At 46.4% G+C, this 69,371-nt stretch overlaps 7 protein-coding genes across 7 annotated transcripts; 4 read left to right on the top strand and 3 right to left on the bottom strand.

Annotated features, from left to right (window-relative positions):
• Positions 1 to 14,985: 14,985 nt before the first annotated feature.
• Positions 14,986 to 19,753, top strand: LOC125548728. The gene is made up of 3 exons (XM_048712278.1): positions 14,986 to 16,209; positions 18,920 to 19,262; positions 19,332 to 19,753. Exons 1-3 carry the CDS (start codon positions 15,352 to 15,354, stop codon positions 19,466 to 19,468), a joined length of 1,338 nt encoding a protein of 445 aa, XP_048568235.1. The 5' UTR covers positions 14,986 to 15,351; the 3' UTR covers positions 19,469 to 19,753.
• A 3,683-nt stretch (positions 19,754 to 23,436) lies between these two features.
• LOC125548659 (transcription termination factor MTEF18, mitochondrial-like) lies at positions 23,437 to 25,700 on the top strand. The gene has a single exon (XM_048712225.1). The coding sequence runs from the start codon at positions 23,615 to 23,617 to the stop codon at positions 25,442 to 25,444; it is 1,830 nt and encodes a 609-aa protein (XP_048568182.1). The 5' UTR covers positions 23,437 to 23,614; the 3' UTR covers positions 25,445 to 25,700.
• A 7,534-nt stretch (positions 25,701 to 33,234) lies between these two features.
• On the bottom strand, positions 33,235 to 40,675 carry LOC125548683 (membrane-bound O-acyltransferase gup1-like). The gene is made up of 19 exons (XM_048712242.1): positions 40,349 to 40,675; positions 40,197 to 40,252; positions 39,927 to 40,108; positions 39,790 to 39,838; positions 39,007 to 39,110; positions 38,846 to 38,910; positions 38,152 to 38,222; positions 37,647 to 37,706; positions 37,107 to 37,220; positions 36,550 to 36,674; positions 36,411 to 36,462; positions 35,486 to 35,548; positions 35,164 to 35,273; positions 34,756 to 34,848; positions 34,576 to 34,657; positions 34,120 to 34,197; positions 33,881 to 33,956; positions 33,737 to 33,786; positions 33,235 to 33,662 (listed from the first exon to the last, which is right to left on the bottom strand). The coding sequence occupies exons 1-19, from the start codon at positions 40,491 to 40,493 to the stop codon at positions 33,627 to 33,629; spliced, it is 1,611 nt and encodes a 536-aa protein (XP_048568199.1). The 5' UTR covers positions 40,494 to 40,675; the 3' UTR covers positions 33,235 to 33,626.
• Positions 40,676 to 40,685: 10 nt separating this feature from the next.
• Positions 40,686 to 50,319, top strand: LOC125548695 (LEC14B protein-like). Its single transcript, XM_048712250.1, has 10 exons — positions 40,686 to 41,052; positions 41,284 to 41,708; positions 41,825 to 41,944; positions 42,825 to 42,902; positions 43,016 to 43,186; positions 47,662 to 47,739; positions 48,093 to 48,265; positions 48,375 to 48,530; positions 49,575 to 49,635; positions 49,735 to 50,319. Exons 2-10 carry the CDS (start codon positions 41,349 to 41,351, stop codon positions 49,951 to 49,953), a joined length of 1,416 nt encoding a protein of 471 aa, XP_048568207.1. The 5' UTR covers positions 40,686 to 41,052; positions 41,284 to 41,348; the 3' UTR covers positions 49,954 to 50,319.
• Positions 50,320 to 53,555: 3,236 nt separating this feature from the next.
• Positions 53,556 to 54,318, top strand: LOC125548716 (subtilisin-chymotrypsin inhibitor CI-1B-like). Its single transcript, XM_048712270.1, has 2 exons — positions 53,556 to 53,715; positions 53,804 to 54,318. Exon 2 carries the CDS (start codon positions 53,845 to 53,847, stop codon positions 54,079 to 54,081), a length of 237 nt encoding a protein of 78 aa, XP_048568227.1. The 5' UTR covers positions 53,556 to 53,715; positions 53,804 to 53,844; the 3' UTR covers positions 54,082 to 54,318.
• A 2,011-nt stretch (positions 54,319 to 56,329) lies between these two features.
• LOC125548706 (ribosome biogenesis protein NOP53) lies at positions 56,330 to 60,761 on the bottom strand. Its single transcript, XM_048712261.1, has 11 exons — positions 60,444 to 60,761; positions 59,730 to 59,920; positions 59,553 to 59,648; positions 59,334 to 59,414; positions 59,040 to 59,150; positions 58,256 to 58,362; positions 57,632 to 57,748; positions 57,419 to 57,541; positions 57,063 to 57,129; positions 56,917 to 56,993; positions 56,330 to 56,698 (listed from the first exon to the last, which is right to left on the bottom strand). Exons 1-11 carry the CDS (start codon positions 60,661 to 60,663, stop codon positions 56,680 to 56,682), a joined length of 1,209 nt encoding a protein of 402 aa, XP_048568218.1. The 5' UTR covers positions 60,664 to 60,761; the 3' UTR covers positions 56,330 to 56,679.
• A 1,648-nt stretch (positions 60,762 to 62,409) lies between these two features.
• On the bottom strand, positions 62,410 to 68,088 carry LOC125548671 (mitogen-activated protein kinase 14). Its single transcript, XM_048712233.1, has 10 exons — positions 67,885 to 68,088; positions 66,468 to 66,873; positions 65,451 to 65,578; positions 65,304 to 65,363; positions 64,590 to 64,739; positions 64,364 to 64,519; positions 64,051 to 64,262; positions 63,588 to 63,689; positions 63,327 to 63,487; positions 62,410 to 63,204 (listed from the first exon to the last, which is right to left on the bottom strand). The coding sequence occupies exons 2-10, from the start codon at positions 66,862 to 66,864 to the stop codon at positions 62,921 to 62,923; spliced, it is 1,650 nt and encodes a 549-aa protein (XP_048568190.1). The 5' UTR covers positions 66,865 to 66,873; positions 67,885 to 68,088; the 3' UTR covers positions 62,410 to 62,920.
• Positions 68,089 to 69,371: the final 1,283 nt, after the last annotated feature.

Genomic DNA, 69,371 nt, shown 5'->3' with positions numbered 1-69,371 from the left:
CTAGGACAAGGTGGGTTAGAGGTTTGACATGGCAATATGGGAGGCATGATATAGCAAGTGGTAGGTATCGCAGCATAGCAAAAGAGCGAGCAACTAGCAAGCAAAGATAGAAGTGATTTCGAGGGTATGGTCATCTTGCCTGCAAAGATCTCCGAGTTGACGTAAGCTTGATCCTCGTAAGCGTACTCAATGGGTTCCTCGATCACGAACTCATCTCCCGGCTCTACCCAATGCAAGAACACAAGCCAAGGAAACCACAATCAACCACGGCACAATGCGCAAGCAACATGATGCAAAACATGGCATGATATGCGGGATGTGCTATGCAATGCATATGCGAGCTCCGGAAGGAAAAGATTGAACTAGGCCTCAACTTGGTAAACCAAGTGCGTCGCTGGAAAGATGAGTTGATTTCGGTCGAAATCGATATAAAGATCACCGGAATCGGATGCACGGTTTGCAAATGGCAAGCAAAACAAGAATTGCATGATTCTGCGATTAACAGCATGATGCCATCTAAAACGCAACAAGAAACTAAGCTACTGCACTCTAACATAGCAACAAAGCACATGGCAGTGATCTACTCAAGATGATTAAAAAAATATGAACACTGAGCTACGGATAATTCACACAATAACAGGTTCAAACAAGCATGGCAAAAGTGCAAAATATATCAGCATCACAGACTTAGTGAAAATAACAACATGTCAGGAATTAACATCAGGAAGCAATGTTTAGAGCAAGATAACAACATGCTACAGGATCAGATCATAGCAATACAATGCATGGCATGAATCTACTCAAAGCATATGACAAAAGTCCCTTACTGACCATAAGCCAAAAAGGATCAGAAGATATGATGGCACCCATGTAAACATAGCAAGTTTCATTAACAGATTCAGACTTAGCAGAAAACTGGACATGGAAAAAACAGAATTACGTAGGCATGTTTGCGAGCTCGATGCACTCAACACAAGGCATTGCATGACAAACTAAGCATACTACCAGCAAGAAGACATGATTATGAAGCTAACCAAAGCAAGAACAAGCTCATAGCATGCATGGATCAACTACAACAACCTTGGCAAAATTGATTAACATGTAAACAATCTGCCAGGAACATTTTATAGCAAAAGTAGAGCAAGATTGAGTCATGCTAGGTCACTCCATAATTGCAAACAAGGGCATGGATGGATAGAGCATAACAATATCTCAAAATCATCCTTACTGAACATACTCAAAAGAAGCATGGATCACTCTATAGCAACATGAATACATGGCATAAAAATAACAAGGGACATTTACATCTATGCCCTTAACTCGAACCCACTACTCAGTTTTGCCCCTAATTTTTAGGTATGCTCAGTTTTGCCCCTCCGCTGTTAGTTGCACTTATAGAAATGCCCTTCTGTGTCGTTACCGTCCGGTCAAAGGTCTTTGACCGTCCTGAAAAAATAGCAAAAAAATCAAAAAAAATGTGAAATTTGGTGGGATCGAAGATAGTCATGTCCGCAAAGCGCGTGCACATTTTCATGTCGTTCGGACACTTCGGGAGCTCGTGTCAAAGGAAAACATAAATTTTGTACGCATGCGAGCAGTAAATTCAAAAAAAATAGAAAAAAAATCAAAAAAATATGAAAGTTCGTGAGACTGAAGATATTCAGGTTCGCAAGATGTGTGCACGTTTTTGTTGTGTTTGGACATCGTAGGAGCTCGTGGAGAAAAAAACAAATTTTAGCTCAAAAAAACTTTGAAAAAATGCAGTATTTTGTTTTTTTTCTCTAGAGCGCCTCGTACGTCATTTGATCACCAAAACTTGCAAGCACCTTGTGCACTCAAGCCTCTTTGGCGCCAAATAAATTCAATTTTGTTTTGAACTTTTTTGCTATTTTTTCGAATTTACTGTTCATAGGCATAATTTATTTATTTTTCCTTTGCCACGAGCTCCCCAGAGTGTCCAACCAACACAAAATTGTGCACACGCCTTGCGGACATGACTATCTTCGATCCCACCAAATTTCATATTTTTTGAATTTTTTTGCTATTTTTTCTGGATGGTCAAAGTACTTTGACCGGACGGTAACGGCGCAAAAGAGCATTTCTATAAGTGACACTAACGGCGGAGGGGCAAAACTGAGCATACCTGAAAATTAGGGGCAAAACTGAGTAGTGGGTTCGAGTTAGGGGCAGAACTGGAATTGGCCCAAATAACAATAGGGAAATGACTTAGTGAAATTCTAAGTCCCTGAAATCAGCAACATCACGAGAGCTACTTTGCATGCATGTGTTAGTCACCACATTGATCACAAAAATACATGGCATACACCTCTGTAAAGATGGCATGGCATAGCCCAAAACACATGTAGAGCTCATGTTCATATGCAGCACACAATAATCATGGCAAAAATGACAAAAGCTCATAATCTGATAAGAATCGGGAACTAACATTTTATAGCACTCTTGCAACAGCATTTAGGGCATCAATATGGACTCAAACAAGCATGGTGCAATGGAACAAAATGAAGAGGGCATCCTGATGAACATTTCAATATATCATGTATGCAAAATGGAGCTACGGATGAGAAGTTATGATGCGATGAACAAGGGCATAAAATGTTACAGAGAAAAGGGACTTAGTGGAAATATACCCCTCCGAAGCAGATCTAGGGTTTCGCATGGATTACGAGGTTCACCGGAATCTTCGCCGGAGTTGACGGGGAGACGAAGGAGACGTCGCCGGAGGGACCTGGAGACGGGGAGCTCGCCGGAGAGGGTCGGGGGCGGCCGGAGTAGGCGGATACGGGCCGGATCTGGCCGGGTCTCCATGGGGCAGCGCGGGAAGGCCGTTGCCGGCGCGAATGGCGGCGAGCTAACGCGGCGGCGGCGGCGAGCGCAGGCAGGGCGGGCGGCGACAGCTCCGGTCTCGCATGACAGCGGCGATGCAGGCGACGCGGCGGGGCGCGGCGAAGGGTGGCGACGGCGGCGCGCTCCGGGCGGCGGCGCAAGGCGAAGCGGTGGTCGGCGGCGAGCGAGCGGGGCGGTGCGGGCGAGGCGAGCGGGGCGACGCCGGCGAGCATAGGCGGTAGGGACAGGCAGCGCGCGGGGCGCGGCTCGGGCTCGGCGCGGGCGCGGGCGGGCCGGCTGTGGGCCTCGCGGGCCGCGGCGCGGTGGGAGGCGCTCAGAGGACGCGTGGCGCTGCGGGATTGGGCGCGGGGGCGGCGGCGATGACATGGCACGACCCGATTGGTCGGAGTGAGGTGGATGGCGGCGGTGGACGCGTCCGACGGCGGGTGGACATATCCGGTGGCGCGGGAGGAATGGATCTATGGTTTCATCTGCGTGAAATTTCGGGGGGAGACACATATATATAGGTAGAGGGAGCTAGGAGAGTCCAAATGAGGTGCGGTTTTCGGCCACGCGATCGTGATCAAACTACCGAGAGGATGGAGGGGGGTTGGATGGGTTTTGGGCCACTTTGGATGGTTGTTGGGCTGCAACACACACGAGGCCTTTACGGTTCCTCGGTTAACCGTTCGAGTATCAAACGAACTCCAAATGGCACGAAACTTGACAGGCGGTCTACCGGTGGTAAACCAAGGACGCTTGGCAAATCTCGGTCCATTCCGAGAATGTTTAACACCCGCTCATGAAAAGAGGCAAAAGGAGGCGCCGGAGGACATAGGAGTGTCGGATTGCAAAACGGACAACGGGGAAAATGCTCGGATGCATGAGACGAACATGTATGCAAATGCGATACACATGATGACATGATATGGAATGCATGAAACGCAAACAAATGAAAAGGCAACAACAGTGAATAACTGGAAGACACCTGGCGCAACGGTCTCGGGGCGTTACAACACTCCACCACTACGAGAAGATCTCGTCCCGAGATCTATGATGGCACCGGAGGGAAAACGGAAGAGAAAGAGAAGAGGTAAAAACTAAGTTGCTTCTTTGACAAACGAGTGGAACCAAAGAACCTTGAAAGGTTAAACCATGTTCGAGAAAAGAATACAACGGAGATGAACAAAGTTGAAAACACTCCGTTAGAAAAGAGAAACAAGGAAGACCAAGTTCGGACAGCACTTCGGTTGAAAAGAGATGCAAGACTTGATAAGGCGAAAAGAACTAGAGCAGAGGACACAACACTCTAGTAAAAAGGATAAGCACGAAAAGAACACGATCCTCACAACTTGAGATGATGGGAGAAAAGAGCAACATCACAATGCCTCCGGAACTAATGAGAGAATGGAATGTAATGAACGGAGCAGAAAACAATATCTTCTACCTCAAATGAGCTTGAAAAGCATCTTTAGGAGAAGGGTCAAACGGAGTTGTTGGAAAAACCACCAACGAAAAGTGTAAGCTTGTTGTGGACTTATGGAAACATCTCAAATTCTTGAGGTGAAATTCTGCCACTAATGAAACAAAAGATTGGATTGATATCAACAAGGAAACGAGAAACTTATTCACCGGGAGGATAAATGAAGAACTTGGGTCATTTATGAGCACCATAAATAGCAACAATCCTGAGGGAAGGCTTTAGGTGAAACATGACACAAGATAACTCCAACGAAGAGGTTGATTGGTTGAAAAGATGTCTTGAGCGAAGAGAAAATGATGGATTTAGATATGTCACTCTTGAAAAACTTGTGAATCGTGAAACACAAAGGGAAAATTATCAACAATGACATAATACCACCTCAAAAGATAAGATAGAACGAATAGGACTTTGGGATGCAAGATGCAGAATGCTTGAACTCCTCTGAAAAGAATCTCAATGAACACTTCGAGAAGAAATTGAATCCTTGATCAACCATCATGTAGAGCCTCCATGAAGAACTCCGGTAAGAAAAGAATGAACAAATGAAATGAAGGATAAAAAGAATAAGGTTGAAGCCTTGTAATGATTTAGATAGATCTTCGTGATGATATAATGTGGAAAACATGGAACTCTGGAAAAGAAAAGATGAAACAATTTAAATCGAGAATTTGATGAGCCTCCGGAATAAAGAATTAATCACTTGGATGAAACAAAGAATAAGAATTACATTATGTGCATCCTTGACCAATTTAAATTGATGACAAGCAACGGATTTGGCACACTACTTATTCTCGTAGCAAGGATGAAGATAGATTTAGCGCAACTTGAGAAGGTCTTCAACAATCCACCGGTAGAATTGAAAAGAACAAATGAATTGATATGATGACCAAGGAAGAGAACTCTTGAACGAACCACCGTAAGAATTGAAAATGAACATAGCAAAGGCACAATTCACCGGGAAGAATTGGAAAACGAATGAAGATACTTGAAGGAAATTTAGACACATGAGAACGAAGAGATCACGATCTGATTAGAGGAAACTTGAATGATGCACCGGTAAGATTTGGAGAACAAAAGCTGAAAGTTGAGTATGAATAAACCCGAAATGGTGGCCTTTGGAGAATCAAATTGAAAAGAATCTTGAATTGCTCCGGATAGGTGAAAAGAATTCTCACAATCAAAACCAATTATGACAGGATGGCATCAAGCTAGAATCACAAATCTTCGAGAGAATGGACAAGATTGAGAGAGAGAAATCTCCTTCGGTCTTCAAATGTTGATAATGATGGTGAGAAACACCACCATGAATTGTTGAGACACTCCGGAATAATGAAGAATAGAAAGGTTGAAACAACAATGAAAAGAATTTGAAAGATCTTGGAGAAAGGCACTTGACTGATGAAAATTCATTCTTACATCACACTTTGAAAGATTTGAGAATAGCTCCGGTAAAATTAGAAGAGTCAAGTAAGATCCTGGGAAAAGACCTGTGGGTTAGGGTCCACTCAAAAGATACACCGTTTAACAATTACTTGAAAGGGAGATTGCGCCGGTTGAATTAAATGGCTCAAAATAAATAACATCCTCAAAAGAGCTTGAACGAATGCAGAGTGGAAACACGAATCTTCGAGATATCTTGAGCACTCCGAAATGGTTGAATAGCGAGAAGTGGATGATTAAGAAGTGCACCGACATGAGAAGGCATTTGAAACGAGAAAAGGATATGATCGACAAAGCTTGACTTGAAACCACCGGAGAAGAAAAAGAACGAAAAATGGTGAACTTGTAGAGCATCTTCATGAGAACCACCGGGTAAGAACATTGATGGAAAAGAATGGAGAGACTTCGCATCAATAAGATGGATACTTGATTAAGAGATCTGAGTCCTTGAAAAAAAAGGGGGGGGGGGGGGGGGAAAAACAAAGGCAACTTGGAGACGGATGAAATAAACACCATTGCAAAGAACTGAGAATTGATCTTGCGAATGTTGACATGATCAGATCCACTTGAAGAGAAAACACGCTGGTTGAAAAGGATTGACATGACAATCTCAGTTATCATGAAGGACTGGTATTCACAAAGGAGTATGAGAACGCCATTTGGGGAAGGTATGGAATCAACACTTGACATTGAAGCAACTCGAATACCACAACTCAAAACCAAACAAAGGATTGGCTTGCAAAATAAGCCGAAACAAACATATGATAGAGATTCCGTCCGAAGTTTTCGTGGTGGGACCCACACGGGCTCGATCGTACATCACCATCATGTACAAGGCAGTGCACATGACATACGAAGCGTCCTCGAGTCAGCATAGCCAAGGACTCTTTAAGACACAACGAGACCACTGTAAAACCAACCGTGGATAGGCGGACCACTAAACGTCGAACCCCAATTTCATATCATACATCTGTCAGAAAGATATCCTAGGAGCTACTTGAATTCCCACTTATAAACTCCCAAAACTATCCGGTTATGCAATCAGGTGTTGGGGATACATGGGAAGCATAATATCTCACCCAAACTAACAATACCTACATCCAGCTCTATCCATCCTTCAACACATAACCAAGAAACCTTCGGAAATCGTTTACCTTAATCTTCAAAAAGCATCCATTATACGAGTTATGGCAATACTCCTGAACTCCCGCCCCAGTACTGGGTGTCGTCGAGGTTATCTCACCAACAACTGCATAAAAGAGATTTTCGATGTCGGCGAACTCAGGTATTCCAGAACTGCAACGATAAAATTGTGACGACAACACCTCAGAGCTCAACTCCCCGGGACACTGCCACAACCCCTAAATGTCAGGAGGCACCAAGAACAATGTTCTCGTCACAAAACCATCGGAACGATTCCAAGATACCCGCGTGATCCTAAAAAATTTCATGAAATTTGAGAAGAGAAGAGTCAAAACTCTACGTCAGGAGGCCTCACCAGAGTGATGAAGGTACTGGGGAGTAAAAAGAATCCTACTCTCCGATATATATAATCCTATAAGACTCAAAACATTTTTATAGACTCAACAACGCCAGCGATTCGATCAAGCAGGGGGCTCCTAAGTCGGGGAAGGCTCTGATACCAACTTGTAACACCCACGATACGGCTATATCTCCGACGTGTCGGAGCACGACTTAGAGGCATAACCGCATTGTAGGCATGTCGCAAGAGGGGTAATCTTTACACATCCCATGTACTGAATAAGAAAGGGATAAAGAGTTGGCTTACAATCGCCACTTCACACAATACATAAATATAGCATTACATCATCCAGAATACAATCAAGGTCCGACTACGGAACCAAAATAAAAGAAGATCACCCCTTATGCTAGATCCCCGATCGCCCCGACTGGGCTCCTATACTGATCAACTGGAAACGAAACAAGACTACGATCAAGATCTTCATCGAGCTCCTCCTTGAGCTTGGTTGCGTCACCTGCACGGTTATCATCGGCACCTGAAACTGTTTGAAGTAATCTGTGAGTCACGGGGACTCAGCAATCTCACACCCTCGCGATCAAGACTATTTAAGCTTATGGGTAGGAAAAGGTAGTGAGGTGGAGCCTAAGCAAGCACTAGCATATATGGTGGCTAACATACGCAAATAAGAGTGAGAAGAGAAGCAAAGCAACGGTCGTGAACTAGAAGTGATCAAGAAGTGATCCTGGAACTACTTATGCTCAAGCATAACACAAGAACCATGTTCACTTCCCGGAGACCACCGAGAAGAGACCATCACGGCTACACACGCGGTTGATGCATTTTAATTAAGTTAAGTGTCAAGTTCTCTACAACTGGACATTAACAAATTCCCATCTGCCCATAACCGCGGGCACGGCTTTCAAAAGTTCATAACCCTGTAAGGGTGTCCCAACTTAGCCCATCACAAGCTCTCACGGTCAACGAAGGATATTCCTTCTCCCAGGAAGACCCGATCAGACTCGGAATCCCGGTTAAAAGACATTTCGACAATGGTAAAACAAGACCAGCAAAGCCGCCCGTTGCGCCGACAGTCCCGATAGGAGCTGCACATATCTCGTTCTCAGGGCAACACCGGATGAGACATCCTATGAGTAAAACCAAACCTCAAGTTTCCCCGAGGTGGCCCCGCGGTCTACTCGGTTCGGACCAACACTTAGAGAAGCACTGGCCCTGGGGGGTTAAAATAAAGATGACCCTTGAGTCTGCAGAACCCAAGGGAAGGTGATAGGTTGTTAGTGCAAATGTAAAACCAAGGTTGGGCCTTGCTGGAGGAGTTTTATTCAAAGCGAACTGTCAAGGGGTTCCCATAACACCCAACCGCGTAAGGGACGCAAAATCAAGGAACATAACATCGGTATGACGGAAACTAGGGCGGCAAGAGTGGAACAAAACACCAGGCATAAGGCCGAGCCTTCCACCCTTTACCAAGTATATAGATGCATTAATTAAAATAAGAGATATTGTGATATCCCAACAAATATCCATGTTCCAACATGGAACAAACTCCATCTTCACCTGCAACTAACAACGCTATAAGAGGGGCTGAGCAAAGCGGTAACATAGCCAAACAACATTTTGCTAGGACAAGGTGGGTTAGAGGTTTGACATGGCAATATGGGAGGCATGATATAGCAAGTGGTAGGTATCGCAGCATAGCAAAAGAGCGAGCAACTAGCAAGCAAAGATAGAAGTGATTTCGAGGGTATGGTCATCTTGCCTGCAAAGATCTCCGAGTTGACGTAATCTTGATCCTCGTAAGCGTACTCAACGGGTTCCTCGATCACGAACTCGTCTCCTGGCTCTACCCAATGCAAGAACACAAGCCAAGGAAACCACAATCAACCACGGTGCAATGCGCAAGCAACATGATGCAAAACATGGCATGATATGCGGGATGTGCTATGCAATGCATATGCGAGCTCCGGAAGGAAAAGATTGAACTAGGCCTCAACTTGGTAAACCAAGTGCGTCGCTGGAAAGATGAGTTGATTTCGGTCGAAATCGATATAAAGATCACCGGAATCGGATGCACGGTTTGCAAATGGCAAGCAAAACAAGAATTGCATGATTCTGCGATTAACAGCATGATGCCATCTAAAATGCAACAAGAAACTAAGCTACTGCACTCTAACATAGCAACAAAGCACATGGCAGTGATCTACTCAAGATGCTTGACAAAAGATGAACAGTGAGCTACGGATAATTCACACAATAACAGGTTCAAACAAGCATGGCAAAAGTGCAAAATATATCAGCATCACAGACTTAGTGAAAATAACAACATGTCAGGAATTAACATCAGGAAGCAATGTTTAGAGCAAGATAACAACATGCTACAGGATCAGATCATAGCAATACAATGCATGGCATGAATCTACTCAAAGCATATGACAAAAGTCCCTTACTGACCATAAGACAAAAAGGAACAGAAGATATGATGGCACCCATGTAAACATAGCAAGTTTCGTTAACAGATTCAGACTTAGCAGAAAACTGGACATGGCAAAAACAGAATTACGTAGGCATGTTTGCGAGCTCGATGCACTCAACACAAGGCATTGCATGACAAACGAAGCATACTACCGGCAAGAAGACATGATTATGAAGCTAACCAAAGCAAGAACAAGCTCATAGCATGCATGGATCAACTACAACAACCTTGGCAAAATTGATTAACATGTAAACAATCTGCCAGGAACATTTTATAGCAAAAGTAGAGCAAGATTGAGTCATGCTAAGTCACTCCATAATTGCAAACGAGGGCATGGATGGATAGAGCATAACAATAGCTCAAAATCATCCTTACTGAACATACTCAAAAGAAGCATGGATCACTCTGTAGCAACATGAATACATGGCATAAAAATAACCACAGGGAAATGACAGTGAAATTCGAAGTTCCTGAAATCAGCAACATCACGAGAGCTACTTTGCATGCATGTGCTAGTCACCACATTGATCACAAAAATACATGGCATACACCCCTGTAAAGATGGCATGGCATAGCCCAAAACACACGTAGAGCTCATGTTCAGATGCAGCACACAATAATCATGGCAAAAATGACAAAAGCTCATAATCTGATAAGAATCATGAACTAACATTTTATAGCATTCTTGCAACATCATTTAGGGCATCAAGATGGACTCAAACAAGCATGGTGCAGTGTAACAAAATGAAGAGGGCATCCTGATGAACATTTCGATATATCATGCATGCAAAACGGAGCTACGGATGAGAAGTTATGATGCAATGAACAAGGGCATAAAATGTTACAAAGAAAAGGGACTGTGGAAATATACCCCTCCCAAGCAGATCTAGGGTTTCGCACGGATTACGAGGTTCGCCGGAATCTTCGCCGGAGTTGACGGGGAGACGAAGGAGATGTCGCCGGAGACGAGGAGCTCGCCGGAGAGTGTCGGGGGCGGCTGGAGTAGGCGGATACGGGCCGGATCTGGCCGGATCCGGCCGGGTCTCCACGGGGCGGCGCGGGGAGGCCGTTGCCGGCGCGAGCAACGGTGGCGAGCGCAGGCAGGGCGGGCGGCGCAGGAGCCGGGCGGCGACAGCTCCGATCTCGCGCGACGGCGGCGATGCAGGCAAGGCGGCGGGGTTGCGGCAAAGGGTGGCGACGGCGGCGCGCTCCGGGCGGCGGCGCAAGGCGAAACGGTGGTCGGCGAGCGAGTGGGGCGGCGCGGGCGAGGCGAGCGGGGTGGTGCCGGCGAGCACAGGCGGCGGGGATAGGCGGCGCGCGGGGCGCGGGCGGGCCGGTCGTGGGCCTCGCGGGCGCGGCGCGGTGGGAGGCAGCGGAGGACGCGTGGCACTGCGCGGGATTGCGGCACGGGGCGGCGGCGATGATGGCACGACCCGATTGGTCGGAGTGAGGTGGACGGCGGCGGTGGACGCGTCCGACGGCGGTGGACATGTCCGGTGGCGGGGGAGGAATGGATCTAGGGTTTCATCTGCGCGAAATTTCGGGGGAAGACACATATATATATAGGTAGAGGGAGCTAGGAGAGTCCAAATGAGGTGCGGTTTTCGGCCACGCGATTGTGATCAAACGACCGAGAGGATGGAGGGGGTTTTGATGGGTTTTGAGCCACTTTGGAGGGGTGTTGGGCTGCAACACACACGAGGCCTTTACGGTTCCTCGGTTAACCGTTGGAGTATCAAACGAAGTCCAAATGGCTCGAAACTTGACAGGCGGTCTACCGGTGGTAAACCAAGGCCGCTTGGCAAATCTCGGTCAATTTCGAGAATGTTTAACACCCGCCCACGAGAAGAGGCAAAAGGAGGCGCCGGAGGATATAGGAGTGTCGGATTGCAAAACGAACAACGGAGAAAATGCTCGGATGCATGAGACGAACACGTATGCAAATGCGATGCACATGATGATATGATATGAAATTCATGACACGCAAACAAATGACAAGGCAACAACAGCGAATAACTGGAAGACACCTGGCGCAACGGTCTCGGGGCATTACATACAGCTTGTGCAATTGGACAATATATGCACAACCAACTATAACAAACAAGAAGCCACCTAAGCAGAACAACTAGTGCAAATTGCGCAACATATAGACAGCCAACTAGTATAGTGATGCAGCCAACTGATAGTTTATTCTCAGTTAGAAGAAACGCAGTCGGACTAAGAAAAACAAAAAAACTGGACTAACATGTCAATCACCAACTGAATTTAATAACTCATGCAACTCTAAAAATGACTAGCCAAATAGTTCACACAGGAAGCCAGTTGAGTACAACACCTTGTGCAATTGGACTAAAATAACTAACCACTTAGGCCAATCAGGTAGCCAACTAGGTACATCAACTTGTGGAACTGGACCAAAATTGCCTACCAACTAGTTCAACCATATATCCAACTGAGAACAACAACTTGTGCAACTGGAACATAGGTGTCTACCAACTACACAGCAACTTGTGCAACTAGAACACAACTAAGAACAGCAAAGTTCAACGAACAACAATGCCTAGCTAACCACTTCATAAACTTCCCACAGCCGAGACTAGAACATGGTATATTGGGCGCACCGGTACCTCAGCCTCAACCGCAAAATCCCAACCACCACTGCGACATGACCAACGAGCGCTCGATAATGAATCCCAACCACCACTGTCCCTTGCAACTGCACAAAAGCGAAGCGTACGAAGGTCGAATAGAAGCTAGCACAACAAGGGATCCCTATGCAGCCCGCCACATCCGCCACCGTCGACCTAGACACGACCTCGGCCCCGGCGACGAGACAGATAGAGGGAGGACAGCAAAAGGCCACCGCGGATGTATGCCTTGAGCGCAAATCCCAACAACCACTGCACCAGCAACAACGCACTCTCCCCCATGAATCCCCACCACCACTGTCCCTTGCTGTTGCACAAATCCAAGGACACGAGAGTCGAACGGAAGCACACACGAAAACGTCTACACCAAATCGACCATACGAGGCAGTTGATACCCCAGAAACCCTAGGAATCCCAGCCTGCCATTTCCGCCATTGACAACCTCGACACGACCTGGACCCCGGCGACGAGACAGAGAAAGGGAGGACAACAATGGGTACCTGCAACGCCGACGAGGGCCAACACGCCCCCCCCCCCCCGCGCGCGCGCGGTCCAGCAACGAATCCGCCGACGATTTGAGAGCCGTGGCGCGATTTCACCGCAGTTGCGGGGCGAGAGCGAGAAGGGAGGAGAGGAACGGAAATGCCATGGCCAGCGGAGAAAATGGGGGAGAACGGCTCGCATTTTGAAACCGCCGCCCACGATCTCCCTCTAGTTGCTTACATGTGGGTCCCGTGCTGGTTCGGATAAGGACAACTTGCCCACGACCGCGCGATGGGAGGCATCAGAGCAAGCGGCACCTGGCGCTCGCGCGAGGCGATCGCAACGCGATCGTGCAGTCACGAGTCGCCCGCTCATTCTCTCGAAAAGGTGTGCGTGCACTCTTAAGATTTTAGGCAGCGATATTACCTTCGGTTGGCTTGTAAAATAACTACTTTAACGTATGCGACTTGTGTTCATTTTTTTAATTTAAAGCAGTACGTGGTTTGTGCCTTTCTTTAAACAAAATAAGCGTTCTTGGACAGTGGTCTTCTCTCACTGAATGCGCATCGCCGAAAATCCTGAAATAAATCCAAGAATAAATACGAGCAATAGGATTTGAACCCTGATGGGCTGGGATACCACAGTCCCTCTAACCATCCAACCACAGGTTGGTTCACCTCTGCATATTAAGTTTATGTAAAGTTAAACTTTATATACTTCAACAAGTTTATAAAAAATATATTAACATATACACCATCAAATTAAAACCATTGTATTCATCGTTGTATATATTTTCACATCATGTAAATTTGGTCCTATAAATGTTTATTGTTTTTTATAAACTTAGTCAAGTTCTATAAAGTTCGACTTCAGTTAAAGCTAATATGGGAGTAAGTAAAAATAGAGAGAGTATATCACTACCACATACGTCTTTATAGTCAGCGGGTCCGTCTTCTCTCACTGAACGCAGATCACCAAAAGATCTAAAATAAATTCAAAAAAATGTGACTACCAATACCAAGTCTAAGACTTGAACGAGTGGTTCCACCACAAGGAACCTAATCATCTGAATTACGCTTAGTTTGCCTTGTGTTTCGGATTAATTAAAGGGAAATTCTCTATATCGATAATCTGATTCCACACTAGCGTCAAACCTCTCTACAACCATCAGAATTTGAGGTTTACTTCAGTGGCCTAAAGATGGGCTATATAAGCTATATAATTCGTCGCATCCACACACATAAACGAGCAGCCATGACCTAGCTAGGGCTACCGTTGCAGCAACCGATCCAACGCATGCACATTAATCCAATCTTGGGTGTCTCCACGGTCGACGTCATCCGCTCTCTCCGACAGGCTCATCATATGTCGTCTTCGCCTCTATCGATCCGTTGAGAATAATCAACCGGACAAACACAAGCACGGCACCAAGATTTGTTAAGAGATTCATCAACATGACTACATCTATATCCATGAACATGTCTACAAACACTCTTCCTCACCTACTAAATCAACATACTATAACCTTCAATGGGTCCGCAGTGGCCTTCACACAGCGGGTCGGCCACCGCGCGGCATCTGGACCATTTCTGTCGTGATCTCTATCTAGCCTACTATCTCATTCTCATGTTTAGTCTATTTGGTTGCCCCTCGGTGCCTTCAGATAATAGACCCGGCTTACATGTGTGTGACTAAAAAAAACGCCTCATGTGTCCTGTCATCGCCTCCTTTAGCAACCACAACAAACGAAGCCCGCAAAGTAAAAAAAAAACGAAGTCATTCTTGCATTCTGTCATGATCTTCATCATGCTTGCCCGAGGAGGAGGACGACGACGACAGGTGGCCCGTAGGCTGCGATGCCACACTGCGCCCGCGGCCACCGTCCCCGCCTCTTGTTCTTTTCCGGGAGTACCTCTATATCCATGACTCCTCACACGGTGGACACCTCGTATTTGCCCGGCCGGTCGGCCTCTGCCAGCGACGCGACACAAAATGACGCTTGCACGCCTACCCGAGCTGACCGATGATTGAGGCCTCAACACTAAATACGGATTGATCACTCCACCTGTGGCCTGTGGCTGCCTGTCAGCAGGTGGCCACGCACATGATTTTCCATCTCACATACTAATAACCAACTCAGACTCGCCACACAGAAATAGGATCGACCGATCAAGTCCATCTCACCATCCCGGCGTGACACCTGTGACATTTCCCATTTGTCTATGTAAATCGAAGGCGCGGCACATGATCCTCTCCCGTCATGCCCGTGATCCCGTCCGCCGCAGCACGCAACCCATCGCCACCATTATTTTTATTCCCTTCTTCTATAAGCATCTACTCTCAGAAATCCCAGAGATTAGATTAGCGAACTCGGGGGGCCGTGAGCACACTCCCGCTCCCGCACTTCTCTCTCTGCCCGCGACTGGGCCGCGTCGACTCTTCCCGCTCGCCAAACCACGATCCGAGAACGGCGCGCGCCATGGCGGACAACAGATCGGCGGCGGCGGCGGCGGTGGGGCCGCTGCTGCTGCCGCGGAAGAAGTCGGCGGCGGCGCAGTACACCCGGAGCGCGTCGCACGCGGGGGACGAGCTGCGCAGCTTCCGGGCCTGCCTCCGCTGGATGTGCATCGACCACACGGACGGGCCGCGCTCCGCGGGCTCCTGGGCGGTCTTCTTCCTGCTCGCCGTCGCCGCGCCGGCCGCGGTCACCCTGGCCCTCCCGGCCTCGGCGCCGCCGCGGCCGCTGGACGGGCAGGTGCAGGTGTCCCTCACCCTGGCCGCCACGCTCGCCTTCCTCTCCCTCTGCTCGCTGCTCCGGGTCGGCCTCCGCCGCCTGCTCTGCATCGACCGCCTCCGCCACGACTCGGACGAGGTGCGCGCCGGCTACACCGCGCAGCTCAACCGCTCCTTCCGCGTCCTCGCCTGCTTCCTCGCGCCCTGCTCCCTCGCCGACGCCGCCTACAAGGTCTACTGGTACTGGGCCGCCGCGCCCTTCCGCTCGCCCTGGTGGAACGCCGCCGCATGCGCGCTCGAGGCCGCCTCCTGGGTCTACCGCACCGCCGTCTTCTTCATGATCTGCGTGCTCTTCCGGGTCATCTGCTACCTGCAGGTGCTGCGCATGGTCGGCTTCGCAAGGGAGTTCGGCAGGTTCGCCGACGTCGCCGTCGTGCTGGAGCACCACCGCCGGATCAGGGACCAGCTCCGACGGATCAGCCACCGGTACCGGCGCTTCATAATCTTCTGCCTCGTGCTCGTCACCGCCAGCCAGTTCTCCGCCCTGCTCGCCACCACCAGGCCACATGCGCGGATCAATATCGCCACCGCCGGCGAGCTCGCGGTGAGTACTACTACTACTATAGTATATTGCATTGTAGACAGAGATCAAGTATTTCTAACGATCCATGATGAACTTTCACCACGTAATTCTGTAATTTCAGTAGACAAATTTTCATCGAGTCAGACAAAATAAAAAATGTCTCCAGCTAAGCATGGGTGTAGCAATCAAGTTCGGATAACAATTATGTGGTGTTCGAAATGAAGAAACTCGTGGTTGTAGCTAGCATATCATGTTCATGTCATACACAAGATTCTGTCATCAAAAGCAAGCAGTATCCCACCGAGTATCCGTGAAACATAAATATGCTGGCCGGTAGATATGGATAGGATATACTCACTCTAGTCTTTTTTAGTGTGCATATAAGTTTTATCCAGAGTCAAAATATTATTACGTCCAAATTAGTTGGACATGTTCATTGGAAAAAAACAGGCCCCCGTGTCGCTCCGCACGAGCGACACGGGCGGCGACCCAAGCCTCCACCGAAAATGCTTCCTCCATCATCTCCCCCCTGGCCGCCGCCGGGATGTGCCGCAGAGCAAAGCCCGTGTGGCAGCGGCGGCGACGGGGCTTCTTCTCTAGGAGCGGGCGGCCCGCGGCTGCCTCGTGCGGCGCCGGCGCATGGTCGTGGCAAGCTCGACGTCGGCGGGCTGGAGCTCCTCTCCTTCGGCGGGGGCGGCGGATCCAGGGCCCTCGTGCCCGGATCTGGTGGTGCGCATGCGGGACCTGGCATTGTGGGGCGGTGGCTCGTGCTTCAGCCGATCTAGTCTGGCACGACATGGGCATGGCAGGTATGGGCATGACCTGGTGGTGCTCTGGCGAGGATATGCGGCCAGAGGGGAGGTGCGGCAGTGGCCAGGTCGCAGTGCGTCTGTGTGGGGAGGGCCGACATAAGGTGTCCAGCGGCATGGTTCTGCCGTCGTGAGGTTGCGCATCGGCGTGGTCAGTGGCTGCTGCTCGGGTAGCGCGGCAGACCAGGGAGGAGACAACACAGTTTTGTTGTGCTGGGCGCGCTGCTGCACAAGGGGCTCGAGCGCCGTGGTTCTGGCGTCGAGCGGAGGCCCAGGTTGGCAGAGAAGGCCGCCTCCGGCTATGGATGCGGCACATCTAGTCTCCGGAGGGCGTGGTGGCGTGCGTGGGGCGTGTCGGTGCACCTGAGGCTTGGCCACGACTTGGAACCATGGTGGTTCTTGGCCTCGGGTAGCGCTCTTTTGTCCCCTATCGGCATGGTGCTGGCACAGTGACTCGCACTGCGTCCAGTGGCTCTGTGTCCAGACGACTGTGGATGGATCTGGCCCCTTTGATGGAGGTTTGGCCGCTGGTGGTCTCCGCGTGGTGCGGTTGGCTGCGGCGGATCTCGATGCTTCTTTGTCGATGGGCGGCTTCGATGGTGTGGCAGTGTTTGGTGGGCTTGCTGGCGCCGGTGCAGGATGATGTGCGGCCGAGGTGGTGTGGGAGCTTGGGTGAAAACCCCGTCTCGGCTTTGTGTTATGACCAGCGATGGCGGCGGTTGCGACCATCGTTAACCTTCTTGGAGGCATTGTTGCTTTCCTTCCACACCCCTTCTGCATGGATTCGGCCATCACGGCATCTCCAGGGGAAACCCTTAATCTTGCGTGATCGGGTGATGGCGGCGCGTTAGTGTCGTTTTCCCTCTTGGGGGCTTCGTCTCAGAGCTTGGCATCGGCGAATGGGACCGGTGGATGGCGGCGGTTGTGGCGTCCAGATTTCTGTGGCAAAGATGATGGTGGAGCGATGTCGGCAACACGGCAATGGTTGAGGTGGTCGGCTCTTCTCCGGCGTGTCCGCGGGATTGCCTCGGTTTGTTTGTTGTTGTGAAGTCGAAGCTCCAGCGGCGGGGCCTCTATGGTATACGATGACTGGCTGCAGGTGGTCTGTTCGGCGATCTTCCATAGCGCCAGCCGTGCCTGGTTTTGTCCTTCTTAGTTCTCCATCAGAGTCGGAATTGCGCTGTCTGGTCGCAGATGGCTGAATTTTGGCATGGATCTTCATTCATCTTCATGCGGCCTCTACAGTGTGTGTTGTGTCGACGATCGCCTATGGCGAAGTTGGAGTCATTTGCTCAGGGTTTAGGGATGACGCTCAAGAGGAGGAGGAGTGATGACGATGATGCCCGAGTGTTGTCTGGGTGAGGCCCTCATTGGAGTGGTGTGTGCAGGGTATCTTGTGTGTGTCGCTCGGCGGTTGTGATAGTTTTCACCCGGTTTTTCATATTTAACATGACAATCTGGTTTTCGCTTGGTTTTTTCTAATTAAATGAGCAATTATTTTCTTCTTAATAAATGCAGGATAACTTTTATTATAAAAAAGAGTCAAAGTATCTCTATTTTGACCAAACATATAAAAAACAGTTTCAGCATTCACAATGCATATATTTGGTATTGTGGATGTTGATATTTCGTAATATAAATTTGATCAAACTTTGTAATGTTTGAATTGACACAAATCTAATACCCGAAGTAAAAAAGACCGGATGGAGTATATATATAGACATGATCGAAAAGACATGATCGAAAATGGGGATAATTAGAATCTGTCTAATTACAGTCTCATTTGATTAGCATCTGTCGAATTTCATTTGTTGGATATATTTGTGGGGTGTCATCCGTGAACCTAACAGCAAAATCCCTGCATTGGCCACCACGATGCCAGCAGAGCACTGACCAAGATCACCATTGTTGTCTGCATGCAGCTCTGCTCAGTGAGCCTCGTGGCGGGTCTGCTGGTCTGCCTCCACAGCGCGGCCAAGATCACGCACAAGACGCAGGCCATCACGAGCGTGGCGGCGGCGTGGCACGCGGACGCCACCATCCACGCCTTCGACAACGACCTGGAGGACCCCGACCCCGCCCTGCCCGCCGCCACCGGCTACCTGGCGCCGGCCAACGCCTACCGGGTGGCCCCCGGCGAGGAGTCCGACGGCTACGGGGACGCCGACGACGACGACGACAACATGAGCGAGGGCTCCATCGACGACTCCAAGCTCGTGCCCTTCCAGGTCAACAACATGTGCTTCCAGAAGAGGCAGGCACTGGGTAAGCGCACATCAACGCCAGCTTAGCTTCTTGTTGGTTGCTAATGGCGGCCGGTGTTTACTTTTGCAGTGAACTACCTGGAGAACAACCGGGCGGGGATCACGGTGTACGGCTTCGTGGTCGACCGGACATGGCTGCACGCGCTCTTCATGATCGAGTTCTCGCTCGTCATGTGGCTGCTGGGGAAGACGGTCGGCATATCTTGAAGGCCCTTTGATGCTGCCGCCGATTCTCCCGACGTCTGATGCAGGGGCTCACCTCGGATGTACAAATCGAGCGCACATAGTTCACTACTTCAGTATTTCGTCACGCATAAAACACACACATCGTTCTTTTTTGTCCTCCTAAGTATTAGTTGTGCAGTTTTTTTTTTCATTTTTTGCGAAAATTAGTTGTGCAGTGTTAAGAAAAAGTATTAGCCGTGCACGTTGATTTGATGAAAAGAATACATATGTGGCAATATTAGATGCAAAGGGTTTGATTGGATGAAATGATGTTGAGTAACATTAGTCCTCAACTTCTGCAGGTCGATCTATGAAAAGTATTTTTTTGAACCATATCAGGGTACACGGATATGTCTTTGGCGTAATTTCTTTACATGAAAAAAATATAACCTTTATTACTTCCGATTCACCATTATATCATCCACTGGATTTACTACAGTACTACCCCCTCCATTCCAAATTACTCGTCGTGGTTTTAGTTCAAAATTTGAACTAAAACCACGACGAGTAATTTGGAACGTTGTGCGTGCTTTGCTGCAAGTTGCTGTTATTGGGTTTCTTAAAAAAAATTACTCACTCTGTTTCAAAATATAAGGTGTATTACTTTAAAAAAATCAATCATTTTAAGTTTGAACAAATTTGTAGATAAATATATCAAGCCATAATATCAAATCGGTATGATTAGATTCATCATGGAATGAATTTCCATACTTTTTTTTATCTTGTGGATGTCGATATCTTTTGCTCTGAACTTTGTCAAAGTTAAAGAAATTTGATTTATCAAAAAACTAATGCCCCTTATATTTTGAAACTAATGGAATACTTAGTTTGGACGGTGGGGGTAGATGATGGAGTGTGTTTTATTTTTATTTATAATGCGTGATTTGATGGGCGTTTCTGTAGTGGTCCTGTGTTATCCGCTAACTAAAGTATATTTATGTGAGGAAATTTTTGCACCGGTGGCTGCATGTAGTATATTGGTACTACAGTATCACATGGTGACACTTCTTTTTTCTAGGTGGTGGGAGGGTGCTCGAAATTGATGTGTTTTTGTAGGCCAATTGCTGCTAATTGATTTGAAAATCGTTGGCCCGGTCAAAATCGTATACCGAATCCAAAATTGAATACCTCAACTAGCGCATCCCGGCCCCCGGGCCGCTCCTTCCCCGGGGCGACACGGGCGGCGGCCCCCCGTCCCCCGCAGCCTCCCCCTCTCCCCGGCTCTCTCTTCCTCGCCGTCGCCGGTGGCCTCCGGCAGGCAAAGCCTGTGCGGAGCCAGCGGCGGCGGGGCGCGCTCTCTGGCTGTTGTCGCTCGGGAGAAGGGGATCTCGCGGGCGATAGGCAGCTGTCCGGCGCTCGGCCTCGGGGCGGCGTCCTGGCGCGCGGCGGAGGTGGTCTTCGGCGCACGGCGAGGCGTTTGGTCGTGGCCGCGGGCGCGCGGTCGCGGTCATTTGCGCTTGGGCGGTCCCGATCTAGGACCTCGCGGGCGGCGGCTGGCGCGGACGGGCGGCCGGCGTTCGGCTTGGCGTCGGCTGCGGCCAGAGGTTGGGGCGCCGGGGCGGCGGGCTCGGTCCGGGCTCCGGCCGTGACCTGGGAGTGGACGGCGCACGTGGTTGGGCCGGCTCTCGGCTCCGGATGTGAGCGCGGGGCGCAGATCCTTGGCCGGGCGCGGCGGTGACTGCGCGCGGCGGGCGCGGTGGCTGGTGGGGCGCGACGGGCGTGGCATCTCCGGAGCTCGAGGTGTGCTGCGGTGCAGGGCCTGCTCGTCTACCATGCTGCTTCGCTGGAGCTGCTCCGATCTGGATCTGGCCTTGGTGGTTCTGATCTTGCTGCTGCTCCTTATGATGCGATGGTTGCTGCGGTGGTGGTGGTCACTATGGTGTTGCGGTGGTGGACGACGGCTACGGCCAGGGGGTGGTGCGTGCCTGGGCGCGGTGGATCGTGGGATCCCGTGGCTAGGGTGAGGTCAGCCTCAGCAGGGGTGGTGATTGGTGGGCGGCGGTCGGTGGGGGTGGTGCTCTCCGGGAGAAATTCTTGCTCCGGTCTTCATCGGAGCCGGCGACGGCGGCGCCCACAGGTGTCGTGATCTTTCTTGGAAGCGTCGCCGTGGAGGTTCTCCTCCCCACGGCTTTGGTTCCGGAGGGAAACCTCAAATCCGCTGGATCGGGCGATGGAGGCGTCTTCGCGTCTTTCTCCTCCTTGGGGGCATCGTCTCGGAGCCGGCTACGACCGAGAGACTAGTGGATTGCGGCATCTTCGCCGTGGATGGTGGCCTCTTCGCCGCGTGGTTTGCTGAGGCGGCTGGTTTCTGGTTGGCAACGATGATGGCGTCGAGAGGAGCTCGGGTCGCGGCTTGGACTTCGGTAGTCAGTTCTTCCCGGCGTGTCCGAGGTGCTCTTCCGGTTTGCGGAGGGTACGGTCGGCGCAAGTCCTGCATATCTTCCTTGTGAGGCTCGTCGTCAAAGTCAGAGCTGTCGGTTGCTTGCGCGTGTGGCCATTTGGTGGCATGTGCCGTCGGGGTTGTGTCCCATGTCGGTGGCCAGGATGGCCGGTGGTGCCCATGTCATGTGGGTTGGGTTGTATCGGTTTTAGCCCGGTTTTCCATCAATTAACCGGGCAATTCTCTTCTTCTTAATTAATGAAAATGGCAAATATTTTGTCTCGTTTCAAAAAAAAAAGAATATCTCAACTGCATGAAAGAGCTTCAAAATTAAGGAATATAGAGAATTAAAAGAATTGAATGGGACAGCTCTTTGAGAAATTGTTGACTCGGTCAAAATCACGCGTCCGAACTCTAAATTGAACACCTCAATTAATTGTGAAGCCTTAAAACTTAGGAAACAAAGTGTATGGTATAAATTTTTTGAATGGAAGAGCTTTAATAAATTGTTGACCTGATCAAAATGAGGTGACCCAATTTCAATTGAAGAGCTCAATTGAGTGTGAGCTCTTTAAACCTAAAAAGCTTAGTGTTGTAGAGGATATAATAAGGAGGAGCATCCAACTAAAGTAGAAGGTTCATCAAAGCAGGACTCCCGACACACACGAGGACTAACCACCTAATACCTGGCATACTTGAAGGGGACGCCGGCGTAGTTCGGGCGTGCCCAAGGAGGATGGCGGCGAGGCAGTTCGGCCTTCTGTGTCGCCGTGAGGCGGGCCTGACCTCCCGTCGATGCAGGGTGGTTCCGCGGCAGAACTCCTCTTTGCGTGGCGGCAACATCGCTCTCCGGCCATGTCTTCGTGATTGATATGCCTCTGACAAACTATACCATGCCTTTGTGAGCGGTTAAAGTTTGTTTCTATTTGCCTGATCCGGCGATGACATGACACACAAAGGGACCCTCCCGGTGCTTGGCTAACCCTAACTGCTCGCAGAGCCGTGGTATATTTTGTCATAGACATATCAATCACGTTGGGAGTTTTGTTAAAGCGCAAAACGTGACAGGTGCAATTCATGTTCACTGGAATACCGACGTGTTTTTGGCAAGATTCTTTTAGACTATCCACAATGAAAGTAATATAGGTGGTAACATTACATTTATCTAGATAAAATAAATGATGTGGCATATAATTAATAAAAAAAAGAGGCATACGATAACATAGATAGTTACTGTAACATTATACATATAAAAAAATGAATCTACAACCTAATAAATGAAATGATGCATGACACAATGTATATGTTACTATCCACTGTGAAGGTAGTAATATAGACTAATAACATTACTACTCTAAGTTACTTCCCACTGTGACTAGTCTAGAGAACTTCGTCCCGAGTTGGCGCACGATGGTCGTCGCCAAAATTGGAAATAGTGAAGTGCGTTTTTTTTTCTTTTTTTCAGAAAAGAAAGAAAGAGGAGAAGTGCACTTTCTGGGCCTTTCCATTCGATATCGTAATGGCCCAAGAAAAGAGAGCGTTTGGATCTCCTCACTTCGAAAACCCCAGGTCCGTCTCCCCGGTCTCCACCGCCGTCGTACCGGCCTCTGCCTCTCCTCCCGCCGGCCGCCGCGCGCCCGCGTCCGGGCATCCTGTTTGCGCGTGGGCCTCGCTCCGTGGCTGATTCGCCGCCTTCTACCGCCGCACGAACCTCAGGCGCCCTCCTCCAATCGCGCTTGTTGCGGACGATGGGATGGGCATGGGCAGCCCTCCGGTCCGGAGCTCCAAGGTGGCGCGCCCAAAATTCATCGTCCTCGTCCGGCCGGGCCGGCTCGATCGGCCTCATCATTCGGTCGCGGCCATATTCGACCGCTCCCAGTCCCAGCCACGGCGGGGAGGAGGATGGGGATGAGGCCAGGCAAGAGATGCTGAACAGATGGGCACACCGCGCCGCACAGACAACTTTCAGGGACTACCTCCATGCCAAGCGCGGCTTGTGCCTCACTGACGCCAAGCATATCAGCGAGCGATCGCCCGTCTTCCTCAGCGTGCTGCTGGAGAAGGTGAACAAGGCGGTGATGAAGGCTGCTGATCAGGGTGGGGAGGGGGCGAGATTCAGGTCGAAAGTGAAGAAGAGGGTCAGCAGGGCGCTGGTGCGATTGCTCCACCGGCGCCCTGTCAACGAGTTCAGGCCCTTCTTTGAGAGCATCGGCATCAAGCCGAGCGAGTGCGATTCCCTCTTGCCGCAGGATCTCACATTCCTCATGGATGCCGGGGTGCTGCTCGAGAGCTACCGTGCACTATGCAGTTATGGCATTGCGCATGACAAGATTGGAAAGATATACCAGAAGGCGGCGGAGGTGTTTAGTCTTGGCCAGGGCGTTCTTGAGTCTAAGCTCGAGGCCCTTGAGGGTCTAGGCTTCAGTAAGGCCAGTGTTACCAAAATAGTGATCTCTACTCCTACCGTATTGGTTCATGACCCGGCTGTGGAACTGAAGACGATCTTGCAGTGGCTAGACGACATTGGGATTCAGCGAGACTGGATCGGCCAGTTCTTCACTGAATATCAGTCCTATAATTGGCAAAAGATCGTCGAAGCTCTTCAGTTCTTGAGTGATTTGGGGTTCACCAAGGATGATATTGGTAAAGCGGTGAGGAATCATCCAGATTTGTTGTTGGAATGGTCTGGTGAGATGCTACGAGAAGTGGTTGCCGACATGCAAAGGTTGGGATCTGGGAAAAGGGAGTTGCTTGATCTTTTTCTGAACTACCGCAATCTTAAATGCGGGGATGTTGGTAAGAACATATGGACGGGAACACGTTTCTTACGAGACATTGGCATGAGCCATGATGATGTGAACAAGTTTTGGGATTCTCATGGATGGATATTCGGCGCTGCCCCCATGAAGGCTGCGAGCACCATTCTTGGGCAACTCAATGTGGGGAAGGCAAGGTTGCGAAGGATCGTAATGGAGGAACCACGTCAGTTGATGAATTATAAGATTGGCTCAAAGGTCAGCAGATTACCAAGATGTAAACCTGAACCCTGTGCCAAGGAGAAGAGGGAATTCTTAAGACGCATAGGATTTGTTGAAGGCTCGGAAGATATGGAGAAGGCACTCAAAGCTATCCGTGGAAAAGGCGCCAACCTGCAAGATAAATACAACAATTTAGTGGAAGAAGGGCTGGACCCAAAAGATGTAACTCACATGGTGAAGATGGCTCCTCGGATTCTGAATCAGAAGACGGACGCCATTGCTTATAAGATATCCTTCCTTGTGCATGTGGCGGGCTATCCCCTGAGTGCTGTGGCTGCTTTCCCACGGTACCTAGAGTTCACTGTGCACATAAGCAAACTTAAGATGTTGATGTACAGTTGGATGCTACAAAGGGGGCTGGCTGCACCCCAACTTACTCTAAGCACAGTCCTATCTTCCTCAGAAACAGAATTCACCAAGGCTCATGTATATAGGGTTCCCAAGGGTCGTGAAGTTTGGTGGAAGTTCAAGCAGCAGGGAGGTAGCTTCGGCCAAGAGGAGATCAGATGGCTGCGACGCAGGGTGCACCTTGGACGATAATCTAATCGAATGCATGAGTTGGCTGCTTTTTCCCTTTCTTTCTACATTTCCGGCTCGATACAATATTCAGGTGCAGGCCTTCCATAATCCATGCCTCCCCATATATGCCAAGTTCTCTTTTGTAACGGACATGTGATAATCCAGTCCACATGTGTCTATATGATTTTGATTATTTTCTGATTCCCTATGCCCGGTTAACTGGTAAATTGTGGAGTGGCGATCCGCAGACATGATTTGAGGTGATCTTGGTACAGCAATTGGGCAACAATGTATATATTCTTTCTGATTTCTATGGTTTCTTCACTTAGCATGCCATGATGGGCCACATGTCTTCTTTCTGGTTCAATTTCGTAATTTAATCTGGAAGGATTTCATTGGGTTCCTTGATCCCTTTTTGCAGGTTATGGGGACTCCATCGGAAGAGGAAATTCGATTGCAATTTTATTTCAGGCATAGCTGGTACAGTTTTCTCTTTTCGTTGGTGCTTCATTACTGCTGGCAGAGTCCAGAATCCCATTGCGTGGCTAAATAGTTCATGCATGTTTGAAAATGATCCGAATTGCCCACACAATTATACGGCAAAATAAACCAAAATATTTCCATGTAATGTTGCTTCACAGTAGTAGAGTCATGCCAATTTCTTGCAATACGAATCTGATGCCTGTGATTGAGTATAGATCTCCACACCAGTATTTTGGACCGATCATACCTTGTGTATTTCTGTCCTTTTTCTACATATGATCCCTATAGGGAGGTCCATTTTAACATCGTTTTGCATGACCTACATATAGTACAGGCCCAGGTCAAGGTTCTTTCCAAGTCAAATAAATTTGTTGAAAGCAAGAATGGTAATTCGACAATCTGTGATTTTTTGGACATCCGCAGTTTTCTTAAAGGATCTCTTTTGAAGTTCTATTCGGACAGTACATGCACTATTTGAAGTTTCGAATATCATGTAGCCAATTTTACAGTGTGATGATATTAAGTTTATGAACTTAGCGAACTCAGATGTACATCAGAGCTGAAGAGAATGATGGAAGATTACAACATTTTTTTCCAGGCTCACTGTAAAAATGATTTACCATTGAAAATCCCTTCACTTACTAAGAGCATCTACAACCGGACCCTCCATGTCTGCCCAACGCCCGGATGTAAAATTGCCACCCAACTGAACCTGGCAAATCCGGCCCAACCGCCCGGACTGACCGGCACTCCAAAACCCGGCCCCATATCTAGGGCGGATATGGGGATGTCGGGACGTGCCCGCCATGTTAGATTCGGCCCACTGTTGCTCATCTGACCCCACATATATTCAACTCAGTCCGCACTCCGGACGAAATCCTAGCAGCAGTCCACTCCACTCCACTCCCCTCCTACATTACCCAAGCTCCTCTCCGGCGTACTCCTTCATGGTGGGCACTAGATCCGACTTTGAGATGTCCGGATCCGAGGACTGGGACCTCATCCCTTGTAGTCCCGAGGAGCAGATGGCCGTCACCGGTGCTCTATGATGCTCCGGAAGGAGTGTGCCCTCCCGCGGTCTTCATCCATCTGGTGGGAATCCATTGCTTCTGCTAAAATGGCGCCAGGATCCATCAGGGCCGGTGGATCACAATGCGTGATAGCGGCCTTGCCAAAAGCGGTGACCACCGCATGGCAAAGCAACACCGATTTGTCGGCAGACCCGTTTAGGTGTCACCTCGTTCCTGCGGCGTCGGCCACCGAATGGAGGCCATATCCGCCTCCATGGTTCGTGACCAAAATGAGGAGACGCGGCGTGCCCGCCGTGTGAGCCTACGGGCATGCCTTGAAGCGGAGGCGGCTTTGGCAACCCGTGAGGCGGAGCCGGCGGTATCGCACGCCAGCATGGGCAACGAGGAGGAAACCCTCTGTGCCTGCATCGCCGAGATGCGACGAAGGAGGGCGGTTCGTGCCATGGCAAAAGAGCAAAGCAAGGCGGTCTCTGCCATGGCCGGACTGCCCCCAAGGAGGAAAATGATGAGGACGGCGACGGATCGGGCAACCCCAGCAGTGAGTAGATCCGCCTCGATCCGTTTTGCGTCTTCGACCGCTACTGCTGCATGGAAGACAACAAGGGCAAGGGCGCCCGTGGATAAACTTAGTAGAACATGTCAATTTTTGATAGTTCGATGACATGTGTTGAACTACACATGTTTAACGTTGCATGAGACTAGTATGGATTTGAGGATTTGGTTTGATGGATTCGGTTGTGGACGCATACTTTGGATGCTTGCCCGGTAACTGTCGGCGGATATGCCCTCCGCGGACGTATAGGGGCCCGGATTAGGCAACTCCGGTCGTAGATGCTCTAAGCTCCCTTAGAAACTGGATCTTGTGAGCTCTCGGGATTGCTTTCTTTCATGACCACAGAATATTGACATTCTTGGAACTTGAATAGTTTAGGAAAAATGGAGCAAGATTGCTGATCTCCACATTGCGCAAAACACAAACATTACATTGCGATCTTTTCATTGAACATCACACGTGCATACACTAGATGCTTCCACTGCATACGCATCGCTTCCTGTAGCTCATGATCATCCTAGCTCCATTGTTGCCACTCTAGATTCAGCTCTTGCACTCACCTCTCCACTTTTGAAGACATATGCTCTATGTTCTTGGTGCTGGCATTGGCAGAGGTCATTAATCAAGCATTAAGGAACTGAGCCGGAAAAGATCTAGGTCATCATGGGGCTTTCTGCCAGGAGAAAACAGGGTAGGAGTGCGCAGCGCCTGGTGTCCCATGGCAGGCCGTGCTGCGTGCATCCGATCGATTGCACGGCGTTGGCGGCGCGCATGGCAATCGCACGCCGTCGGAGGTACCGTACCAGCGGTCGGCGGGAGCACGGCGTGGAGCGAAGCCACCGAGGCGGGGCGATCGTTGGCGGAGGACTATAGGACTAGCATCGGTTTTCCTGCCTAATTTTCATCGGTGGGTCGCCCTGAAACAATTATACCGTACTGCTTAGTAGGATGACATAGGGTCAATTTAAAATAGACGGCTGGTCATATCTCCTCGCACCCGGCAAGGGTGCAAATGCAAAAAAAAAATGGTGTATATTATAAATTATGAATAAATTATAAATTGTACAAATGTACAAAAGAAAATGTTGTACAGTATGTAGCATGTACAGATAGATGAGTGTGCTAGACATTAGCACATGGCATTTTTTTTTTGCATGTTTGTCTACATCATTTTTATTTCAAGTAAATACCAACGTTTTCTGTCTTGTTGCATTTGTCGAGAAAAGAACGTCTTATATACATTTACAGAGAGAACGGGTGTTAGTGGAAGTCTTAAGAAAGACCATGGCTAAAATTACAACTACATGTCCCTAAACGCGGATTCGTTGGGAAAAGAGGGAATTGTGTGCAAGTCTCGAGAAAGATCATACCCGAGATTCACCAACGCCAATACCATAGAATGAGGGGAATCAGATGAAAATTTGTTCTATACTGGACCCCCGTGACGCCCTCCCTGGTGACTCGGGGGCGAAACCATAGCGCCGCCACAGCCCTCCCTCTTCTCGCCGCCGTCGCCACTCAACTGGATTCAGGGACGACGTTGGCGAGGCGCTGCATCAGCAGTCGCAAGGTGGAAGTGGACATCCCTCGAGTGTGTGGCTGGTGGCGGCTGCCGGGAATGGACTCGGCATGGTGGCCAGGTGATCGTGGAAGTGAGGCGGGAGCGGGCTGGTAGTTGGGCTCTGGCCTGACACACGAGGTACGGGCGCCCACTCTTGGGGACCACACATCTGGTTGTCGGGTGCATTTCTCATCAGATATATCCATCCCAAGCTCGGCTAAGCTAACGGTTGTTTGTGGCCGCAACTGGACGGGCTGGCCGCCGGGGGCATTTATCACCGGATATGACCACCCCGGGCTCGGCTAAGCCAACGTTAACCGTGGCCGTAACTGGACGGGCTGGTCATGAGGATGGTGGTGGTGGTTATGGACGGCGTGGTTGGGTTCATGGCGGTGGATGTATTTTTGGCCGCTGGTGGGGGATTAGGTGTCCACGTCGACGACAACAGGGTGCTACCCACATATTCCGACGGTGGGGAGGGGCAAGGGCTTGCGCGGGTGGCGGTTGGCGGGTGATAGACGTACCAGTGCGGCGGTCAGGACCGATCCTACCTTCCATTGACTCTTGTGCTCGAGGTGAATGATTGCATTTGCAGAGGGTCTCCTTTTGGACATGGCGAGGACGCTCATCATGGCCTGCAAGGAGGGTGGTAAAGTCTTGTGCTCATGTGCCGGACTCGAAGGACAGTGTGTCGAGGTGAGGCACAATCATGACGCTTCAAGCGAAAGCCTAATGCCGACTTGGTCGACGTCGATGATGGTGATACCATCGGGCATGTGAGCTTTCGTCAACCGCTCTTGGTGTGCTCTGGGCGAAAGCCTAAGATCTATCTTTAAATTGGATGACGACGACATCTGCGATGTCGCTTTCCTCCTTGGAGGCATTGTCTTAGAGTCATTGGTCCGCTATTGGTCGTTTTGATGTCTCGGTTGAAGCATGGTGGGTGTTTTGGGGTGTCTGGTTGTGGCGGTGGATCTAATCTATTGCAGCGGTCTTTGCCTTGGCCATTCTGGTGTTGTTGGTCTACCTCTCTGTTGGGGGCTCGTGGTGGTGGTGAGCTCTCGGAGTTTGGTGCCCTTCGATGAAGTTTGAGGTTTGGTTGCCTCATAGTGTCCTGGTTGTCTCTATTTGTGATGCTGGTCGTGGTGTGGCCCAGAAGAGTGCAGAGCCGTCTCGGTGAAACATTGCCCTTCGGCATGGCATGCGGCTCACCATGGATCCTGGTCTTTGCCAGTGAAAGACCTTCATTTTTAGATGTTTCTTTGTAGGGTTTGTGTCCTGCTTAGAAAGACGAGACAATGACGGCTCCCTGAAGATGAAATAATGTTCTCCCTATCTAGCCCCTCTCTGATGATGCATCTAGCATCGTCACAGGGTGTGTGAAGGTGTGTCTTCGGTGGATCTCGCAAGATTCGGTCGGTGGTTGTCTTTGATAGATCTATTCGAATCCAATCTTCGTCCGTTGTTTGTGTCTTGAAGTTTCAAAAAAGAAAAAGAAAAAATGTCTTACATCATGAGACCGATGGAGTGGCATCTTTGACCAGTTTTTAAAAATGGAATAGATAAATCCCGAACGTTCGGAATTTAAGCATGTCATCCTGAACTTTTTTGATGGCAACTTTGCTAAGAGGTGGCAACTTTAGTTGTTAACACATAACAACTTTGTTTCAGGTCGATTTTTTGTCCGAAAATTGCCATGTTTGTCAACAACATCTTGATCAAAGTTGCCATGAAAAAAGTTCGGATTATATAGCATGCTTAAATTCCGAACGTTTCGGGACTTATTGAGGTTCTAAAAAAAAAGTAGTGTCTTGACCCAAGCACATCCCCGCCCCACTCCATCCCTCGTGGTCCAGTCCGCCGCCCGCCGGCGGTTTTAGTGGACGAGAAAAGTGTCAGGGCCAGTCTGCCCGCCGGCGCCGTGCTCCCCTGGACATGCCGCCCAATCCTCAACCGAGCTGGACGCGGCAGAGCTTTGCAGCGTACGAATTCGTATCGGATTGCCAATTCGTTTGTGCGTTTGCCAATCTCATTAGCCTCGCACCGCAGAGCAGAGCAGGAGAGAAGAGACCGATTCCGAGAAGAATGCAGTCTCTCTCAGTACTCAATTCGATTTAGCAGTCCCGTGCCTACATAAGCGCGCCCAGAGAATCAAGGAGAAGCCATCGCAATCAGGCGAGAGCATCCTAGCTCCTACTGTAGATCGGAAGCACTTCTCACGAAAATCCGGTCAGTCTTTTCTCGCCGATCGATGGAGATGGAAGGCGAACCATCAGCGATCTTGCCGCTGCCGGTGCTCGTGCACGATCTTGGAACCCGTGCCGAAGATTCGCAGACGCAATACAGCATCTCAAGCCAAGCCTCGAGCGCGGCAGCCGGCGGCGTGATGCGAGACCACCGGTGTTTCGAGACCCCGCAGGGCTGGGTGCTCGCGCTGGACCCTGCCTCCCTGCAGACGTTCCTGTTCCGCCCTCAGGACGGCGAGAGGGTCCGGCTGCCGCCCTTGGAGGAGGCGCTCCCGCTGCGCTGCAAGTGCTTGCTCTCCGACAGTCCCACCGCGAAGCCAGGCTGCGCCGTCGTCGTGGTCTTTGATCTCGACGACAGCAAGATGTGGACGTGCAGCATCGGGGCGGCAAGCAGGTGGGACAGCTACCGCTACCAGCTCACCGTGTTCCTCGACGGCGACGTGCCCCGGGACAAGAACATGGCCAAGTGCCATGGCATGGCGGCCGTCGGCGGCAAGATTTACTACGAGATGACCGGCGACGAGCTCGGGTTCATCCGTTTCAACGATGATGATGGTAGTCCGGAGCTCGACGCCATAGCTGTCGACATGGTCGATCTGCCGCTGAGCATGCCGACGGCGGCGACCTACTTGGTTGAATCCTGCGGCGACCTCTTCCTCGTCGTCATCTTCTTCGACGGCGACAACGTGCACAAGATAGCGGAGCATGCGGTCTACAGGATGGACTTCTCGAAACCGGCGTGGCGCAAGGTGGACAGCATCGGTGATGATAGAGCGTTCCTTACTCTCTTGGTGGAGATAGGATTGGGATCTCCAGTTTCGGGGCGTCGTGCTCCACTGCTTATCACACTGGTGGTGGTGGTCTGCGAGGCAACTGCATATATTTTCTGAATCACATGGCCATTACTGAGAACTTTCTGCATGTCATCGACGTCGGCGACGGGACTCAACAGGTGCAGCGGCCTTTCAGGCACAAGGGTTATATGATGCCAGTTCGACCGCCGTTCTGGTTGGTACCTACTGAATGAATGTACCCCATGATATATATAGACAACATATATAAATAAATTTGAGCTTGTACTTAGTGTCAAATAGGTTTTCGGATCCACGTATTATTGTGTCATGTCTATGTATGTAATATATATATATGTCAGGCTAGTTATCATCTTCCTCAAAATTACAGACAACTTTACCACATTTCTCTAATTTGACATTACAAGCTATTGTAAGTCAAGCCATCAGAGAACTATTGTAAGTCTGTAATGCCCCCTTTATGTTTGACTTACAATGCTCCCTTTATGTTTGTCTTGAAAATATCAGTCGTAAGATACACCATAGTTCTCTGGTGGCTCCCTTTATGCCTGAACATTTATCAGTCTCCTATTTGTTCTTTATGTTTTCTTCTACCCGGTTTTTCTCCGGTAAAGAAATATAAAAACGTTTAGATCACTACAGGGAGTACTAGTAATTAAAGATAGTACTCAAAGTTCGTGTAGGTTCTAGTTGCTCCCTGCAAGACTTGAGTTTTCAAGATGGCAATAAATTATCCCGCTTGCTCTCCAACCTCTACAATTTCTTTTCTTTTTTTGCGGGAAAACCTCTACAATTTCTTGCTTAAGGTCCTGTTTGCTTGGGTTTTTGCTTCTGCTTTTGCATCTTTCTCACTTTAACAAAAAAGAGCCTAAGCAAAAAGCACCTATTTAGAGGCTTTTGGCTTTTTTTGTCAATGAAAAAGGCAAAAGCTCATCTTTATTACTACAGCAGTTGTCAACAACGATCAAAGACACTAGCCATATTTGGAATGAAAACACTTCACACACGACACTTTGCTGGACAACACTTAAACGATGGCTAATCTAACAGGCTGGTATTTGAAACGGAAACGCTGATCCAAGTTTTACAAACGATTTCACCTGCCAAGTTTTACATAACTCTGGATTCCGCTGCAAACCTTTTCGCATTATCATCTTCAGTCCAAGTTACAACCAAGTGACTCCGCTGAATTGGTGCGAATATAAACAGTAGCTAGAAACGACGAGTTGCTGGTCGTAGGCATTGAAGCAACAAAATGGGAATCGTCGTTACAAGCATACGTTCCGCAATATCACCCCAGGCCAACCGAATTCAAAAGATCATACGCAGGGAAAGAACACCAGCAGGCATACTAGGCCCTAACCTACAACAAAGGAATCCCAGATCAATGCCTACATGAGCTTTTTGCTTGTGTCAAACAAAGCCAACAAAGCAGTGGTGGAAGCCTGCTATGTTATCACGATGCCTGCAATGTCACCGAGTTCACAGTCAAACCCGCCTAGTTGTTTTGTCACCCGTTAAGTCTTTCTAGCGTCCCGTATATGGAAGATAAGCTGCAAATAAGATTAACAAACAATGAGAAGATCCATTTATGTGGGTTCAAAAGAATTTATTAGCAAATAATCACCTTGACGCCCACATAGAAAGTAGAGAATATGATGCCAAGTGCAGGAAGGGCTGCAGAAACGGAGTCATGTATTAGCTACATAGTTTGTGTACATTTCACCAACGAAACTGTATTACAAGTAATGGATGTGAACATATAACTCACCATCCTTGTGGAGCATCCGCGACATCAGAACCTTAATGCCTGACGGCCCTACAACGTAGCCAACAAGGTTTGCCACCTACAAGCATTGGACATGTCAGGACCAGCAGTTTGCTTACAACCAAGAAGGTAAGTAGTACTCCTAGCTGACTAATCTAGTGTGTAGCTCATAATCTCTCCATGTCTCAAGATTGTGCAGAAAATCATGACTAATTAACACTCAAATATAAAGACGGAAGTACCATAAGGGAGCTGACTGTCACAGCACCAGCAATTACACATAATTCACGATGAATGAACCGCCCAAGGGTACTTTTTGCCTGCAGGAAATGTTATTTTGGAAGTATTACTTGCTAACAATGAAAAATTGAAGCGTCTAGAAAGAATGCTAAAAGATATATGCGTGCAGGAGAGAACAAACATATAGACTTGAAACATCAAGCATAAAAGGAACAAGACCACACATTGTTGTGGTACTGCAGATACCTAGACATCATGTTAGCTTTGTTGTTTGGACATTCAATTTGTATGTCTTTCTTAACTTCAGATTTAAAGAGTGTCCAACTTTCTCCAAACAAAAAAAGTAAGTTGATACAGTAACCTAAATTTAGTCACCAGGCAAGCGGTTCAGAAAATCTGAAACTTGATAACAAGCAGATAAACTGCAAGGGCGGCCAATAATAACCTTCGGAGATTACCTGGAAGTTGTTGGAAAAAGACTTGATCACTATTTCAGGGACAAAAAATAAGCATGTTAACCATGCCCATGAAATAAGTTTCCTGTTTAAGAGAAAGCAACCAAATGGTCAATGTAAGTTACACAAGTTTGTTCGCAACTTGGATGTTTACAAGACTTAAGGAGATAGTTTGAAAGGTACCATTCCAGGTCATGCCAGACTGCTACGAATGTGAATACAATCCAGACACTAATTAGTTTTCTTCGAGACCCACCAAGAGGTATGTAAACGTACCTGCAACAAGAGATGGATAATGAAACTTACACTCTGGGATTAATCAATGCCTGTGTATTGACTGCAAATGCACCTCTGTATAGACATATACCAACTCTAGAGCTCCATGCATGGGCCATGGGATTAACTATATCTGAACTTCATGCACTTTTTATTCAAGTAGTAGGAAAGATTTGTTAATCATTATATACATCCCATCCCATTACAATATGTATATACATCAAAGTGCAGTGATGCTATGAATAACAGTAAACTAGACGGGAAAATTTGCTAGCATGGTACCATGATACTTAAGCTGGCTACTTCTACACAGACCTGACCAGCCATCTGTTAAAGGAAGCATGCCAGCTTTTCCAGAAACTCTCCAGGTCAGGACAATTATTTATGCACCTAGGCATGTTTTCAGGTGTCTCAACTCCTCCTACCTGTAATAAAATGCTAAGGTTAAATCCTTGTCTGTTTAGGTTCACTTGAATTTCAGCACAAACAAGAACATTTGTCCAGCAAAAAGGACATAGTGAAGTCAGTTTAGCACAAAATACAACAAACTGAGAGTTATCACTTCAAGAGGAAGTATGCAGTGCTGCAAAACGAACTGATGGTGCATATTGAGTACAGAATTTCAATGTTGTATTACCAGTGACCAGAACCTGAAGTAGCGCCAAATAAGGAAGAATTTTAACCACATAAAGAACAACACCTGCATAGGAGCTCCAGTGTGTTAGCTAACAAAAGAGACAACAGAAATAGTAGAAGTGACTAATGTGGTAGTCTAGTGCATCACAACCCATGCAAAAACCTATGAAAATGCAATGTTGTTACAGTTAAGGCCGCGCTTGGTTCATTGTTTCTCCACCGTATTTATTTTCCACCCGTAACCTCTTCCATCCGCATTAAACTGGGTACCCGCAAAATCCGGGTGGAAAGGAAACGGAGTGCGGGAGGTGTGTATTCTTTTTCCAGGTGTAAGGCAAAAAAGGCCCCCTTTTAAGGATCTAGACAACCAACCAAGCGGCTGACTCCGAGAAGTGCGTATTAATTTTCGACCTGGATGTTTTACGCCTGTAATCGTCCATGAAACGATGATCCGATCGCGCCCTAAACCTGTTCAGATTACACCCGTTCAAGCTCTGATGCAGGTTCCAGCAAGGGCCTAGAGAGGCCCAGCCTAGAAAAGCAAGGCCGTGTCAAGGATGACAAGCCTAAAAAGGCAGGCCCAAACCCAAAAATCTTTTTTTCTGAATAAAGTTAACAAACATTATCTAAATTATTGTTATAATTTGCTGGGCTTTTCCAGGCATCTGGCTGAGCCTGCAAGTTGAAAAACTGGGCTTGAGCCCAGAAAAATCACACTTGCCTCACTGCCATGAACATTCACAGGTTAGTGGCAAATGGAAACTTCTTTACTTTTTAGTGGAAATGGAAAACTTACATGCAGGTCACTTAATTAATAAGAATTTCGCTTGAAACAGAAATAATAAGCACAAGTGAGAATATCAACTGCCACACGCTCACCCTAAGTGACTACCGATGAATATCAACTGCAATGTGTATAATCTTACCCCATAACTAATGATGAAGATCTCAAACGGTGTCAACTGCCGCCATAATCGGCTGCCATCAGAGTATTTAATTCAAAATTCAGAATGGGTATCATGATAATCATAATAAAGGATTATCGTAATGTATAAACAGAAGTACCTGACTACAAACGCGTTGTAATGGAAAAAGTGTGTCATGACTTCGATTAGAAGGAAATTTAGGATCCACCTTAGTCCATAACAACATATCTGCCCAACTGAATAATTTTTCTGAGGTACATCTAACTGCAAGGTCGCTACATAAACAACCGGTTAGTAATATGTAACTGGGGGATCTCTGTGGCACCAAAGAGTAAAGCCACTGCTTGAACACACAGATCAAATCTTCTATGGACTACTGCAAGACAGTTTTTAAAGTCACCAAGTACAATTCGAAATTGAAATCAGTTAGTGTTATGTATGGTCGATGCCATACATGAACCGAAGACCTACCATTCCTTTTTCAAGCTACTAAGACTCATAGATGTTTCATTCGGAATGTTGCAAATTATTTATGTATTGTTTCGATTATGTAGCCTAAGAATCAAGTAATGTGAAAAAATCCTTTCGTAAATCATAATCCATAACCAAAAATCATTCAAGTTGTTGTTTTCAGCTTTCGAAATTTAAATAAGACAAATCAGCTACAACAGAAAACTACCTGGATAAAAGACTAACCTGAGCTGCAAATGCGTTGTAGCTTACAACAGGTCCAGCAATATAGAGTGGAGCATATGTTAGGTAGCATAAATATGTTAGGAATGTGTATTTGTCAACGCTGAGTCCTTTCTCCTGCCAAGAACAATGTAATATCTTATCACCAGACACAAAGAATGAATATTAACTCAATCTGAGATAAAGACATGTTTAATATATTGACCGAGGCTTGAAATTCCGTAATGCCATGATGTGCAAAAAGGAGAAAAGGGAATAGTAATATTGAGACCTGCTTTATATGCATCTGCCTATAGAAAATAACAGGTAAATCTCAGGCCAACAGGACATCGACCATTCATTTATGCTTGGAAATTACCAACATCTCTAAATAAAATTCCCAGTTCCATTCTTCCATGGGTCAACACCTAATCTGTAGACAAACTCAAGAAGTACAATCTAAACTAACAGTGGGTCTCTCTTTTATCACTGCCATACTACACATCACCTGGATAATACACATTCTAACTTAACTGGTACGAATAAACTGGAATAATGAAGTACCTGCAAAGCAAAGTAGCATGTCTTGCCGGAATAACAAACTTCACATTTCTGCATGTGTTTCTGTACCAAGAGTACTCATGTCAGCACAGTCCAGTATGTGACAAGACAAGATACTGTGCTGTGCAAATGGAAGATGATGCTATGACAGGGATATAAATATGTCCAATGTATGGTCAAAAACAAAATGAAGGATCTTTCTTGTCATTTTCATAGAAGTAAATTGAGTCGAATTTTTTTAGAGAGTTAATGTTGGCAATTTAAGTTCGAATTTGAGTAGTTGAAAACACCACAAATACTTCTTGGACTAGAATTCACATCTGAATTTGGATGTACATCCACGTGTTCACGAGATTAGCTTGATTTCAAATCCAAACTACTTAATAAATGTGTGAAAATTAGAAAAACCCTGTTTCTAGCTATCTGTGTATTTTAAAGCATCTCATGGATACAAAACTTAATATGCATAACATAGGACAAAAAGCTAAGTTATCAGGGTACATAGTACCTTGTGATCAAAGTGAGACGAACTAAGTGTCCAGCAGTAATCACATCCAAAGCTAATCATCCGTAATACAACTGTCACATGAAATGGAGAAGGGCATCAAAACAACAAATTTGATGATAACGGCATATGTCAACAATCCAGACAAATTAGAAGAAACACAAAAGGCACAAAATATGATGCATAAACAGTATGATGAACTATATATATGAAGTAACTGTTGTGATAGCCAGATCAAACCTACACAGCAGGACAGTTTTCTATATGAGGTAGTCAAGTTCTATGACACTTGATCCCACAAAAGCAACCATAACGAAACGGTGTTCATTGACTTGATACAGGGGAGGAAAGTAGCCATGTAATTCGATAGCTTAAGTTTACTGCCTCATCGGTTCGAAACTCTGAGATCTGAGGAATCTGTTCCTACCAACTGAAAAATATAATTTAACACAGTTCATGTGGTAATAACTCATGGTCTCTAGATGAGATCTACATGAACTGCTTATAAGTCTAGTTTTGCAATTCAAGTATTCAACACAAACAACGCTCCAGAATTTAAGCCTTTCAAAACCTCCTAACTACCATTTCAAGTGAGAGTAACCCTACATTTCCATACAGTAAGCATCAACAGCAAAATTTGTCAACACTTTTTCAATCAGAGTCAAACCAAGTAACAAACACGACATGGAAATCGTACCAAAATTGAAGCATATGTGCCATCGAAATGTACCCCGATAGTTATCAAGGAAAGCCAGTTGTTGCCTATTTATATGAACATAAATATCATCAGAACCTAAATGAAAAGGAATCTTACTAAGGGAAAGTGCAAGAAGCAATACAGCAACATTAAAAACTCACCCGAACAATGAGAATGAATAGCCTTCGTAGACCCGGTTAAGTGTAAGCATAGCTAAGTTGAAGCTCCATATGATGCCAGTGCAATATTTATATCGAGCAAATAACTACAAACAAAAGATTGTGATCAACAACAGATGCTAATTTGATTCATATCAGGAGACCAAATGTGCTGATGCTTCACAAAGTAAATGATAAATGGTGTTTCTTTGTTTGTTTTGACCATTCTCTTAGCTTAGCAATTAGTAGATTCATCAAATAACCATTAACCAAACCTATACCTGTAGAAAGAAGAAATCAATTTGGTCACTGCAGCCTACATGATCGAGTTCAACTGATGGTGCCACTTGCTGGTAGATGATGTAGACTCACATAGCAGATCAGGTGTAAGCTTGGCTTTCTTCACCATGTTCACTATGTCAACTACTCGATTCTTAAATGGAGTAATTGTTATGGTTAACAGGTTTGCATTCGTGAATGGAACATGAATAATAAAGACAGCAGGCTTGCACTTAAATGCACACATCAGCGGACCAACCAAACAAGTATTGTGCCTAGACAAAGTTTCTAGAAGAACTTGAGCCACTAGAAACAAATGGTTGCTTTTAACTGATGATGATTCAGAACAAGAGTTTCAGCTAGTGAACCAATTAGCCTACCATGTCCTTCCATTATTCGTTTCCTAAAAGTATCTTTATATGCTTACACAGACAACAGACGAGAAAAATTTAGACAACTGAAAAAATGTCAGAACAATAGCTTTGATAAAAAAATGTCAGCACCGACCTTGACTATGGCGTAATTAACCCCTGCTATTACAAGAATGAAGCCAACACTGTCACATAAGTAAACAAGTTAGCACGTTTATTTAAAAAAAAAGAGAGAGAGAAGGGGCATAAAACTAGGATCGGTCGGTCGCCTACCAAGCACCATGTAGGTAGCATAGATAGATCAGGGACAATATAAGCCAGACCAACGAGGCCCCTCTGCCCTTCAAGCTACAGCCGTATCGCAGCCCGTTCGCCACGATCAGAAATGCAGCCATTACAACGGTGAGAATAGGTAAGTTCCCACGGAAGTTTCTCCATTGCGCGTCAGACGAGTCCTGCGACATCCACACGAGGAAATCATACCGGGTGGCTCTTGTTAATCCTTGAGGTGAACTGAAAGAGTGAAGGCGCGAATTTACACACGTTCAGACGGCCGGGGATTGATCCAGCTCTTAGGCCGTAGAGTTTCCCGGAGTAATCTGCGCGTCAAGAGAGAAGAATGCGATGTGATGGCGGGCAGCACTGAGATGGTGTCAACGGAAGAGTAGGCGGAGGGGGGTGGGAATGGCTGGTACCGCGGGCGAGGCGAAGCGACCTCTGGACCATGGCGCTGTAGAACACCACCGCGTAGGCGCACAGCGCGGCGAGCTCCAGCCGCTTCCACGGCACGCTGCTCATCTTGCTTGCACCGGGAGAAACCGGCGAACCGGGGACGGTCATAGAGGCGCGGGCGGCGAGGATCTACGGCGGAATGGGGCCGCGGGGCGGGACGGCGCGGTTGGCCGACCCTGATGGTCGCCGGCGGGGGAGATGCGGGGTTGTGCCTCGCCGTCGGATCTAAAAAACTTGGGACCAAAACCACCTCCCGTCAAGCCGCCATCGCTGAACTGAAGCTATAGAGGCGTATTCCCAGTCTCCGCTTTCAGGGCGGCAATACGCACTCTGCGGGCCTACGTTTTCAGTCCCACCTCTCGGCCCAACCCGCGGGCCACGTCAGTGGCGCGACCCCACGACGGCCACGCGTCCACCTCCTCATCCTCGCCCTCGTCCCGCGGAGCGCGCACGTACACGTCAGCGCACTCCCTCAACGCGCCGGGCCCACGCGCCAGGGAGAGCGGGACGAGACTGCGGGACCCGTATTTTGCAGAGACGCCCCTCCCCTTCTCCGCAATCCCAACCCGATCCCATCCCATTCACCACAGTCTAGTCCCCTCCCCCTCCCCTCCCCACTCCCCCCACCGTTCTTCCTTCGCCGGCCACTCCGCGAAATCGAATCCAGGTACTGCCTCTCCGGCCTCCCGCTTCGATTTCGCGCTCCGCCGACGCAATCGGACGAGCAGGATCCGCTCCGTGTTTTTTTAGATTTTTTTTACCCATCATCCCGTCGTAATTTCGAGCGGCGGAAGGTCCGGGGTTGAACAAAACCCTGCCTGCTTCGTGTTCCGTAATCACGCTGATATCCGAATTTTGTCCCTGAATTGATCCGCTCCATGGACGTTTGATGCAACAGCGAGCGCGAATCCTGCCAAAGCCGGTGTTGAGGAGCAGTTCGTGTGCCCTTTGGTGAGTGGGGCAATGGCGGCGGCAGGGAGACTGCGGGGACGGCGGCGGGCAAAGGAGGTGGAGCGCGAGCCCGAGCCGTTCACCATCGAGGAGGAGGTGTCCCACCTCACCCGGGTCCGGTCGGAGCCGTGCCCCGGCACCCGCGCCGCCATCCATGGCGCCAAGCGGAAGAGGGGCCTCTCGGCTTTCGAGATGGTGTCGTCGAGGGAGTCCGGCCGCTCCGGGGGCGGCGGGTTCTGTTCGGCCGACCGCGCCTACGCCACCGGGAAGCACCTCCCGTCGGAAGGGCCGTGGTGCGTCGAAGACATGGATAGCGAGGCCTATGTCTCGCAGTTCTCCAGCGATGGCTCCTTGCTCGTTGCCGGGTTTAGGGTAGGTGATTTTGCTTCCTCTTCTTCTTTAGATGACCCATATGGAAACCTGCGAACAGATAAGTTGTGCCGCAAGTGTGGCTAATATTTCTCTACATTCCTAAATTTGATGATAAGGGAAGCCGCATCAGAGTTTACGATGTCGATAAAGGGTGGAAGGTTCATAAGAACATAAGCTGCAGAAGTATGAGGTGGACGGTTTCAGATATTGCTCTCTCCCCTGACCAGCGATATCTTGTAAGTCTGTTTTGCTTCCATATTCTCTCCCTTGGGTTGGATCAACCATTATTTTTCTCGATAATTCTTGGACATAGATAAAATGAATAGTTAAAGATTGAAGCACTGATTGCATTACTTGGTTGTGGAAAACAGATCATTTATAGTACTGGCATTTGTCTGCACTTTTTTTCAAGAAAACGCGAAGCTTGCGTTTCAATGCGTCGATCATTTTTTACAAGCCTAAGACTAGGCCATTACATCCAACACTTATGGCAAGACTACAACTCTTAGAGTTTAGTTTGAACGCAACAGCCCATGTCCAATAGTTTTTTGTTAGGTCAATAGTTTTTTCCCTTAAGATATTTTTGTGGTGCATTTGGATTCAGACACAGACGTTCGGCTCTCGGGTGTGCAGCACACCGGTATCTGTACCAATGTTAATTGCATGGAGATGGTCGCATTAAATTAGGCATAAATTTGGCCAATTGCTATACATATTCAATACTTCGCTATGTACTTTGAAATAATGCTTTGAAGACATACTGTATCCAAAAATAAAAGTTAATCCCCTTTCTTTTGCGGGAATAAAAGTTAATCCCCTAAAACAAGGCTTTTGAAAAGCCACCACGATGTCAAACGATGTCTATTGCTTTTTAATAGCATTTACTCAATCGGTCATTTCAAGGTTTGCTACTTTACATTACCATTTTAAGTTGAAAGTTAAATCAAATTTATACACAACACTCACTTTTTATCTGGAATATTTTTCCTTGAGGTGTACTTTCTAGGTTTTTTTATGCAGTTGTTTGCTGACTAATCAAGTTGTATTCTGGTTATTTCATGCTCGTTTATATGCTTTCCTATTCATTTTTCACTCAAGTCGTTCGATCCTTCACAGGCCTATTCCAGTTTGTCGCCTATTGTTCACATTGTGAATGTGCAGAATGCTGGAAGGGAATCGGATGCTAATGTTACTGTATGCTCTACACTCTGAAACTATGACTGCATGCTCATGTGGTCATGCCGTACTTATAAAATGTAAGTGATGTGCACGTAATCCATGTTTTAAATTTTTTTCTTTTTCTGCAGGAAATTCACGATGGTTTGAAATTCTGTGATAACGATGAATACTCTTTCGGGATATTCTCTGTGAAATTTTCGAAAGATGGTAGAGAAGTAGTTGTTGGGAACAATGATTGTTCAATATATGTCTATGATCTTGGAGGAAATAAAGTGTCAGACCGTATCCGTGCTCATACGGTATGAAATAACTCGATTAGCCATATGCATCTTGGTTCAATCATTTCTCTGGCTGCTTTATTCTTTCTTTCATTCCATTCCATGTTGTCTCGGCTATCTCATTCCATACCATGTTTAAGATTCCTAAAAAAAATGTTTGTTATCCACACAAGAACAATTATTGCCTCAAAGGTCAAAGCGAATCACCATCACTTAAAATTCCTAAACAACATCATAAAAGGGTTGTGGTGTTGACGTGTTCTTTGGGTCGTGCCATCCTTGGCGATGTAAGGGTTGTGCCGTCTTCGGCGTTGCATCTCTTGTATTTTACCTGGCTACGTCCCAGCAATAATGAATAGTAGAGATAAGATGTATGTATGCGGAGGCGTCCTGTGGACCAATAACTCTATGAGAGCCTGTAGCGATGTTAGGCCGGCAGCCCCTTGCACTTGGACCGTCCATGGTACAGTATCACACAAATATAACCAATGGCCCGGAAACTGAGCTGGATTAGATTGATGGAGCAAACGAATAGCACATAGTAGGAGGAAGAAGAAGCTGTGAATCTGAGCACTGGAATTCATAGTGAATCTGGGCAATCGCCCGGAAAAGTGATAATCGAGTACTTGGAAGTTGTAACTACTCTATTTGTAGCTCGCCAGGCATTCAGTCAAGTACTGCTCCCTATCTTCAGTCAATGGCAGCCTGTTTTTACAAGTGTCTAGTCATTATTTTTGTATGTGATTTCAGATTAAAACGTAGCTCATATTAATTCAGAAGTATCTTCGGTCCTTTAGCGGTGATATTAGTATATGTTCGATTCCCCCGCAAAAAAAATCAGTATATCTTCGATTCATTTGGCGATTGGCATAGCAAAGTAGAAATAAAACAATGTGCACGTTACATGCAAATGAAAAATCCATTCCAAGATCAAGAGACATTTTCTTTGTTCTAGCAATGGTAAATATGCAGTTCATTTTTGATGTGTTAGCTGGACTGAAAGTTAAAAACATGTGTGCACTGTTTCCTTCGGAGAAAATTAGTATCCAGAATTGAAGCATGTTGGATACAAGCTGACGTATTAGGTCTGCTCCATGTGATTGTGTGAAATGTGCCAACAGAGTCGGATTACTCAAGAGGTCGATCAGGGGTTTGGGTAAGAGAATTGAAATACCAAGAGCCGGACATTAGAGACGGCCCTCGATTCGTTGGGTGAAGCATACGACCTCTACATCCTCTACTCCTAGGAGATTGGGTTTGGAATTTGGTACGGCAAGAGCAGGTTGAGCGTGGAGATGACAAAGTCGATGTGAGGACAAATTTTGTAGAGATGTCATGACATACCATAGAAACCATTACGGCATGCCAATTAGGCTATTAGTGGGTGTGAACAATTACTTTCAGCATGCGTTCAACTATTATATGTGCTCGTGCGTCTATAGAGAAGGTCTGCAAGGTGAGAAGAGATTTATCTTGTAGTGGTGATGTGTAGAATTTTCCATTAGCTCCGTTTGTGTAGAGAATTTTCGAAGGTTTTTTAAGCGCTAGGCGTTGAGCGAGCGTTGTGCCTCCGCTTAGTTCAATGACAGCATAAGCGGCACCTGGGTGCTCTTAAGCATTATGTACGGACGTCATATGGACAGGAACAAGGACACCCAAAATCAGTTTTCATAGCATGCAAGGCATGTATACCAAAAAGGGTTTCCCTGCCTTTATATTATAAAGCAACTATCACCAATTACAACCGAGAGACCGATACAAACACACACCCAAGGCAATATACAAAGGTGTCGGGCACCGACACACCACCCCACCGACCACCAAGCAAACTACAGATGAGCGACGAAGACCACTTCGGGCCGACGGAGACCTCCACCATGAGCAACCACAATAGGGAGGTGAGTTGGACAACAACGAAGCCAGGACTCAAAAGCGATGCCTCCCAGAAGGGTACGACCATGGATAGCCGCCACCGCTCAATCCCGAAGATCAGGTTTTCACCCGGAGCAAGATGACAGGAGAGGGAACGCCACGACGGAGCCTTCAAGAAGGATAAGGCGTCAAGGCTGCCGCTACTGTCGGCCAGTCAAAGGACTGAGCAAGTGGTGTACCCCGGCGCTCACCCCCTCTGTCGCACCCTAGCTCTGTCAACCACCCGCAACCACGCCACCCGCGTGGCCATGGTTGCCCGCCTGCACCTTAGATGCACGCTCCACCCCCAAACGCCGCGCCTCCCACCGCCAGAGCCGCCGCCCTGCAACCAGACAACCCCGAGACCACACAAAGTCCCTAGCTTTGGCCCAACCGGTAGCCCCCGACCGATGGAGCCACAGCAGACGCTCTGCCCCGAACATCGGCGGACCTGCGCCAACACGTCCGCGACCGAGGCCACCCATATGGGAGAAGGAGCGGACGCATCCGGACCGGCACACTCCTGTGCCAGCGACAGGTGATGTGACTGCATCGAGGCCACCCATCCCTCCTACCGAGCTCCCAGCCGAACACGAGGAAGGGGGGAGGAGGAGCGGACGCATCCGGACCGGCACACCCTTGTGCCGGCGACAGGTGACGCGACCGCATTGACGCCACCCATCCCTCCTACCGAGCTCCCCATGGAACACACCTCCGTGTCGCCCTACCATGGCAGCCGGCACACATCCCGGCGAGGCCACCAGCAATTGCATGCCCACCGACGAGGGATACCAAATTGACCTGCAGCCGCATCCAAAGTAGCCCACTAGGGAGGCCCTCCCGCGCCGAGCGCCGCCGTCCAGCCGCAAGGGCCCGACTGGACGAGTGTTGCCCAACTCCACTGCTGCCGCACGCGCCCCCTCACCATCGCGCCACGGTGAGAGAGGCCGCCCACGGCCTAGGTCTCCCACGGCCCAGGCCGCCCGCAACCCGCAGCGTGAGAGGCGGATCCGGACGCGCCGCCACGAAGCCGCCGCCGCCGTCACCACCAACATGCTGCCTGTCGCACCGCTACCGCGCCCGGCATCTAGCGCCGCATCTCGGCCCGCGTTGCACCCCCTGCGCGAGGAGACGAAGGAGTCCCGCCGTCGCCGGCGACGCACGGGCTTCGCCCGCGCACGCCCCTGGTGACGGCAAGAAAGTGGAGAAGAGGGGAGGGGAGGCGGCGGCGCTAGGGTAAGCCTCCTAGACGCTCACGGGAGGAGGCGAGGAAGCGGGTTTCCAAGTGCTCGCAAGGCATGTATATATAAGCCTAAAATAGCAAGCATGTTGGGGAAGGAGACATGAGGAGGAGCTGAGGTCGGGGAGGGGGAAGAAAGCTGGCAGCAGCGAGGTCGGGGAAGAGAAGCCACCAGGCTCCAGCCTAGATGAGGAGGAGCTCGAGATAAGGGAGGAGGAGGGAGGACTAGCAGCAAGGTCAGGAAAACTCGAGGTAGAGCAGCGCTAGGTCGGGGAAGAAAGCCCCAGATCTGGCGGCACAAGGTCGCGTTGCTCTCCTATGTCTCTCTCACCCTGCTTTCCTTTGTCTAACCCTAGGCGTCCGAGCGTTTTTTTCAGCGCTTACCCCAAAAGCGAAGCGGTAGGCCTCCCCTCAGCGCTTAAGCGCGCCTAGGCGTACACTCAATTTTTCACTGGAATTTTCCATCTGTGCAGTCTCATACAATGATAGCAATTCAATTTGTGAGCTTCCAAAATCTGAATCGGTTGGAGGGGAACATTTAACTCAAGCAATTTCAGTTTTCAGTATTGCCGAACTGCTAGCTTGGCTCCTGCTAGAAGTCCGTCCAGAAAGTCTAGCATGTCAGACCAGGATGTAAAATTCCATCTGCGCCGTTTCCATGAATAGCCATTGTCACATTTAAGTAGGATGCCAGCCAGGTGTGGGCCACGAACGACTGGAAATGACTATAAAAGCTGGCTATACATGCAGAAATACACAGTGCGTTGCAAATCCCAAGAGGACTGCATGGTCCAGATTTCATGTGCAAGTGTGCTCGGGACGGGAGCCAAAGCGGATTTCCGTATATCTCAATCCTTTCATCATAAAAGTGTACTATGTTGTACCTTGAGATTTTCCGTACTTTCTTTTGGGAAGTTGGAAGTAGTCACACGGTTTCATTGAATGTGAGTCTGCCATCTTGAATACTGATGAAATGCTTTGGAGGAAACATAAGAAACAAAATGAAATAGCACTGTTTGCAACATAGTTTTCATTTTTCCATCACAGTATATCATGATGGGTATGTATTCCAGGTTTGAGGTATTCTAGGTTTATGGGAGTATCGTGACTAACCACTGGATCATCAGTTCATTGCATTAATGCATAATCATGTATTACATTTTACATAAGAGGACTTTATGTAAAATTAGAATCACATGGATGTAGATGATGTACTGATGGTGTCAAAGCTAGAACCATCCTCGCTTGAGCAGTACAAGATTCATATGATTGTTGGATGCCCTGGAGTAAATTAGTAATACTTCGTTTTTCACAATCTCATTTTCTTCTCCATTGGTTCTGCAAGTCTGATGTCAACACAGTCACCTTTGCTGATGAAAGTGGCAATTTATTGTACTCTGGAAGTGATGATAATCTCTGTAAGGTCAGTATTCTTGTTAATTTCTCTAGATTGCTGTTTTACTAAACTTCCTTCTTTTTATTTTGCTTCAATATGACTATCTAGTAATTATATTCTAGTTTATTCGGTGGTGAACAGAACTAAAATACACTTTGTGTATAATAAATGTAGTTGCCTAGCTGGACTTGAAGAGTAATTAATAAAGCATAAGTTTATGCTTCCGATGGCTTTAAAAGAGCAGAATGTGCCTGTTATTGTTTAGATTCTGCTACAAAAGTAAACAATTGAGTGCCTGTTGGAAGTTGATCAACCTTTTATATATGCTCCACCCTTTTATCCCTTCTTGCATTAGCCTAACGATACTTCATAACCCTTAGGTCTGGGATAGGCGTTGCCTTGTAAGAGAGAAACCAGCAGGTGTTTTGACAGGTCACTTAGATGGGATTACATGTATTGATAGCCGTGGTGATGGGCGTTATCTAATCTCCAACTGCAAGGATCAGACTATCAAACTTTGGGACATCAGAAAGATGTCCGCCACCGTAAAAGGGTGATGCTTTTGTTTTACATATGTACATAACGTTAACAATGTTCTAGTCCAATTCGACCATGACAACTCCCAATTTTGTGTATTTCTCAATTTTCTACCTTTTTCACAGACGACAACCAAGATTGTATGACTGGGACTACAGATGGATGTCGTTCCCGTCAGACGCTAGATATTATAAGCATCCAAATGATCTATCTCTGGCAACATACAGGGGTCATTCAGTTCTGCGGACACTTATCCGCTGCTACTTCTCTCCAATGCACAGGTTAGGAGTGAATTAGGGATTATGCTTTGTCACATTCAAATTTGGATTTGCTTTTTAACTAATTTAGCATGGCTTTTGTTATTGCTGGAAAGGTTATTAGCACTTTAATCTGGATTGTTGGGTTTACCCTATGATCCTACCGGGTCTTGTGGTATGGAGTATTTGGTGTGATCTGATCAGATTGGGCCTGTGATCCAGAAAGCGACTCTTGGCATTGTGATGGAGTGGTGGGGGCACTACTCCAGCCACCATGGTTCAAATCTTGGGTGGGCTTCAGTAGAAACTTTGTGAAAATTGTGGATTTGTTCTTGGTCTCCATCAGATTCAGGCGTATGTTAAGGTGGCGCACTCCCATGCGTCTGTTTGTCTGTGGAACAAAAGAGAAAAAGGGATTGGGCTTGCGATCCAGATCTGGGAGGCAGGGCCACTAAAATTAAGATTCAGTTGTGGTCCTATCAGATTGCATTTTTAAAAGCAAATCATGTCTGGTTGCTTGAAAAACGAATATACACGATAAGTTGAGTTCGGGATGTTTGATTTATTTGGTACTTCCCGCTCCGTACGTAAATGTCTAAAGAAACACTAGAGTGTCTCTTGCTGTTGTTGGTTGCTCCTCTTCATCAATTAAGTTGGCATTGCATTGCACTCCGGCCACGACTGGCGGTATGAGGCCAACAAAGCATGTCTGGTAGTCAGGACTTCTGGTACATGGATCTTGCAAGTATTAAGTATTGACCTGTAGGCTGCACAACAAGAGATCGCCATGTGAAAAAGCTGGTGGACCATGGACAAAGTAACCTAATTCAATTGTTTCTAGGTTCCCAACAACATTGGTTGCTATAGTTTGTACCCACTTGAAATCAAACTTGTGATGATGCCACATTATTAGCCACAGTGCATCTAAATTAGCATTTTCAACAGACATTTAGATCATGTGTAACTAGTAACCACGCAAGTGACCTCATTGTTTTCTTTTTTACTTCTTGTGTTATCTTTTGCAGCACCTCATTGTTTTCTTTTTAATTCTTGTGTTATCTTTTGCAGCACGGGCCAGAGGTACATATACACTGGATCAAGTGATGATTCAGTGCATATTTACGATGTGGTATGTAAATCCAATCTTCCCACATTTTCCAAATTATAGCATGCCTACTTCACTGTTTGCAGATTGTTGTTATCCACTACAAACCTGCTGCTCGTGCAGGTAACAGGGGCGACCGTCAAGAAGCTCTCGTGGCACGGTTCGATCATCAGAGACTGCACCTGGCATCCTTACCGTCCAACGCTCGTAAGCTCTTCCTGGGACGGCTATCTGGCCCGGTGGGAGGCATCAGGCAACAACGAGGACCCCTCGGTGCTCACGTGCGACGAGCAGAGGACTAGCCCTTACGACCAGACATACGGGCTCTCTTTTGCCCTGTAGTAAGTTGCAGAGGACCTGGCGCAGTAAGCAGAGCCGGAGCGAGCTCGTGATGCACCCGGTGTTGGGTCGTGGCAGTTTATGATTGATGTGCTTATATGGCAATATAAGCACAAGCAGTCATGCATTGTATATCTGAGGCAACTTGTGCTCCTCTTGCTGTCACTGATAGAAAATAGTGATGTAAACAAAGATGTAGCCGTTGCTTTTGTAAATTTGTTTGCAGTTGATCAGGTGGTGTCAGTGACAAAGTCATATGTAACTATACAAGTTTTTTTGTTGTTGTTGAGAGAATTGTAACTATGTAAGTTAATAATGCATGTGCATTCTGTTGCCATACAGAAGTAAATAACGCTGGTGATACAACAACTTGACCTGTGGGTGTGGTTTCATCCTCAAAATATTGTCCCTGCTCTTCCAGTTACATTGATGTGTTCGAGGTCTGTGAGTTGTGAACATTGGTGGTTGGCAGGCAGGCGATGGCGTCAGGCTCACCTGATTGATGCCGACGATCACGCGGGTGATGAAGAGCAAACAGTGGTGTCGTGCCAGCGATTGTGCGGGTGACCGTGGAGGGCAAGCATTGCTCTGCTCTCAACTATGGTGAGAGCTCCACCCTCCCACAATAGGTAGGGGTTTAGTGCCTTAATCAGTCATGACCGTTGGGTTTGTGGTTGATTTGGTGGTTGTATGCGACCATAATGATGTTTAGGCTGGCAATTTGGTGGTTCTTACTTCTTTTGTGTTACATGTTGCCAATTTAGGGCTAGTTGTGCATTCATGTGCAACTACCAATTTGGTAAAGTTGCAAAACATAATACTTAGCGAGGTGAAAGTGTAGGAATTTTTAGATGTACTGCGCGTGCATGCAATGATTCGCCGAGGGTGGCATCATGCAATTATTCACGCAAAATACTGTCTTAGGGTAACGGGCAAAGAGTATTGATTTGATGATGTTTAATAGGATAGGAACCTATTGCCAATAACTTCCTCTGACTTCTATTAACTTTCATTGAAAAAATTGCACAAATATGATAACAAATGCATCATTTCTTTGCAGCATCACCAAAAGAGTTGCAATTACCCAGTCATTGCATATCATTTCACTTCCACTTCACTAACCTAATCAAAGCATCCTAATCCAAACAAGGACTCTCACAATGGCATTCAACCTATGTGGTAGCACATCATGGCCACTAGCAGCAGCTACAATTGCATCTTTCACCTCTTAACTCCTCTCTGTTCTTTTGTCCTGCTGATGAAACGTAGCAAAGATTACTAGCTACCACCCCACCGTGACCATCAATTCCTTTAGCTCCCACTGTCTGCCAACTGCATTTGCGCACTGCTACCACCATGGCCAGCATTGTTGGAGCTATCAATGATGCCATACTGAATTGTCGGTAGAATGGGAGTAGGATCAATCATGGTGTAGACCTTCACCACCCTTCACTTGCAACAGGGGCACTTTATAGATTAATGCTCTAGTAAATTTGTCTAAATATTCGAACCAATAATTCAACCCCCCCCCCCCCCCCCCCTCCCCACACACACACACACACACCACCAACACACACACATGTCTAGTCTTTTTTAACTACTTGGGCATGGATCGATGTAGGCCGCATATTTTTTAATACCAAGTTGGCAGGATCTTAAACTCAAAACTTCTTGCTTGGATATTATATTTAGTGAGATCTTTTATGGTACATCACCTTAAGTGGGCCATTCATTTCTGTGATTGGACAAGATGAAGCAATTAACTACCAGTGGAGAGAAAAAGGGCAAGTACTGAGTTACTATGTGACGAAGGGCAAGTCCACGAGGATACAACCGGCCGTTTGCGTCTGAGTAGATGGCCTTTGGGAGACACGGGGTGGCTGCATTGTCACTTGGTCAGGAGGGAGGGGGTCTCAGTCCGCTCGTGCGACGGAGAGAGACCGACCTTGTGCAGCCGACGGATGGTGCGGGGCGACTGTGTCAAATCGCTGGGTTGGCCATTTAATATTGGCCACTGGATCAACTAAATTTATGCTCCATTTAAACCCCATTCACCCCAATGTTCGAAATGGAGAAAATCGGTCAATGTATTTCAATGCACACCATAACTCTGACACGACTCCTACTCATCCTCTTACAGCGCCCGGCGGGTAGTGAGAAGACTTGTGGCGACGTGCGGCGGCGTTCCAACAATATGTAGCAGCGGCAGTCCGACGACGTTCGGTTGCAGCGGTGGGCTGCAGCGCCGTGGTCCGACGGCGGCGTGCTGGCGTGGCGGTATTGGAGATTGGATTAGGAGAAGGCCAACTCCCCCACCAAATAGGAAAAGGTGGACTATTTTTTTGGTGATCACCAATAATTTATTAGGTAAAGGAGACTTGTTGGAGCAGTTTTTTGGCCCAACTCCTCCAATATCAGAATTTTATTGGGGCAAGGGGAAGTGATGCTCCTAGGAGATCTTCATTGTCGTTGATTAGTTTTCCCACCCATTTCTGTTGCGTGAGTGCTCTCACCTTCTTCCTTCTCCACTCATTCTCGGGCTTCCTCCTCTTTCTTCTTACCGAAAAAGGCTTCTACCCCTTTTGTCGTACTTCATCCTTGACGGAGAGTTCGGTCCCTGTGAGTGGTCGATCACTTCCTAGCAATTCGATAATTGTCTCATATAGGTACATCCTAGTACTACTCCCTCTGTAAAAAAAAATCATTTAGATCACTAATATAGTGATTTAAATAATCTTATATTTCTTTATAGAGAGAGTACATTTGGTGCGGCCTTTCATGCATCAGAAGAAATCCACCGGGCACTCCGTTAACTCTGCAAAGATGGTTGTTCAAACCATGAGCATCTTTGATTCTTATCATTGTGTTGTTACAAGGGATGAGCCTTTGATGAGTATTTCTATAAAAATTTGATGCATCGATAAGATTCTCGGTTCTTGACCTACAAAAGAAAAAAAAGATTCTCGGTTCATAAAAAAAAATTGCTTAGGCCAGCGGGAGATAGTTGACCCGCGAGTGTAGCGCGTTAGTTCGTGTAGCCAGCATCTGGTTAGGTGAAGCATGAGTCGGAGCTGTATACATGTATACGTTACGAGTAGCAAAGCCCTAATTTACTGCCTAGGTTGCTTGGTTGACTTATATTAAGCCCTAATTTGCTAATTACTTTGCTTGTTGCTCTCTAGGCGCGCAAAGAGTATGGTTAACAATATATCCAGCATGTTGCAATGTCATTTAAAGCCACAGCATGTATAGTAGTTGGAAGGAAATACTTCTCTCAGCTTACAAAAACATCTTGTATTGTGAGACGAAGGATGTACTATTATATTAGCATATGGCTCATCTTTCATTCTTACAAAGTTTTTGAAGCCCGTGCTTGGAGCTAAATATTGTTATATTGATTCATCAAAAGCCATAAAAATCCAAAAGCATCTATTTAGAAGTTTTTATGGCTTTTTGACCAAAATAAAAAAGCTATAAAAGCAGAAGCAAAAGCCCAAACAAACAGAGCCTAAGTAGCTTCAACCTTCAAGGCCTAACTAATTGTCTAGCTTGCTTCTTGCTTGTACTTACCCAACTGCATACGCATGATTCGACCATTCCACGAACGTCTTATACATACCACACATACATGCACCTCAGCACCACCCACATCTCCCACTCCAACAAATAGAGGCATATATATAACAACCAACGTTGTCCAAGTCGATCAACTGATATCCGCCTCCGCTCTCTCGCCGGCCGTTCATCAGTCATTCAGTTGAACAGGTCAGACCGGTCGGTACATACGTAAGCTCAAGCCTCAAGGTCAACTGCAATCCTTCGATCATTCCTACGGTCTGGTTTGGTACTACAGATATCGACTGTGCGATCCGCAGTGGTGCCGTGCGTGCGACGATGAGCTCCACGGGCAACGTCGCCGGCGGCGGCAAGAAGGTGTCGTGGCCGGAGGTGGTGGGGCTGCCGGCCGGTGAGGCCAAGGCCGTCATCCTCAAGGACAAGCCCGACGCCGACGTGATCTTCGTGCCTTTCGGGGCGGGGGTGCAGCAGGACCTCAGCCTAAACCGCGTCCGCGTCTTCGTCGGCACCATCGCCAGCGTGGTGACCGTCGTCCTCGCCCCAAAGGTTGGCTAGCTAAGCGAGCTAGCCAGGGAGCTATGGTTAGCTCATGAAATAAATTCATAAACTGATATCATCTTGCAAATTGATTTCATTTATGTGTGTTGTCGTATTCTTTAATGTTCAGTTTTTGAGCTTCGGTTGTAAGACATGTAATGGTGAAACATTGAATTTGCGAGCATGTACGGCCTTGCGAAAGAAGGCAACAAAAAGTACTCCCTCTGTAAACAATTTGCGAGCGTGTACGGCCAATGGATTCAAAAGTGTTCTTATGCTCCTGAGCTCAAATGAGCTCGGTGAACAGAAAAATCAAAAAACAATCAAAAATCTGATTTTAGTTTTTGTGACAAACACTGATAAAAGTTTCAAGTGCTTGCAAAAATTCGTCATAGAATCACATTCCTGTAAAGTGTGGCAAAAAAAACAAATTTAGTGCTTCAAAATGCTTTTGAAAGTAGCATTTTCAGAGAACCGATTTTTTTTTTGCCACGCCTTCTAGGAATGTAATTCCATGACAATTTTTTGTAAGCACTTGAAACTTTTGTCAATGTTTGTCACGAAAAAAATCAGATTTTCTTGAATTTTTTATTTATTTTACTATTCACTCGAGCTCATTGATAAGAAACTCTGCATCCCTATGGAGTAGCTTTTCTCGCCTATGGAGTAGCTAGCAGGCTGCATATTTGACATTGCAACAACAGTAAAGCTGGAGTAGCACCTGACTGCAAGGGCATGTCATTATATTTGACCATGATTTTGGGAAAAAAAATAAAAACTACTCTTTCAGTTTACATTGCACCCTCATGTGTCCACTCCAACATTGACCACCGATTTAAATGACGAGTCATATCGGAAATGCCAGATGGAGATCGAGCTCCATGAAGGCCTTAATTTGAAAAATTCAAATTTCAAGTTTTCAAAAAAATCTGAAAAAACACATATATACCTAGACATAATGTACATGTGTGTAAATTTTCAGGTCAAAATAAGTTGAAATGAGAGTTACATGGAGGTGCTCGTACCCAGCCACTGCTAGGGTTACTTCTGCCTTCCGCCGGCACCAGCGCCGGTCTGCCTCGTCTCCTATGGCCTTAGGGCCATGGAGGCGTGGTGGATCTCGGCCCTTGCCGGTGGGAGGACTTTGTTTCTAGATGCTTTTCTGAGTTTCTTAGGATTTGTGTCTTACTCGAAGAGATGAGGCGGTGGCGGCTTTCTGAAGATAAAATAAAGTTCTTTGCCCCTAGCCCCGCTCTAGTGGTGGGCCCAGTTCTTTTGCCAGAATCCGATCCCTACCCAGCTTCTCCCAGAATCTTTGAGCCCGTTTGTTTTACAATCCTATGTAATTAGACCCTAACTAGATAGGATTGTAAAACAAATGAGGCCCAAAGATTCTGGGAGAAGCTGGGTAGGGGTCGAATTCTGGGAGAATCCCCAGATTCTGGCAAAAGAACTGGGCCTAGTGTCATCCGAGAGCGTGTGGAGATTTGTCCCCAGCGAATCTCGCGTGATTCGGTCGGCGATGAATCTCGCGTGATTCGGTCGGCGTTTATTTTCAGTGAATCCATGTGGATCCGCTTTTTGTTCTTGTGTGTTCATGTGTCTAGGGCCTTAGCATGATAACTTTTCAACTGTCTACCAAAACAAGTTTTGCCCAACTCCAGGGAGGGAGGGCGATGACATCGGCGTGCCTTCGGCTCGCTTCAGTACTTCTAATCATCGCTAGGTGGTCAACAAACCTGGATGTAATTTTTATAATTTCTGATATTCGTTTTACTATCATGATTGATGATGAATAGATTAAAAGTTTTTTCAAAAAAAATAAGAGATACACAAAGAAGACAAATCTAGGCTTTTTAGCATATATATTGTTCATCCTCAAAGTTCATGAGTTTTTTTGTGCAGCTCAAAATTCAAGGTATTTTATGTGAAATTTTACACACGTACACAATACAACCTTTTATACATGTGTAATTTTCTTAGAACTTGAAAGTAAACATTTCGATTTTTGAATTTTTCAAGATTAATGCCTCCAGTCTCCAAAATGCCCTACTCGAGTTACATACCCTAACAAATATAACAGAACTTGCACTCAAAAGATGTTTCCGATGTATACCGATCTCCAAACACAAGATTAGGAGAGGCAACGACATGGGGATCTTGACATGTTCGAGCATTTTGCGACTTGCCCTATGGAACTGCACCCACAGGTAAAGTTATTGTATCACCAACGTCAATTAACTCTTTTGTGATGACCTAAGAGCAGTTGACAATGAAATGTTCTTTTACAGTTGAAACGCAGTATACATAGTGAAGGAGATCATACTTTCACTGAGAAAGTAATCATCTATTATAGTCGATACAAAGATAGCAAGAAGTCTGATATACGGAACCTGCCCGACGAAGGCCGTTGTCGGGCCAGACATGAGAGGGAGCGACAAAATAAAATTCAAGCGGTGACTCTTTTAACCCCCTCGGCAATACTAACAAGGTAAATTGGAGAACTATATTTTCCATAGCCTTGTCAGCACTGGTCTCCCCGGTCAATTCAAGTTGCTTCCGACTCCCAGTGAGATTGCCCATGGTACTCGCCGTGTTGGAACATACACCACACATTTAGCGGCGAGGACGCTTGCTGCTCATGGATAAATAAATGTGTCAGCGCCAGAGTGTCAAAAAACATCTTATATTTTAGGACTTCAAATGGAGTGCAAGGTCGCTGAAGCTTTCTAATCAGTGATTTCGGCCTTCAGGCGAACCAAAGGAGATAACAATGCTCACTAATACTTTGTAATCAGCAAAGCTACTTCAACTTACATAATTTGTATGCAAGACAAGCAAAGAAAGACAGACCTTAATTTCTTATTTGGTGCAAGTATGCCACGTTTTTCAATGCTCTTATAGCGATCCCTCGCTAGATTGCAGCACCCCTGCACAAAGATATAGCAGTTAGCCCCTGCAGAATTCTAGTAGACAGCAACAAAACCAGAGAATGTTACCTTCAGCTTTCTAAGCGAGCCACTAATCTCCTCTGTCAACAGAACTTGAACGGGAGCAGGTTCAAACCTGTTGCATTCATATTTTAGTTATTGTCGGAGAATCAAATATCATAGCCAAATATGACACCATGTGCCCAAAAAGAATACTAAAATATACACCAAAAAATTAGTAATGTCATCAAACTTTACAGCATAGTAGGAGTGGTATAAAAAACGATTCAATGAGCAGATTAACTATTATTTAAACCTCTACCGAAGTAAACCAAATTACACTGGCAGTTGTAAGTTTCATGAAAATAGCAACACTAATATAAGACTTGCAACTGTTAAAAAAAACAACCGGGTTAGAAATGTACTTGTGTCTACCCAGACGACGTGGGGCTGACTTGAGTCTTTCCTGCTTAGCCACAGTTAGCCTTATGCGCTTTTCCTCCTTTTCCTTGTCCTCTTTCGCTATCTCCTCTAATATATTTGGCAAGCTGCAAAAAAGAATAGCAAAAATATGGTAACCAGAGAACTAAAAGTAGACCATTCTTGGGAGCTTGATGAGACAGGAATGTGAAACCTACCTGTCTATTTGCTTTGAAAAAACTTCCAGTTTCTTCGCATCTGCTTCTGTCCTTAACCTCTCTTTACGACGAGCCCTTTTGTTCAGTTCCACTCTCGTAACTCTTTTTGTTTTCTTCCTGAAAATTAATAGATCATACCATTAAAAGATATCTATAAAGATAAACCGGACACAACAGCTATTCCGATAATATTTTGCAAATTGACACCAAAGCAACTAAATTGAAACGTCAAAAAGGTATGTCTGAAAAAGCACATAATCTTCCAATCGGATTCTAAAATGTGAGCTGCAATCCTCCTGCACTCTACTAGCTTTCTAATGCTACCAATGGAAGAATAAGACAACACTTAGCAGCACCCAACTTTCTGAAAAACTAACTCATTTTGCATAATATATAAACATGTCAAAAATAGTGAATGGCGGTGTGACACTAAGCTTCAACCATCATTAACATGTACTCCCTCCGTCCGGAAATACTTGTCGGGGAAATGGATACCTGACAAGTATTTCCGGACGGAGGGAGTACTACTCACAAAAGCCATGAGGATAGAAGTATGATGTACTTAAGCCAAAATACTTTATTTCATAATAACTATATATTTTTCATAACATAGTCGAGTGTAACCTCTCTCCAGTTAGAGCATCAGCATCCTGGTCTTTATCACCTTCTGCAGCATCTACATCTCCATCAACAGCAGCATCTCCATCATCAGCAGCATCAAGAAAAAATTTCTGCAGGCCAGGTGAAAGAAAAGGGATAAGCATGTCGAATCACAAGAACACAATCCAGTAATACAGCATGGAACGATACATACTGTTCCGAGACTAAAGTCAGCAGCTGACAAGTACTCCGAAATGGTTTTGATAAAATTCCAATATATATACAGGTCATATGATTTGCAGAACACAACTTGCAAAAATGGAATTCATGTTACATTGCTTACATAGCTCGTTACAGCCTAGATGGCACGAACCTGGGTATGGATATATGTGAATCAAATAACTTGTCATTTCATGATATACTTACGAAAAACCCCTATAGACTAGAATGAAAAATCTCAGAATGAACTAGACAATAAGATAGTAAGATAGCACCTTAAAAAGACTAGATGAATAATCTCAGTCTTTATACTAATGTTAATTGTGCCTGGATGACAACCTCCGTCAATAGAATTACAAGGATTTTTTTTCTATTACTTGGTGCAAGGTAGACTTGCGAGAATACAACAGTCCACTTCCTTGGAACCTAAGTCTCTAAAAAAATCATAGTGCATGCCTATGTTCATCAGAAGCAATATACCAATATAACAAGTGAGTAAGTATTCAAAAGCAGATAGAAGGTTGGGATATTGTCCAAATTCCAGTCATCTCCTAGAGGGGCTATGTGTAAAGGCAGTCGTAGAACTTACATCTTCTTCAGCTACTGCTTGACCAAGAACAGTAAGTGGCACTGGTGTGGGGCCTAACTCTTTCGTGTAGATCTTGCGCATTTCATCAGCAACAGCTAGAGCAAGAGCGTCCTACAAACACCAACACAAACAACATGAGTAAAAGAACTTATTATTAAAAGCACCCAGACATCCAACAGCCAATGGTTTTAGCAATTAAGAAGTGGATAATATTACAAATATCCTGAACTTAGAATTAAGAAGTGGATAATATTACAAATATCCTGAACTTAGAACATATCTTCAAGCACATACTTGATGGGCTTCATGTGGAGGATTAAATGAACATCCTTGAGGCTCAACTTCAACTGCAGGAATCACAGATGTGGTAGATTTCTGCAAGAAGTAATCCATTAAACCTAGACATGTTAAGACCTACAAAAATGCAGAAGCTACCAGGTGCAGCATTTGGCAAGAAGATATGTTTGCAAATTTGCACAAATATGACTGCAAGCTTTGCGCATTCAGACTTACATTTTTCTTAAGCCTTTTCATTCCTTTTTTGGGCAAAGCAGCCCCTTTAGCATCTCCACCCCAGATGTCGAGGTTCTTCTCAGCTGAATCCTCTTCCTGTAAACGAAATAAATCCAGCAATTAGCAAGCTGGGCCTCAAAGAGAAAAGGAGTTGCACAACTCTCCAACAGTTAATACCATGGGAACACTTTTTTCTTCCCGTGACTCCTGCAATTCCTTTTTCTTTGCATGCTTCTTGAACTTCTTCTTATCCTTCTTTGACATCAAAGAAGATGGAATCGTCTGTATATAAGGGTTCCGCTTCAACACACTCTCATGGTGAAGGACCTTCTCCCTGTTTTTCTCAATCTTCCTTTTGACAGGAACATCTACAAACAGCAACAAATGTTCAGCACCACTAGTGATTTAGACGACCTTTTGCAGCTTACTGAACATGGCAACTTCTACGATTCAGTACATCAAACATACTTCCTCCGTCCGAAAATACTTGTCATCAAAATGGATAAAAAGAGATGTATCTAGAACTAAAATACGTCTAGATACATCCCCTTTTGCTTATTCTGATGACAAGTATTTTCGGACGGAGGGAGTATAATGCAGTGATGCATACTTTGAGCCCCAATATGAAACTAATGTAAACAATTCCATCAAGGATTCCAAGTACCAAGTGCTTAACATTGAAAGGAGCAGCTACAACATTAGGTAACTAGATTAACAAAACTAACAAAACTATATGATCAGCATTTTTCACGTCACTGCATTCTAGTGGTATCACAAACTTTATATTAGCCTCTAATTCGCGACTGGTGCCTCAATCCTAGTCCGGAGCTAGACCACCAAACCTCAAACTAACACGCAGAAGAACAAAGAGGGGTTGACTGACTGACCGACCTTTGGGGGCCGGGTCGGATGCGTTGGCGGCGGAGGAGGTGGACGCGGAGGCGGGCTTGTCGACGAAGAAGAGGGAGCCGGACGGGAGGGAGGGAATGGCGGCGGCGCCGGCGTGGGCGTCGCGCGTCTGCTTCTCGTAGAACTCGTCGATGTCGTCGGTGCTGATGTTGGACCGCCACGCCTTCTTCCCTTTCCGCGAGCTCTTCGCCGCCTTACCCATCGCCGCCGGTTGCTTGCTCGCTCGCTCGCGCCGCCGCCTCGGGGAAGCGGGAAGGGTCTTGGAGGGAGGCGGGGAAGTTATTAGGGTTTCTGGCCTTCGTCGGGTTGGGTTATTTGGAGAGGGCTGGTGTTCTGCCAGGTGGGGTCCCCGAGTTGTGGGACCGGCTCTATGAGGCCTCCTTCTCTGGTTCACATGAAAATGAAGGTTTGTTTCAAAAAAAACATGAAAATGAAGGAAACACACAATAGGAAATTTTCTTATGGTGACACTATTTATTTATTTTTATAGCTTACTAGGCTTGCCGTTATGGTGACACTATTTAAGCCTTTGGTTTAGATAAAAGAATATAGCAAAGAAAATGAAAGAAATTTTCCTCCTGTCTCGGTTTCAGACAAAAAATTGCAGGAATTCCATAATTCACTTGGACACTTTAAAAAAAAATCTACGCATGAAGAACACGATTAAGTTCCTTGGCGGCATAATAGCATGCTAATTATACCTTTTCCCAGTGTTTTGAGTTTGATTTGCCTATATTTATTCAAGTGTGCAGAATTCTTACGTTTTTCAATCCTTGTTTTGAGTTCCAGTGTTTTTTTCCTATTCCTGTGGACTAAACATCCAAGTGTGCAAAATTCTTACGTTTTCCAATCCTTGTTTTACACACGCATTCCTATTCAATCCTCGCGTTTTCCCTTTCCTGCAATTTTAGAATCATGTGGACCAAAGGTGGACTTAGAAGGAAACACACACCATGCATTTTTTTAAAAAAATTCTTGGATCCAAATGTTGGAAAACGATTAGATACAACTGCGATGTTCCCTATCAGAATATATGTGCCCGCCAACAGATTGAGTGAATGGATCAGTTGGGTCACGTCGCTCATTCGCAAAAGCGGCTTCCTCTCTCCTTCCACATGTCACCTCTCCCATCCTGATTTGCTCACTCCGCTCCCTCGTTGTTGTCTTCCATCGCTGCTGATGGTGGTCCTTGGAGCTCACTGTGTCGCAATGGACACAACCACGATGTAGCTCAGATTCAAGATTCTTCACCATGCCAAGCCCAGGGGAGACGGTGGACCAAGGGTGTTAGATTCAGTGGGGCATTGGCGAGATGGATTTGTTGTCAACGAGTTCAATCCGGCAAAGTCGATGCTAAAAATAAGGTTAGTGATTTGCAATTTTTCAAAGTTTCAAACGTTTTCTCGACACGTTGCAAACTCGGGTGTGAGACGTGTTGCAATGACTCAATGGTATCTACTTCAAACATTGTGTTTTTGTTATGCAAGTGTTTTTGGTAAAAGTTTGCTCCCATCCTACATATGCATGACAATTTGTTGCAACAAATGGGCATTTGTTGCACATATATAACATTTTGTTGCAGTTTCAACCGAGTGACCTTAGTGATTGCTCATGTTTTCCCAAACAGTTTTTTTCCGGTAATATGCAGTAAATATTTGAAATACATGAATTTCAAATGAATTTTACGAAGGGAAAAAAAGAGAATGCATTCAAAACAGGGGCATCCCATTCGCACGCTACAGTTTAATGGATTTGGAGGTGGGCCAAAGCATCGGTAACCAGGAAAGCTTCTACTGGACATGCTACAAACCAGGCACTATGTAATTTCTTGAAAAACAGGACAGTAAACATGTTGCGCAATTCAGGAAACATACGTCGCAACTCCGTTTTGCTCGGGCTACTAACTTACTGCATATCACATTACAAATTCCGCACAAAAAACCTGGGGTTTCAATAGCGAGCAGGGTCCAAATAATGTGTTATCAGAAATAGCAGTGTTCAATAGTTCAATACTACAGCTGGATGACAGACTACAAGCAACAAGAACATACTTTAAAGTCAATTAATTAAACTCCGTGTTACAACATTAGATAGTGTACAGTGGGCTCTCTGAACCTCCCTCAGGGTCACCAGCTTGGAGAAACGAATTGCGGAACACCATCAGTCAGGTCAGTAACAGTCCTTTGTCGCGAATGCCGCTCAAAGTTTCCAGTTTTTTGGTTATACTTGTTGAACAGTTGAACTGGATCTACCCAATTGCAGGTAACCAGACCAGAGTTGAGCTTAACAGGAGACTAGCCTGCCGCAACAACTTCGCATACAGTTTTATCGTCTCCGGGAGAAGTAAGCATGACAGATAATATAACTCTGTACAGAATGGCATGTTTGAAGGCGTGTCCTTGGAATGAGTAACCCTTCCTGATCCAATGGCAAGGATTTTCTGGCATTGCCACAGCAGCCTACCAGTGCCCGTTGCGGCCATCCACGGTTGCAGGTAGTTTATTTCCGGTATATGGCTTTGGTGGCCCAGCTTGGCTCACGTCAATCCTTTCAGCTTCACCTGTTTCGCTCTTGCAGGTGTTATTTCTTCTAGGGTATGAGCTGCCCGAAGGAACACCGTTTGGAACAATTCCTTGGCTTGTGACGACCCTTCGCTGTTCATATTGCTCAGTACCAGATGTTGAACAGTTACCATAACGAAGTGCCGAACCAACCACTTTACCAGGCCTTGCAACGGCAGCACCTGTATGATGAAGTGGTGTATCAAGTTACCCTCGAGTTACAAGGCCCGATAGATACAGTTAAGGATACAGTCATGCAGGCTTGTTTGCAGATTCAAAAGTATTGGACGACCCAGGTGCTTACCTTGAGGAACTCTGTTTGCACCAACTGAAGCAGGATCTCTGCGTGGCTTTTGTGCATTATCTCTGATTATACACCTGGAAAGATCATCCGTAATGTTGGCAGCACCCTGTGGTCGGCTATCTGAACACTGTGGCCGGTTATCCGAATAGATAACACTCGGCCTGTTAACAGAAAACTAGATAGTCAAGAACCACACTTCCAATTTGTGGCTAAAGTGACATCAGTCCATCATACAATGTTAAAGCAAAGTCAATATCATACCTTGGTAATGAATTATGTTGCCTCTCAGGCGGTGCTGCTGTTGATCCCTTTGCATAATGCTCTTCAAGGAATGTGAATTGCTTTTTGAAATGATCTACTGCACTGAAATCCGAATAGAGCAAACAATGTTAGATCGATGAATCGGTCAGTATCTTATGCAGTGCGCGACTGACTCCAAGCAACAAATAAGAACACAGAATAGGTATGCACTACCTAATCAACAATAAACAAAAACAATTTCCGCATGCTTTATTTATCAATATCACCATCACCAAAAGAGTAGAAAAATAACCATAATAGTGTGTGTATAAACACTTGATATTTATTCATGAACCTGCACAGACATTAATGATACCAAAAAAAAATTGTAGAACTAGACTGACCAAGAATAATGTCACTGCATTGTCTCTGGAATTAAACAAGGCACTCCACGATGTTAAAGTATTGAAAGAGAACTTCGCACCTTGGGTACATGAAATTAGTTGGCTCAGCCCCCTCAAGGAATTCCCTCAGCATGTTTGGATGATATTCCAGAATTTCTCTGTATATGAGTTCCCTTATGTCGTCCTTCGTAATTCTTCGTCTCTCAAACTCGAACTCAAGCTTAGTAATGGGCTGTGCAGAAGGCTCCCTATCCACACTCGCAATGTTCTTGAAATAAAGATCAGCAAGAGCCTGTCAACATGCCTAATACATTAGCTAATGGTATTCAAGGTTACAAGGAAAGAAGAAACACAGGAAAAAATGCTGGCAGGCATGGTACTAAAACAAACTACCTCTTCAGCACTTGGCCTGTCTTTTGGATCAAATGCTAGCATTCTCTCTAACAAATTTAATGCAAGTGGATCTGCATTTGGAAACTTATGCGTGAACGGTACAGGCTTTTTCCGCCTCATACTGCTCAAGTAGCGCCTGGCCTTCTCATTTCGAATCTGTAGGATAGCTATAAACATCAGAGGTTATATTGGAAACAACACACTGTTTTATGCCAACCATACTGACCCTAGCAATTGTTTCTGGAGCAGGCGTTCCCAGGAGATCTGTGATTATATCAAGTTGATGCACCACATTTTTCCCAGGAAAAAGAGGTTTGCCAGTTAGAAGTTCCGCAAATATACATCCAATACTCCATATATCTATTGCTGGTGTGTACTGCAAGAAATTGAAGAACATAATGTTATACAGCGTTCCAGATATTCCAGAATATGTATAGCTGGATTAATCAAACCTAGACATAGAGTACTTGAGTTACAACTAGAGGTGCCCTTATTCCTTTGACAGCTTAATCATTCGGTTTGCAAAAAGAAATACAGAAAACAAGGTCGTTCCTGAATGACATTGAAGCAATATGATTACCCTGAATATCAAAACAATATGCACATTAAAAAATATTTGTCCGTTGAGGGTGGAAGACAAAAAAAAAAACATAAACTGTGCCAGATGTTGGAATGTGTTCTTAAACATTTATTTTTTAACCATGCTGGCTGATTGGCATTGTTTCCCATAGCTAATATATATTAGAACATAACCTGTTATGAAATAGGAAAAGAACTACTAAGGAAATGCCAGGGGGAGGTTACTTTGCTTTGCTGTCACAAAGTTGCAGCACCCTTAAAGCCTTAAACATTAAACGAAGTAAATCAGATTCATATGAGGGAAAAATAATGAAAAATACTGTTGATACCATGATTCATATGAAATTTAACATATACAAACCTTGGAGAAAAAAGATCCACATAGTTCAGGTGCTCGGTACCACCTTGTTGCGATATAATCCTAAAAACAGGATAAGAAATTAGCTGCTGTTATTGATATTGAGTAGCCAAAAGAAATGGTCAGCATGGTAGGGGGAAATAGCAATACCGTCCAAAATATTGCGGTTGGAGTATCACTTATAGCTACCCTTGCAAGACCGAAATCACATATTTTGAGCTTACAATCAGCATTAGCCAAGATATTCTTTGGTTTGAGATCTCGATGAAATACATTTGCTGCAAGAAGCTATTGGAAGATGCATCAGCCAAAATGATTTTTCTATGAGTCTTGTTTTATATTATTGCCAATCAACTCACAATGCCACATTTGTATCTATAGCAAAAGTATTAATACTCATTTGTTTAAATAATCTGAACAATAGGGATTTCTACAGTATTGCTCTTTGAATGGAGAGATGAGCATGTGTTTTTCATTGTTATTATACCAGCAAAATATTATTTCTTAGCATGCCAAAAAAGAGAACTGAAAATACCTACTTGATCACAAATAAGTTATTTATATTTATAAAAAAGATTAAACAGAAGTTCTCTAGCCTCAAACAGTGCTTCACAAGATTAGTATGCCTATCTAGTTGCTGACTTTTGGCACAAAGAGCTCCTCACTAGGACCACAGTTCTGTTGTAGCATCACAAGAAGCTTTGGGAGCACGTCCAGATTGTAGCTACGTAAATGATTAACAGTAACTTTCCATCACAGAATTGATCAGTTACTAGGTGATTAGACTAGAACACACAACTCAGGCTGTGACAAGCTAGCACAAATTGAACAAATCACAAATAAGATCTGGATTTCCAGAGTTCTCTGAGCACTATAGCGAACTGTGTGACCTGTATCAAAGTACTATACAGGTCCATATTGCTCTCGTGACTACAAAGTTTGTGGAACATACCATGGGTTTTAAAGGTTTTCACAAATACCAACACGACCAATACATCGTCGCCAGATACTAGAAATATTGTTTCGAATTTGACATGGCATTGTTATCTACTGACATGTGTATGCCTTTTAAACACATTGACCATTTATTAGTAAATTGAGATGCCTGATATCCAGCTGTTGTAATATGCAAAAGAGCCATCTTTGATGCGAAAATAAATCGGTTACCTGTATGTATGTATTTCAATCCTCGGAGCAACTGATACAAGAAAAACTGATAATGCTCTGGAGTCAAGTCATCATTCGCCTTTATAACTTGGTGCAAATCAGACTCCATGAGTTCGAAAACAACGTATATATCCTTGAACTCTCTCCTCGACGGAGGAAGAAGAATATGTTTAATTTCCACGATATCGGGATGTCTTAGGAGCCTAAGCAACTTGATCTCGCGGAGTATCCGTGTGGCATCAGACACATGTTCAAAGATGTCGTTTATCTTCTTGATAGCAACTTTCTCACCCGTGTGAGTATCCAAAGCAGAGCAGACCACGCCATAACTCCCTTTCCCTATAACCTCTTCAATCTTGTATCTGTTTCCCTCACCATACTCGGTAAAAAAGTCCATTTGAGATGTCTGTGTCACACAAAACAGAATACGAGTCAGCTTGAGCACTGATGAATTGCGTTCTTTAGTATGACATGGTGAGATGGTGACACTCAAAATAGATATTAGAGTCGTAATTTGGCAAGCGACGAGGACTATGTACAAAAAGACACTAGCCAAATATTACGCGAAAATGACCACATAGGAAATTAAGTTCCATGGAGAATTCATACAACGCAAACTAGCACGGTCTCAATCGTCAAGTAACAAATTTTATCTGAAAAAAGCTGCTTGGAAGCAAAAGAAAAGCACTAGAACCACGTGATGCAACGATGTCTAGGGGGCATTACTTTCGTTCTCCAAAACAAGTTGAAACTTTTTGCCCAAACGATGGAATTGTTGGGATGGCATGAAGCATGCATATTGCCGCACAGAGAGGTGGGTAGAAATATGAACACGACAGCACAACTACTCAAGTCAAGTCCATAGCTCGAACTGAGAGGGTTGTGAATAAATGAACAGTAGCGCCATTACTGCCGGGCATGAATTTACAAGAGGAACTGACGAGACCTACGAAACCAAGCAGCCGACGTCAATTCTTTCCACCAAAACGTACGAGCATCTTACGCCCACGAATCTGTAAAGCAACTCAACTCCAAATCGAGTAGATCCGTCTAGCCGCCAGGTTTTACGGCGGGGAACAAGCCTACCACCAGGACCGCGGGGCTTCGCGATTCGGGGAGCAAAAGCTCCAAGCGCACCAAGATCCCGAACCAAGAACACTACCAATCCACTCCAAGAAAAGAAAGAAGGCTGCTACTAACTCCCCGCACGGCACTAGAGCGTGGGGGCGGCAGGAACGCTCAGCGGAACAGAGAGAGGGGCGCGGCCTTCTTCGCCCGCCCCTGCCGCCTCCTCACGGCAGATCTCTCCCCGGAGGAGAGGGGATCTTTTGCGCGAGAAAGGCGAGATCTTTGAGCACCCCCGATCCAGCAAGAGAGAGGGGGGAGCAGGGCGGGGAGGGAAGGGAAGGGAGCTCACTCGCTCACGCGCGCGCACGACGAGGGGGACGCGGCCGAGGGGAGGAGTCCAGCTGCGCTGCGCTGCGCTGCGATCCAAGGCGAAGCTCGAGGACAGAGGGGGGAGGGGGCGGTGGTAGCTGGGAGGTCAGGAGAGAGAAGGCCACCGGTGGCCTCCGCTTTCGGAATTTATACCCGAGATTTATTTCTCTCTTTGTTTAACTAGATTTCCGGGCCTGCCTCTGCTTATCTTCCGTTTATATTTATATATATAAAACGAGAAAAGAAAATCGCTTGGCCTCGTTCGGTTCGGAGGCGCGCCCGCTCCGATAGGGAGAGGGGGAGGGGCGGCCGTCGGGCCGGGCATCGTTTCCTTTCCCGTTTTACGTGCTGTTTGGCGGTTTGGCGACGATGAGGCTGGATTTGGTTTGTTGAGGACAGCTCGTTTGCGCGGCTTTGTTGCTTTGTTAGGTTGGGGGGTGATGCGTCTTTGGCTTTCCGGTGGAGATGTGTGGCGAGGTGTGGTTAGGGGGTTGTGTGGATGGCAATTGGGGATGTGAGATGGGGTTGTGGTGATTGAACTTCTTGTCTTGCTCGCTTTGGTCACCATATTAAGTAAAGTGGAGCATGTATGTGGGTTGTTAAGGCACGATTCAATGATTGACTCGTTTTGGGTTTGTTTAATGTTATTATTGTTGGGGTTGATACGTTTTCATATCATAACCCAAAGAGAAAAGAAATAGAGGCGACGATGAGTCACCCATGGCTATGGCGTAAGAGTTCTAGCAGGGGGCGATAAAAAGGTAGACGGACTTTATTGAGGGGAAATGCTGGAAGCAACTTGATGAGAGGAGAAAACATTCGTGTAAGAAAACCACAGGGAAATTAGCATGTGTTGTTTAGGTCTCTATGCTTTCCGCGCATTAACTTTTGGGTTATTTTCTGTTTTTATTTTGTGGGTGATTGTTTCATTCTTTTTTTTTTGTATACCTATGATTTTGAATGCTTGATCGTAGCACTACTTCCTGGTGCTTTGTTGACGACACATCATTTGCCCAATTTGTTAAGTCCAAGCATCATTATACCCCATTTTCAACTTTTCTGCATAATCATCTGCAGAGAAACAACCATAGAGTAGATCTTGTCTTTAAGCATTACCAAATCCCGACATTCATCTGAACAAAAATAACAATTTGCATAGCTATCTTATTTAAGAATTACCTCAAACACACGAGCGGGTCCAAGTATCCAACAGGCAGACGCAAGAGGGATGACTGAATATTTCGTAATCGTCATGTCGTCCTAGGCGAAGTGAGGCTGCTGTTGCTTGTAAGGTACGCTCATGGTGGGCGTCTTGCCGTGGTTGTAGCAACGCCGATCTTTCCCTCGCATGGGGCCGCAATTCCGGCTCGCAGATGGCCGACGAGCAGCAGTAGGACCACCGCCGCACCTCACTGCTCCCTTCTCTCTCCCTCCGGCCTTCCATCTCCTTCCTTATGTGCTCCCTTT

Source organism: Triticum urartu, chromosome 1 (assembly GCF_003073215.2).
Source record: "Triticum urartu cultivar G1812 chromosome 1, Tu2.1, whole genome shotgun sequence".
NCBI classification, from domain to species: Eukaryota; Viridiplantae; Streptophyta; class Magnoliopsida; order Poales; family Poaceae; genus Triticum; species Triticum urartu.
Note: the sequence above shows the minus strand (reverse complement) of the source record. Positions and strands in the feature narration are given on the sequence as shown.

What these genes read in the sequence shown, in the direction of transcription:
- LOC125548728 (XM_048712278.1), top strand. Translation starts at nt 15,352, where the DNA reads ATGGCGGACAACAGATCGGCGGCGGCGGCGGCGGTGGGGCCGCTGCTG. An exon ending in CCACCGCCGGCGAGCTCGCG is followed by an intron (nt 16,210 to 18,919) that starts GTGAGTACTACT and finishes GTCTGCATGCAG; the next exon opens with CTCTGCTCAGTGAGCCTCGT. An exon ending in CCAGAAGAGGCAGGCACTGG is followed by an intron (nt 19,263 to 19,331) that starts GTAAGCGCACAT and finishes TTACTTTTGCAG; the next exon opens with TGAACTACCTGGAGAACAAC.
- LOC125548683 (XM_048712242.1), bottom strand. Translation starts at nt 40,493, where the DNA reads ATGACCGTCCCCGGTTCGCCGGTTTCTCCCGGTGCAAGCAAGATGAGC. An exon ending in GTCGCTTCGCCTCGCCCGCG is followed by an intron (nt 40,253 to 40,348) that starts GTACCAGCCATT and finishes CTTGACGCGCAG; the next exon opens with ATTACTCCGGGAAACTCTAC. An exon ending in TGACAGTCAGCTCCCTTATG is followed by an intron (nt 33,957 to 34,119) that starts GTACTTCCGTCT and finishes CAATGCTTGTAG; the next exon opens with GTGGCAAACCTTGTTGGCTA.
- LOC125548706 (XM_048712261.1), bottom strand. Translation starts at nt 60,663, where the DNA reads ATGGGTAAGGCGGCGAAGAGCTCGCGGAAAGGGAAGAAGGCGTGGCGG. An exon ending in AAGAAAAAAGTGTTCCCATG is followed by an intron (nt 59,649 to 59,729) that starts GTATTAACTGTT and finishes TTTCGTTTACAG; the next exon opens with GAAGAGGATTCAGCTGAGAA. An exon ending in GATGCTCTAACTGGAGAGAG is followed by an intron (nt 57,749 to 58,255) that starts GTTACACTCGAC and finishes ATTAATTTTCAG; the next exon opens with GAAGAAAACAAAAAGAGTTA.
- LOC125548671 (XM_048712233.1), bottom strand. Translation starts at nt 66,864, where the DNA reads ATGGACTTTTTTACCGAGTATGGTGAGGGAAACAGATACAAGATTGAA. An exon ending in CTCCAGAAACAATTGCTAGG is followed by an intron (nt 64,520 to 64,589) that starts GTCAGTATGGTT and finishes GCTATCCTACAG; the next exon opens with ATTCGAAATGAGAAGGCCAG. An exon ending in ACTAATTTCATGTACCCAAG is followed by an intron (nt 63,690 to 64,050) that starts GTGCGAAGTTCT and finishes TTCGGATTTCAG; the next exon opens with TGCAGTAGATCATTTCAAAA.
- LOC125548695 (XM_048712250.1), top strand. Translation starts at nt 41,349, where the DNA reads ATGGCGGCGGCAGGGAGACTGCGGGGACGGCGGCGGGCAAAGGAGGTG. An exon ending in CCCCTGACCAGCGATATCTT is followed by an intron (nt 41,945 to 42,824) that starts GTAAGTCTGTTT and finishes GATCCTTCACAG; the next exon opens with GCCTATTCCAGTTTGTCGCC. An exon ending in AATCGGATGCTAATGTTACT is followed by an intron (nt 42,903 to 43,015) that starts GTATGCTCTACA and finishes CTTTTTCTGCAG; the next exon opens with GAAATTCACGATGGTTTGAA.
- LOC125548716 (XM_048712270.1), top strand. Translation starts at nt 53,845, where the DNA reads ATGAGCTCCACGGGCAACGTCGCCGGCGGCGGCAAGAAGGTGTCGTGG.
- LOC125548659 (XM_048712225.1), top strand. Translation starts at nt 23,615, where the DNA reads ATGGGATGGGCATGGGCAGCCCTCCGGTCCGGAGCTCCAAGGTGGCGC.